General features: G+C 43.1%; 1 long non-coding RNA gene across 1 annotated transcript; it reads left to right on the forward strand.

The window, feature by feature from the left end:
- The first annotated feature begins 18,458 nt into the window (after nucleotides 1-18,458).
- LOC119855992 lies at nucleotides 18,459-40,994 on the forward strand. Its single transcript, XR_006281632.1, has 4 exons — nucleotides 18,459-18,469; nucleotides 32,797-32,800; nucleotides 36,380-36,572; nucleotides 38,702-40,994. It is a non-coding gene; the product is annotated as an uncharacterized LOC119855992 (long non-coding RNA).
- The last annotated feature ends 31,095 nt before the right edge of the window (nucleotides 40,995-72,089 follow it).

A 72,089-nucleotide genomic window follows, 5' to 3' on the forward strand; every position in this document is an offset into this window, starting at 1 on the left:
TATTTATGGGTCAGTTCATTGAATCTAATCTGTCTCTATTGGGTATAAATATGAAAAGCATGACTTCCAATGCCTTCATAGCACCCGTCTGCCATTGTTAAAATTGTCACAACATATCTTATCTAGTGGCTTTGTAGCTTTTCCGGTGGTGGGAACCTAAATATAGTCATTTAGATTTCTATAGTGTTCTCCAAAGTTTGTAAGCTCTCTGGGGCAGGGACTGTCTTTGTTTTACTCATTTGTAAGTGTCTAGTGCAATGGGGCCCTGATCTAGACACTAAGGTTACATCTGTACTTGGAGCTGGGGGTGTGGTTCCCAGCTCAAATAGACATATTCACACTACCTTTCATTGAGCTAGGATGCTAAAAATAGGAGTGTAGCTGTGGTAGCACAGGCAGCAGCAAGTGGCAACACGAGCTAGCTGCCCCAAGTATGTATTCACAGGGCACAGGCAGGTTTGTACTCAGAGCAGCTAGCCTGTGCCACCACTCACCACTGGCTGTGCGACCACGGCCACACGACTCTTTAATGTGCTAGCTCAATGGGAGCTAGAGAGAGTATGTCTATTTGAGCTGAGAATCACACCACCAGCTCCAAGCCTAAAGCAATAGATCTAACAGTGGATTCTGATTGTCATCTCTCCCAAGTTCTAGGAGGTTTTGCTTTTTGTATATTTGATATGTGATGTTAGTAATTCCTTTCTTTGTAATAGCCTTCCTGTCATAGTAAACAAGTGGGGTTCGCAAGATGTTCTAATGACAGATAGGATTTGGATCGGTCTTATCTCCTCTGGTAGCTCATTTCACAGTCCAATACCCTTGACCAGGAACACTTTATCAAGGAGTTGTGAAATATATTTTATGAACTTAAAACCCAAGGACTAAGGGACACCATCTTTGAAACTTCATGGGATCTCAGTAAGTATTCTACAATGCTAAAGTTGTTTCTAAGAAGGTCATGTCTGACATAAAAACAAGAGCTGTCAACTCTATGGCAACCCGACTGTGATCATTCAAGATATTAGCTAATTTCTGTGAGATGGTAGGTCCTAACCTACTAATGGAAAAGAAATAGAAAGAAAAGAATTGGAAGGACCACTGTTGCAGTACTCATGTGTTTTCATCAACTGATAATGAAACAATAGTTCCAAAAGATTTTACATTGTTAAGATTTCCTTGTACGGGACTCAGCAATTGTTACTGAAAAAATGGTGTCTTTTTATGAGGCACTTTTATGAGGTATTCAAAGAAAATACTTACCCGTCACCATTTTACAAACCATGTCTATCAATCCTAGCAATCAATCTTGTGTTGTTCAGCTTGAGTACATGGAAGAATATTTTTAAGGGTATTTTGTGCTGTCCTAAGGGCCCTTCCTTCATTTTCTTATCCTAGCACTACCCTGAGGTGATGACATAAAAACAGTTCACACTTTTCCCTGTCTAGAAGTTTTCACTATTCAACTGAGACATTTTGGATAATACATGAACAGAGGGGGAATTGCAGCCAGTGTGTTCTCAGTGGAGGGTCCTTGAATTTGTAGCTTCCTTTTGTTGTTGACCCAATAGATGCAGTCTGGAACAAGACCTATCAGGGTTTTTTTCCCCTGGGAACTGAATATAGATGTGAAACCCACTTAGGCAAAGTTTGTAATTTGCTGAAGTTAAGTTTTAGTCTTAAAAGTGTATTTTTACTTTGGTTTGCTTGTAATGCTTTCTATCTTTATTCCTTATACATGATATCACTTAATCTTATGCCCCTTTTGTTAAATAAACTTATTTCACTTCTACTATAAACCAGATTGCTCCTATGATTGAAATAGGGATGTTTGTCAAGCCCCAGTTAAATTAATGAGCTTCAGTGTACTGTCTCTTTAAGGGAGTGTTTCAGGAGAGGGCTGGAGACAGTAGGGAAATGTCTCTGGGGAAATCAGAAGTCGGGGTTCAGTGTTTGCCACCTGCAAGGCAAGGTTTGGCCTTGTAGAGTCCTGACAAGTTTTATGACAAGGCAACACAGTAACTCACAATTCCGGGAATCTCAGCAAATTGTCACATTGGTAGATGATTTTAGAGAAACTGGAGACTGGGAGGCTGTTGGGGTTAACTGCAAAAAGTAACTGGATGATGGAAGCCAGGATGTGAACTGCATGCTTGTAGGCTGACTGTTGGGGTCAGGGCTGTGAGCCACCACAGCATAACATTTAAGGCACCCAGAGTTGCAGGGCAGGAGGTGACTCAACCCCTTACTGGTCTGGATTGAACCCCAAAGCCCAGAACCTCCTAGTTGTGCATAGATTTAATAGATTCCAAGGCCAGAAGGGACCTTTGTGATCATGTAGTCTGATCTCCTGTACAGCACAGGCCATAGAATGTCTCCAAGATAATTCCTAGAGCAGATTTTTTTAAAAAATATCCAATCTTAATTTTACAGATGTCAGGGGTGGAGAATCAACAACAACTATTGGTGGGTTGTTCCAATGGTTCATTACTCTCACAGTGACAAATCTATAACATTTTTACAAATCTAATTTTTTGAAATCCATGGACTCTCTCTGGAAGAAGGGTGATGGTATCTGAAAAACCGATTAATCTGACCTACATTTCTGGGTTTGTATTTCTCTGTGCATCCAGAAACTAGAGGGCAGTCTGAGGGTATGTCTACACTACAGTGTAAGCCCAGAGTCTGTGGGAGTTGAACCCACAGGCTCAGAGTTTGTAAGCCCAAGCTTGAACATTCACACAGAATACTGACAGGTTTCAGAGTAGCAGCCGTGTTAGTCTGTATTCGCAAAAAGAAAAGGAGTACTTGTGGCACCTTAGAGACTTACAAATTTATTTGAGCATAAGCTTTCGTGAGCTACAGCTCACTTCATCAGATGCATTTTTTAAAAATGCATCCGATGAAGTGAGCTGTAGCTCACAAAAGCTTATGCTCAAATAAATTTGTTAGTCTCTAAGGTGCCACAAGTACACAGAATACTGACTCTAGGTTTAGAATTTCTGTACCTGGTCTTACACCCCATGCTCATGCATCTATGCTGCACTATGCAGATCCAAGTCAAACTTGCCAATTCTAGCTTCGAAGTGCCTGCCCCAGTTGTAGCCACACTACCCATTTGTTTGTAATGCATGGTGGGAAAATCTGACTGGACATCCCATGGCACTTCACAGGAAGTTTTTGTGGCCTGACAACACATCCTGCCAAGCCATCTTTTGTCAGCATGTTCACGGCAACTGAAGCTAGCAACATGGAGGAGTCACCATTTGAAAAACTTGTCCTGCTTGTGTTTCACACCTGTGAAATGGACAGAGCATCCATGAGACACTGGTGGACATTTTGGCAGCACTCTCTGACTTACTGGAAGCGCCTGTCAGAGGAGAAGGACAATATAGACATGGAAGACTCGAACTGGCTGATGCTGCTCACAACTCTCAGCATAGCCTAGAGCACGACCACAAGCACAGACTGGTGGGGTCACAATGCCATGCAGACCAAGGATGACCAGCAGTGGCTCCAGAACTTTTGAATGAAGAAAGCTATGTTTCTGAAGCGTGGCATGCAAATTGCACCGATCGAATAAGGGTAAAATAAGGATCTAAAAAGGATAAATAAGGGTACTATTTAGTCACAGAGGTTGTGGAACTCACAGAATCCGTGACTTTCAGTGACCTCCGTGACTTCAGCGGTGGGGAGCTTCAGGGTCCCCACCGCCTCTGGGACCAGTAGCTGCAGGGTACCCCTAGCTGCCTCTGGAGGCCCTTGCATCTCCCAGTCATCATGGACGGTGGGGGAACCCCCAAGTTCTTGGCCCCCAGGGACATCAGGGGAACCCCCAAACCCTCCGCAGCCAGAGGTGGCAGGGGAATCCCTGAGCTCCCAGGTGGCAGGGGCACCCCACAGTTCCCGGGCTCCATGGACAGCAGGAGACCCCTGGAGCTGCAGGCGGCAGCTCCTAGCCCCTGTGCAGCTGACCCCCTTCAGGCAGTGTGGGGATCCATAGATCCCCATTTTGTCTCGGATATTTTTAGTAAAAGTCACGGACAGGTCACAGCTTCCATGAATTTTTCTTTTTTGCCCGTGACCTGTCCATGATTTTTACTAAAAATATCTGTGACAAAATCTTAGCCTTAGGTATAAACAATATCCCTGAAGTACTGGTTTTGAGAGAAATGGTATTGCTGGTTTTGAGAGAATGATGTTTCAAAACTATGCGGGAGCCATTGATGGGATTCATGTGCCCATAGTTTGTCCTCCTCTAGGGTCATCTGAGTACATAAACTTCTGCATTATTATGCAGGCCCTTGCGGACCACAAAGGCTGATTTCTGAATGCCAATGCAGCTGCACTGGAGAAGTCAGGGTTTTTCACCAATTTGGAGTTGACCTTCATGGACAGGCTGAGACATTATTCACACCAAATGACACTGTCATAAATGGAATAACTGTCCCCATTGCTATTCTAGGGGACCCCACATACTTCCTTTTGCCTTGGCTTTTGAAACCATATCCTAATCTCAGAGGCCATGGCAAAAGAAGGTTTAAATACACTCTCAGTAGGTGTAGAATGGTGGTTGAATGTGTGTTTGGCAGATTGAAATCCCACTGAATTGACCTATGACAGTAATGGTTTGCTGAACTGGTATACTCAGCCTGAAATTGCACCTGTAATAGTTGGAGCATGATGCACACAGGCAAAAGAAATCAGGGATGCTTTGAGCACTCGCATTATGGACTTGCACGGAGCGATGATAGAGGGAGAATAGTACATTAGCAGTTACTACTCAAGAAAGAGATCTTGGAGTCATTGTGGATAGTTCTCTGAAAACATCCACGCAGTGTGCATCGGCAGTCAAAAAAGCGAACAGAATGTTGGGAATCATTAAGAAAAGGATAGATAATAAGACAGAAAATATCATAATGCCACTATATAAATCCATGGTACGCCCACATCTTGAATACTGCATGCAGATCTGGTTGCCCTATCTCAAAAAAGATATATTGGAATTGGAAAAGGTACAGAAAAGGGCATAAAAATGATTGGGGTATGGAACACCTTCCATATGAGGAGAGATTAATAAAACTTGGACTTTTCATCTTGAAAAAAAGAGATGACTAAGGGAGGATATGATAGAGGTCTATAAAATCATGACTGTTGTGGAGAAAGTAAATAAGGAAGCGTTATTTACTCCTCATAAGAAAAGAACTAGAAGTCACCAAATGAAATTAATAGGCAGTAGGTTTAAAACAATAGGAAATATTTCTTTACACAACACACAGTCAATCTGTGGAACTCTTTGCCAGAGGATGTTGTGAAGGCCAAGACTATAAAGGGTTCAAAAAATAACTAGATAAGTTCATGGAGGATAGGTCCATCCGTGGCTATTGGTCAGAATGGGCAGGGATGCAAAACCATATTCTGAAAGGTCCCTAGCCTCTGTTTGTCAGAAGCTGGGAATGGGCAACAGGGCACAGATCACTTAATGATTATCTGTTCAGTTCATTCCCTCTGAAGCACCTGGCATTGGCTACAGTCAGAAAACAGGGTACTGGGCTAGATGGACCATTGATCTGACCCAGTATGGCTGCTCTTATGTTCTTAACCTGATGTTTTCCACCAATTATATCCACGAACCATAAAACATATTATGAGTAATGCATGTGACTTAAAAGATGAATTCAATATTAAAATGAAATCCACGTGGTTCATACAGGACTAGAACTCCAAGTTCCACTATGTTAATAAGCCCATATTAACACTATGAAACAAAACCAAAGTGCTGGAGATGGCATGGTGGCTACTGTACCAGTCAATCAACTGCATGACCTTTCTCCTGTATATTTCCTCCCCTCCGGGTCAATCCACACTAAGGGTGTCCTGCAAAACCATTTGATTGGAACCCTCTCCCATATAATTGTTCAATAACTCTGGCTTTTCTTTATCATTAAAATGCTGAGAGAAGTTCCATGGGCAGAGACTGGAAATAGGCAAAAAACAAAGGGACCCTGAAATAGCCTCAGTGAGTTGTGGCAGTAGCAGCATCTGTGCCAGAGTGGCTGGGTCCTGAATCAGTGGGACATCTCCATTGTTTACAGGGCTCACTCGCTCCCCGTAAGGTCTGAAGGAAGAGCAAGGAGCAGGACTTGAACATTACCCTGAGCCCTGCTTGTCCGAGGACTAAGCCTACTGGCCTGGGTAACGAAGACCTGTCCTGCCATGCCCTTCTCCCCAAATCCACACATGTTTAATATCTAGCACCATATCTTTATTCCCCCACCCTCTATAAATCAACCCTCCCTCCTTGCCCCCAAATCCAATAAAGAAATCCTGCCCCTCAAAACAAATGCTGTTCTTCCCTTTCCTCTTTGAAAAGCAGGGCTCCTCAACTGCTGCTTTTGCACCTTCTGCTCTTCAGGCTGCAGAGCAGGCCCTGGGTCTTCAAGCACCTAGACTTATATGACCTTCTGTTCCTCACTCCCAATCCCATCCTTAAGGAACGGAGGTCACCCGGCTTCTCACTATCCCCTCCCTCTTGTGTAAACAAGAACAGTTGCTTTGTTTTTTCCCTGACTCCTTCACTTCTCTCTCCTCATGTCCCCCTCTCTCTACTAGAAGAGTTCCAGCACTTACTCCTTGTTTTACTCTCTCCTCCAGTGAAGAAATGACTGTCTTCTGTTGTAGGACCTTCCCAACTTGGGTGGCACTGTTGGGTGGGAACCATAAGGGCTTTCCCAGCCTGTGTAAACCAGCCCTGTTCATCTGGCCTCAGTAATCTGTCTTGTCATCATCACTTTAGACAGCAAGCTCTTTGGGGAAGGGATTGTGTCATATTCCCTCTGAAAAAGTGCCATGCACACTGGTGGCACGGGATACAAGAATTAAACAATTAACTAGAGAATTCTTATGCTCTCTATATAAAGCCAAGTCTTCAAGAAATGCTCCCTAGGTTTGTGGTTCCATTCTAGCAGAAGAGTTGTATACACTGGGAATCAGTGTTTTAAGAAAAGAAAAGGAGTACTTGTGGCACCTTAGAGACTAACAAATTTATTTGAGCATAAGCTTTCGTGAGCTACAGCCCACTTCATCGGCTGCATTCAGTGGAAAATACAGTGGGAGATTTATATACATATTGAACATGAAACAATGGGTCTTACCATACACACTGTAATCACTCTCATTACAGTGTGTATGGTAACATCCATTGTTTCATGTTCTCGGTGTATATAAATCTCCTCACTGTATTTTCCACTGAATGCAGCCGATGAAGTGAGCTGTAGCTCACGAAAGCTTATGCTCAAATAAATTTGTTAGTTGCTAAGGTGCCATAAGTACTCCTTTTCTTTTTGTGAATACAGACTAACACGGCTGCTACTCTGAAACCTGTTTTAAGAGAGTTTGTATTTTTAACATGTTTCAATTTCATTCAATTTCCTACTGTCACAATAGGATGAAATTTTGTCTCCTCTTGGCTCCCAGAATAACAAACTTCTACACCAAGTCTATTAAAGTTTTAGTGGATTTTTGGAGCTGGCTGCATCACCTTGCTGAGTTAGTGCAAAAATCTATTTGCTTTGAGACTTTAATTATAGAAGTGTTGCTCAGAAAATAATAAAGGGGGTTAGCAGTACACTTGTTGACTTCTACTCAAAGGAAAATGGATTCAAACATTGAAGAACTGGATGCTCTACAATTATGTTCCCATGTGTCTCTATAATCTAAACACTGTTGTTTAGTGTTGCGGCTTCTCCCTCCCCTCCCCTCCTCACCACACCCCACCTCATCCCACTCCTGCCCTCAGTATGCCAAGCATATTGTCTATTTGTTATTGTTACATTGGGATTGTATTATTTTGATGTAATATAAGGCAGTGTTTTTCCTGTGGCTTCAGTTATGCTCAGTGTGGACTTTCCCCACAGTGCACTTTCCCCACTTAAAAAAAAAAAAAGGTTGTGTAGAATTCTCAGGTGTGCATTCTCAACTTTACAGAGCAGGAGCCTAACTAGAAGTAGAAACATCCCAGATCAGAAGATGAAATTAGTGAATTTTTTTAAAATGTCAGCCAAATTTCTGGTGTAGGGTTAGAGCTCAGAACTGCCAGATGGCAGGGGACTTGGGTTCAATTACCCCATTAAAGCAGAGAAGCTAAGGCCAATTGTATTTTATTTTAAACTTTTGTCAAGTGTCTATCCTTTGCATGCTTCAGTTCTGGGTACCCAACCTAAGATGCCTGGGGCCTGGTTTTCCTAGGCATTGAGAACATACAATTCCAACTGAAGTCAGGGGAAGCTGTAGGTTATCAGGCTCTCTGAAAAGCAGCCCATAGGTGTTGCAAATCGAGCATACAAATTTTATGGATGCTTCTGAAAATGTATAGGCTTGTGCAGAGCATGTAGCTGGAATAGAGTTCAGGTCTTATGACTCCTATGCTGAATGACTCACAGGTCTTATGACTCACATCAATGCTGAGCTGAGTTAGTGATTTCAATCCAGTTCCTAATAGACAACTTGTGTAGGGCAGCTCTTATTTTTGTGTAGCTGCAGAGACAAAAGATCATCCTTCATTTGGGAGGCAGGGCTCTGGACTGCAGGGAGCTGAAGGCCGCTGCCTACAACAAGTCTCTGGTTAGTGCTGTGTTTACATAAAAAATATCTATGTGCTAATTACAATATTGTGCCCCAACAAGGAGAACAAACCTGAGTGCCCACATCCTAGAAATCTCCTCCACACTTGTTGTTCTTATTGGAAGAATAAACGGAAGAGCTTCTGGATCAACCTAATGACTGACCTGCCCTCAAATCCCTCTGCAGCACGGTTGAGACGCATCATCAGGGTTGTGTGGGGAAGCTCATGCTCTCAGTGCTTGTGTTGCACATGTTCTGTGGATAAATGGGAGACTTCTTTTCCAACACTATCAATCTGTTAACACTTACACAAATGTTTGTATGCGCTGTTGGGAACAGAACCAGGATCTTGTAGGTGTAGGATTTTATATTTATATTAGAGGTTATAATGATTGATGGTTATAATAATGTAGTATGTATCAATGTATGATTTGATCATCCTGCCAGCACCCTTTTTGAATAGCAGAAAGGAATGACCCTCTGGGACATTGGTAGAAACGCATCTGACAGACTGCCAGTGTCTGTACTGATGTTAAGGCAGGGACAGACCAGAACAATCCTTATGGCTGATTAGGATCACCCTCTGTTTTAGGATAAGTTACAATGTTTACTATGGGGTCTTGTAGTGGGGTGGCTACCTGCTCCTGCCCGTCAGGGCTTAAAACAGCACTGGAGAGGGCTGTGGCTGGGGCAAGAAGCCTGGGCTGATTGGGGAAAGTAGCTTCAGCTGTGGCCATGCCTCAGTCAGGCCCAGCTGGCCCCTATAAGAGGCTGGGAGCCAGGAACCCAGACAGTCTTCCCCTGCTTGTAGAAGGAAAAGGGACTGGCTACAGGGTGGGACACCCAGATTGGGATGTGGCGCTCTGCCTAGGAAGCCCCAGCTGATGGCCTGACTACAGGCCAAATAGGTGTAGGGTTGCAGAGGGGCAGCCTATGGGTAGGCAGAGGCAGCAGGTCCAAACCCCCTTGCCTGTGATAAGTGGCTTATACTGCAGTCTGCCCCAGAGAGTGGGGCTAGATGGGAACTGGTAGTAGTATAGACTGAGGTGAGGTAGGGGTGCCCCTGGGTGGGGAGGCCCAGAACCTGAGTATAGGGGTACTGCCAGGGTAGGCAGCATCCCAGAGAAAGGGGCACTGGATCCTGGGATGGACCACAGGGTCTGGTGGTAAGGTGGATCACTGGCCTGCAGAGGGTGCTCTGGTGGCTGGATGAGCTGATGACTACCAGCAGAAGGTGCCGCAGGGGTGAGTCTGCCTGCTTACAGGTCTTGTTTCGGATATGCATTACAAATTAGGCCCTTTAGTTAAATATACATTTCTTTGTTTTATGGTTTAGTTAGTAAGAGACAGGATCTTGTTTTGTGTTTATGTTAATTCAGTTAGAGGAATATTGAAGGCCCAGGCCCCAATGTGAACTGTTTTGGTCACAAGATTTAGTAAGGTTTAATTTACAATGTGATGTGTGGTTTTTCTTGGTTGGCTTTTTCTTTGAAGGTCTCTGTAAAAGACTGTTTGTGTAAATGAGGAGTGTATGCATCAGGAAAAGATAAGGTGTGAAGGCCATTGTTAAAGTCAGATGGTCAAGGAAGGAAGAGTGAAGAGACTTAACGACACCAGAGAACCATCAAACTGCATCCATAATTGAGGAAGGGCAGATTGATGACCCTGAAGTGGAGGCTGGCACCCCTAAAGACAAGACAATTGATTAAATCAAAACCAGGACAGGATGACCCTCTTGGAGGTACTTTGGAATGTTAACATCAAAAGATAACGCCAGTTGAGGCGTAACCGGTCATAAACTGACACAGCAAAAGCCATATCCTTTAATGAAGAGAAAGGACTATAAGAACAAAGTGCTTTGCCATGGGGCTTTGGGTTTGTCTTGCCACCAACTCTAGGAGCATCGGATCACGACCAACAGAGCCCAGCTTCCCTCTGTAATCAATTTGTCTGGCCACTAGATTGATCCAGACTCTAGACTGGTAACTGTAACAGCAACTGGCAGGACTGTGTGAGTGTGACTAGAAAGCATATGCTAACTACTGTATTTTCAATAAATGTGTTGTCTTCTGCTTTGTATGAGCATAACAATCTTTGAACCAGTTTCCCAACTAGCATAGGTAGGCAGTGAATCTGGCCCTTTACATTTGATCCCCAAATAAAACCAAGACTGAAGAATGGCCTGGGACTGCCAAACTCGTGGTCAGAAAATGACAGCTAAAGAAGTCTGCATTAACATCAGGCAAAGGGAGGCTTCCACCAGGTGATGATTTCACTTGCGGGATGGGTTGGGGTGGAGAGAGAACCCAGAAAACAGCCTGAACAACCATTTTTTTTTTTTTGTCACCCTGAAATGAAATCTAACTCTTCCCCTGTGTGCTATGAGGATTGGTGCCTTTTTTTGGCTATCTAAAATCATAAGGGTTTCAGAGTAGCAGCCGCATTAGTCTGTATTTGCAAAAAGAAAAGGAGTACTTGTAGCACTGTAGAGACTAACAAATTTATTTGAGCATAAGCTTTCGTGAGCTATGGCTCACTTCATCAGATGCATTTGGTGGAGACTAACAAATTCAGTCTACCGAATGCTTCCGATGAATGCTAGTCTCCACTGAATGCATCCGATGAAGTGAGCCATAGCTCACAAAAGCTTATGCTCAAATAAATTTGTTAGTCTCTACAGTGCTACAAGTACTCCTTTTCTTTTTATAATCATACAGTAAACAGTGGTGTGTGTGTATGTGTGTGTATAGGATGAATACGTTTCTTTGCTTCACTCCTGTAAGTGCAGCCTGTATGGGCCATGCTGAATGCAGTCTGATAATACCAGAGCTAAAAAGAAGTCCGAGATGGCCATTTCCCTATCCAGCCTTAACAAAGTCTGAACTCCGTAGGTTTCATAAGGTTATGTTGTGTCATGGATTTCCCCCCTCACTAGTGCCCAGAATGCTACTGCACCTTCAATAGCTGTCACCGTTTCATTTGCTGGAGAGACCTGTTAATTGAGACAATGTTCCTGCTCCAGGATTTCAGCCTAATGTTGTATATCCAAGTGTTGGTGTAAAGTGTTTGTGTTTTATCTGAAAGGCTGAGGCAGGAAGAACATGGCTGGTCTCTTGTTTTAGATCTTAATTAGTCTAGAGCACCTAGTTTGTTTGTGGTTTTTTGTTTTTTTTTTTAAATCCTTATTCTGAAACTAGACTAGTGTGCTTGGAGCACTATACTTTCTATTTCCAACTTTAATAGCTTTCTTCATTGCTTGGTGTTTGCTTTTTCTTTTTTAAACCTTGGTTTATTTTTAATGCTTTAAAGGATTTAAAGACCGCAGGTAAGATTCTGATCTCTTCTATACCAATGTAACTTTCTTTCTTGGCCCAAATTCTAATCTCACTTATGCCCATTATAAATCTGGATTAACAGCTCTGACTTCAGGGGAGTCACTCCATTTATATCAGTATAACTGAGGTCAGAATCTGGCCCACTGACTTACTCCCATGTAAATTGAGATCAGAAGCTGGCCCATTGTGCCATATGGTCAGAATCAGAATTGAGAATCAGGACAGCATTCTCTGTCTTGATCTATCATAGCTGGCTTTGTCACGTCTTGCTTGTCAAGGGAACTCGGACAAACCTAGAAAATATGAAATAATTTGGAGTGGCTTTATTCATGATAAAGCATGAATAACCTCATTTCTCTACTACCACTGCCAACACAATCAATAAATAACTTTACAGTGAAAGGCAAAGGGTAAGCACTCGTATAACAAGAGAAAGGGGGGAGGGATAGCTCAGTGGCTTGAGCATTGGCCTGCTAAACCTAGGGTTGCAAGTTCAATCCTTGAGGGGGGCCATTTAGGGATCTGAGGTAAAAATTGGGGATTGGGCCTGCTTTTAGAGCAGGGGGTTGGACAAGATGATCTCCTGAGGTCCCTTCCAACCCTGATATTCTATGAACTTCTAGCTAAGAAGTGAGCAGCAGGCACAGCCACAGTTAATTGCTTCTCCAGGTCTACTCAGTACTTCACTGTGCTGGAGGAAGTCCTCTGGCAAGGTGTGCACTACTAGTGAGTATGCAGATGAGACAGGAGCTCTTTTGGCCAGTGACTATTCTCCTGTGTGTTGGTACAGCACTTATCTTAATGGGGCCAGTTTGTGACATGGAGCTCTGGGCTCTGCTGGTATACAAATAATATGTAATGAGGGAAACAAATGTGTGCAGGAACCAAGGAGAGAGTGCAAGGGGGCCCTTACCCTGACTCCAAATTGCCATGAAGGGAGACTTGTAAGTGGTGCAGTGCTACAGGCCTCAGGGGGAACATGCTGGGGTGGGCCATGGCTCCACTTTTCCCATGCAGTTAGCCCCTGGCTGCAGAACAAGGCTACGAGGATGCTAGGGATAGCAACTGCCACTCCTGAAGGTGTTCCCCAGCACCTCTGCGGCATTATGCCTTCTCCTCCATATTGCAGGCAAAAAGCATCCAGAAGCCCCCTGCTTACAGTGGATCATCAAGTAAAATTTTAATTTTCTTTCAAAGAACTTCACACATGACTATCACTTGGCTACAGATAAGGATGTATTATAGGAGTGCCAATTATTGCCAATTCTAACCTGCCCGGCCAACTGGCCAGTGTGCAAGTGGGACCCACCTATTTGTAGATTAGCTAGGCTACATCCTATTCTTGTTGTAAAGCCTGTAGTTCGCAAGTATGAATACTAATTTGATCAGTCTTCCAAACTTCTTAGTTTACTCATTGGTAGTATATTCCTCTATTGTTTGTTCCACAGTGGTCCTAACCAATTTGATTCCAACTGTACAGTGAATTTTGCTTTTCTAGCATCAATGATATTTACTAATTTAGATGTTGTATGCTGCAGAAGGTTGATTAAGAGGGTAGAATCACTGTAATCACTCTGTCTAGACCCTGCTAGCATGAACTACATAGTTCATGTTGACATAATCCTGTTTAAAATGGAAGTACGCTAACGCAAACTAGCTACCTTTTCATTTGCACCAATATGGGCAATTACTGTGCAACTCATTAGTGCATGCTGCAACTCACACCTCCATAGGCCGTACTATGGGGCTATGTAAACAGGTCCCCAGTCCTTGTTCTAGTCTGAATTTATCCCTGTCCTGTAAACACTAAGCACCCTTAGCTTTACGCTACTGTGTCTAGTCTGTTAGCAGAACCAGAGACTATCTACTGGTCCTTGTGAAACACCTACATGCTCAAAAAAATAAGTCGTATGTGTGACCCAAAGCCTCTTTAATTCCAACTGGCAAGGACAGGCAGACAGGTTACAAGAATCTTCTGAGTCTGGCATGTACGTTTTAGTTCACCAAAGAATATCATGTAAGGTCTTGATGACCAGTCTGACTCTGGCTTTCATTTTAATATAATTGCAAAACACATGTATAGCTCTTTGTGTAAAGAGTTATGCATATATACAGAAAATATGTTTTTAGTCTGTCTAGGTACTTCTCACCAGCAAAAGTGAAAACCAGCTTTGCTGTCAGATGAGATGTTTATCCACCTCTCTGTTGGCATGCAAACTGAGTATTGGCTCATTCACAATGGATCTCCTATCACCATAAAGTACTGAATGCAAATGAAAGATTGTGAGGACTTCAGAAATAAACTAACAGGCAGAGAAAAGCTGTGGGAGGAGGATGGGAGAAGGGATCCTATCTGGAGGTGCACATCAAAGATTTGCTTGAGAATGTTTGTGGGGACAGAGTGCTATTTAGGCACCCTTCACTGAGGAAGTAAAAGGATGGCGCTTTTGCTTCACATAAAAGCGGTGGGTCTCAACCAGGCTTGGTTGAAAATGCTGGAGAGAATTTTGGGCAAGATAAGCAACTTGACAGACAAGGTGGGTGAGGTAATTTCTTTTACTGGACCATCTGCTGGTGAAAGGGACAAGTTTTCAAACTTTAGAGTTCTTCAGACAAACTTTTTAGTCTCTAGAAAATGTTACAACTTTGTTTTGAGTGTAACCGTTTGTTTCCAATATTCTTACTCACTATCCTATGAATCTTTTCTTTGATAGTAAACTTATTCTTGTTTTCACTATAAAAATATCTAAGTGGTGATTCTGAATCTTACAAGATGGTGTGACTTGTTCCTTTGGGAACAGCAGACCTGGTAATTTTGTGAGGGGTCAGTAACCCAAGTGGGTGTGTGCCTATCACTACCTGTACAGAGGTAACCAGGCCTGTGGGGGGCCTGGAAGATGGTGCTTGTGCTGCCAGAGCCTGTTGGTTACAAGGAACTAATCCATAGCTGGTACAGACAAGACCACTTCGTGCTAAGGACAAGTAGTGGTGAGGTGCCTCACAACCCTGGATATCCTTGAGGAGTATCACAATCTGGTACCTTTACAGTTTTATACATTATGGACAGTGGCAGGTTTAGGGGGAGACAGAGGATGCAGCTGACCCTCATCAGTTTAATCAGTCTACATAATCTGAGCTCAAATATTTGAGGGGTGTGAGTGCAGAACAGGCTGTAAACATGACTTAAATTAAGCTGGTAAAAATGGTTTTGTGTAGCCAACAGTGTTTTCAGGGAAAAAAATTAAAGATTTTTGTTTGACAATGAGTTCTTCTTGAACTTCAAAAGGAATTTTTTGCAAATTTTCTTTTTATGGAAAAAAAATCATAGGGCTGTAAAGAACCTCAAGTGCTCTTGTAGTCCAGTCTATTTCACTCATGGCAGGATTAAGTATTATCTAGACCATCTCTGACAGATGTTTGTCTAATCTGCTTTTAAAAATCTCCAATAACAGATTCCATAACTTCTTTACACAATTTATTCCAGTGCTTATCCACTCTCAGTTTAGAAGTTTTTCCTAATGTCCAACCTAAACCACCCTTGCTGCAATTTAAGCCCATTGCTTCTTGTCTATCCTCAGAGGTTAAGGAGAACCTTTTTTTTTTTTTTTTTTTTTTTTTTTCCCCCCCCCCTCTCCCTCCTCCTTGGAAAACTTATGTTTCCTCTCAGTCCTCTCTTCTCCAGACTGAAAAAAAAAATGGTTTTGTTTAATCTTCCCTCATAGGTCATGTTTTCTAGACCTTTAATCACTTTTGTTGCTCTTCTCTGGAATTCCTCCAATTTGTCCACATTTCCTGAAATGTGGCTCCCAAACTGCATACAAACCTCCATCTGAGGTCTAATCAGCATGGTGTAGAGCAGAAGAATTACTACTTGTCTCGTTTACAACACTTCTGCTAGTACATCCCAGAATGTTTGCATGTGGGTTTTTTTTCCCAGCAGTGTTGCATTGTTGACTCCTATTTAGCTTGTGATCCACTATGACCCCCCAGATCCTCTTCTGCAGTACTCCTTCCTAGGCAGTCATTTCCCATTTTGTAAGTGCGCAACTGATTGTTCCTTCTTAAGTGGAGTACTTTGCATTTGTTCTTATTGAATTTCATCCTATTTACTTCAGACTATTTCTCCAGTTTGTCCAGGTCATTTTGAATTTCAATCATATGCTTCAAAGCACTTGCAGCCCCTCTCAGCTTGATATTGTCCGTATCCTTTTGATCAGAAGGATTACATTTTCTTTTTTTTTAAATGTTCTCACTGGAGGGGGAAAACACTTCCCCCCCCCCCCACCCCTTCACTGGAAAAATCAGTGTTATGTTACTTTCTCCCACCTTTTTAACTTTTATTTATTCACTTCCCTCCCCCACCCCAGTTTCCACAGGAAAAAGTGGAGGCAGCAGGAAGTGAAAAATCAGAATGTAGACAGTTCCACACAATTTTAAAATGAATTTTGGGGGAAGGGGTTCTGAATTGATTTAATGTTTGGAAAAAATATTGTGTTTAAAGTAATTTTCAATGAAATCTCACCTTTTTATTAAAGCTTTTTTTGTCCCAAAAAAAGCTTTGACCAGCTCTAATACTATGGGAGACTTGGTTAGTGTTCTTGTTTACTTCCCTTTAGTCATACTTCATATTCTTTTTGAATTTGCATTGGTCTTTTTACTGTAAAAACTCATTACCACAGGAAATTAAGGCCAGTAATTTAATTAGATATCAAGTGATTTGATATTTACATGTATATCAAGATTATCCAGATTTGGTATAATTAATCACAAGTATCTTGGAAGGGATATTAAACTCTATTAAAATCTCTCTATTAGATATCAGGATCAGTCTGATGTAGGGAGCAGATTATCCCACATCTACATATGGGGAGGGGGGTTATAGCTTCCCCTGAAGCATCTGGTGTTGGCCACTGTTAGAGACCTTATCTTCCTAACTGATTTTTCAATAAAAAGAAAATGCGAAGAAAGTAATAATGGATAATCTATTTCAACCTGTAATGATAAAACACCTGAACAAATGCCCAGTGGAACTAAGAAAAATCATTGATTTACAGCAAATGTTCTTTCAAGTCTGTGCAACATTTTTTTTTAAGTCCTTTGTGATACTTTTTCACATCCAACTCATAGAAAGGGCTAGAAATTAGGGGCAATCAAATGCTTTACATTATAGACATTTGGAGAAGGCTAACAATTCATATAATTTAAAATATCACTTATGAAAGCTTCTGTGGAAAACTATTTGCAAAGGACTGAGTAAAAAAACTAGACCTTTTCAAGAATGATTATTTAAAAAAATAAACAACCTTTTATAATTCTCATAATCTCTGCTGTGAAGTAATTTAACAATAAGAGGCCATTAAAACTTCAGCTGAATAGTGAAATATACATTGAGAGAGGTTAATGTCAGCTTTTTGTATGAATGCCTGTAGCCTCTGGAAATAAAATGGAAAAACACCAATATGGAAGCTTGAAATATTATTGCATTTAAAAAAAAATAAAAGTGGTGATATCAACAGTCCAAAACCTAAACCCATTTCAGAACTTTTCAGATTCTTGTTTATAGATCCTGATATTTACATACACTTCTTTTAGACATCTTACAGCTATAAAGGACAGAAGCAGGAAATTCTTGTCTCAGTTGGAAAAAATATTCCAATATCCTGAGTAGAAAAAGTAGGTTGCCCTGATGTCAGTGGGTCTACTCACAGTGAATAAAGTTATGCACTTAACTCTATTAGTTTGAATCCAGTATACGTTAAAGCAACACAACCCCTATGCAACAGTAAGACCAGTATAGCTTATTTGTGTATTTTACAGGAAAAGGTACCTTTAATCGGTCTTATTGCATCTGCACTGGGGGTTGCTTTGATTTAACTATTTTGGTTTAAAAAATCATATCCCTAACCAAAATAGTTAAATCCGTATGAAAATTGTGCATATTGTATGTGAACCAAACCTGAATAAGTCTCACAAGCCCCTCTTTCCATCCCATTTGTCCCCTTTCTTTCCTCCTTAGATAGCATCAAGAGATGCTATCTATGTTCCTCTGGGTGCGATGGAGAAGTAAAGGGCTTGTTAAGATTCAGATGGTAGCAACTTTCAATCTCTACTAGATTGGGCTGGATTTGAACCAGTGATCCAGAAGCAAAAGTATCAATGTGCAGAGTAGAATCACTCATGGGAGTGAAGGATGAAAGCTTGTTGCTTAAGGAAGTGAATCAGAGTTCACTGAAGTCATTACAGAAATGTAGGACTAGAAAGGACCTCAATACATACTCATAGATATTAAAGTCAGAAGGGACCATAATGATCATCTAGTCTGACCTCCTGCACAATGCAGGCCACAGAATCTCACCCACCTGCTCCTGCAATAAACCTCTCACCTATGTCTGAGCTATTGAAGTCCTCAAATCATGGTTTAAAGACTTCAAGGTGCAGAGAATCCTCCAGCAAATGATCCATGCCCCATGCTACAGAGGAAGGCAAAAAACCCCTAGGGCCTTTTCCAATCTGCCGTGGAGGAAAATTCCTTCCCGACCTCAAATATGGTGGTCTGCTGAACCCTGAGCATGTGGGCAAGATTCACCAGCCAGATACCCAGGAAAGAATTCTCTGTAGTAACTCAGATCCCATCCCATCACAGGCCATGAATAGTTAAAGATCAATTAATTGACAATCATGTTATCCCATCATACCATCTCCATAAACTTATCAAGTTTAATCTTGAAGCCAGAAAGGTCTTTTGCCCCAAACTGCTTCCCCTGGAAGGCTATTCCAGAACTTCACTCCTCTGATGGTTAGAAACTTTCATCTACTTTCAAGTCTAAACTTCCCAATGGCCAGTTTATATCCATTTGTTCTTGTGTCCGCATTGGTACTGAGATTAAATAATTCCTCTCCCTCTCTGGTATTTATCCCTATGATATATTTATAGAGAGCACTCGTATCTTCCTCGACCTTCTTTTGGTTTGGCTAAACAAGCCAAGCTTCTTGAATCTCCTTTCATAAAACAGGTTTTCCATTCCTTGGATCATCCTAGTAGCCCTTCTTTGTACCTGTTCCAGTTTGAATTCATCCTTCTTAAATATGGGAGACAATGTCCCTTGCACTGAGGCAGGATTAAGTATTATCTAGACCATCCCTGAGAGGGGTTTGTCTAGCCTGTTCATAAAAACCTCCAATGACAGAGCTGCTACAGCAACCCTAGGTTATTTGTTCCAGTGTTTAACTGCCCTTACAATTAGGAAGATTTTCCTAATGTCTAACCTGAACCTCTCTTGCTACCATTTAAGCCCATTACTACTTGTCCTGTCTTCAGTGGATAAGGAGAACAATTTACCATCCTCCTCTTTATAACAACTGTTGACTTGTACAGGCTGGCTAGCATTTATCTATGTGTATATCATAGTAATAATACGATTATCCACACCATATAGCTATATTAGTATGCATGAAGCACCAATAACATTAAGCATAAATATTGTAACAGTGATATAGCCTAGACTGGCCTGTTCACTTATGCTAATTATCCCATAAGTCCTTGCATTTGTTGAAACAAGTATTCTATGTCACAATATGACCTAGGAAAGTACATTCACAGACTTGTACCTGGAATGCTAGTAGCCAGCACAAAGATAAGGAAAGAAAACAACAACAATTTAGGGAACAGGGACAAACTGTTGGGTTAGATTTTTTTTAAATGACATGTAAAGAGATTTGTAAAATCATCATATAAAGAATACTACCTGAAATGTGTAACTTTGGGAGCACACCTTCTACATAAGGTGAATATAACATCACTGCACAAGGCAGCTTCCTGGAGATTGGTATTGTACAACACCTTTTCCCTGAACTATGTTGTTGTTGGCTTACAACAATGAACCTGACTGACATAGGTTATTTGGTCTCTAAAGCATATTTTACAATGAACCAAGTAAAGTAAGTAAACCAAAGTAATTGACTATACCATTTATCAACACAACTTGTTACATACTTGAAAGCTGTTATCATATCTCCCCTTGGTCTTCTCTACTATAAAAACCTGATTTTTTTTTTTTCAATCTTTCCTCATTGGTCAGTTTCTAGACCTTTAATCACTTTTGTTGCTCTTCTCTGGACTTTCTCCAGTTTGTCCATCTTTCCTGAAGTGTGGTGCCCAGAACTGGACATAATAGTTCAGTTGAGGCCTTCTCAGTGCTGAGCATAGTGGAAGTATTACTTCTCATGTCTTGCTTACAACACTCCTGCTAATACATCCCAGAATTGTTTGCTTTTTTTTTTTTTTTGGCAGCAGTATTACATTGTTGACTCAACAGGAAACTGTTTCAGGGTACAATGCCAAAGAGAAAGAAAGGCATGGCAGTTTAATTTTTAGGTGATGGCCCACATGGGTTCAGTTATTTACATCATAAAACTGTGTTGTTTAAAGGACAATTAAACATTTGGTTTAATAAATTAATCAGCATGCTAACATTTGTCACAGTGTCAGGTCTGACTTTCCCAACAGTGCATGCAATTAGCAAACAATGCATCACAGTAAGTATATTAGATTTAATTAGAGCCTAACAATCTTAGAAAAAATTATACAAGGTGTGAAGGGACATACCTTCACTCTGAGGGAGAGGAGACTAATGAGCACTTCTGAGCCTGTTACACACTAATGAGGTGCAACTGCAAGGTTTGTTCTGCCTGGAGTGGGAGGAGTTTAAAAAGGGAAAACCTACCACAGAAAGAAGTGGTGAGTAGAAGGAAAGTTATTCAGATTGCTGGCACAGAGCCAGGTCAGCTGAGAAGAAGACAGTTACGTACTTCACCTCTCCTGAAGTTGCATGGACTAGCTGCAGAGCAGTATGCCCCAAGAAGAGGGGCTGAAGGGATAATAGACCCTGATGGACCAAGCTCCAAGAGCTGAATACATACAGACTGCCCGAGAGACTGGCTACCTTTGCCTTTCATTGTTTTTGTTCAGATTCTGTTCTCTCGTAAGAGAGAGAGGGGGAAAGGGAGGACTTTTCTTTTGTCTATTTTACTCAGAAAATCCCCCCCCCCTTGCTATGAACTGGGAGGGGGGAGAGAGATGGTATAAATTACTGACAATGGGGTCTGGAGGGAGGTTTGGGAAGCCCCTGCCCCTCACACAAACCAAGAGTTTTCAGTATGAGTCAATACTAATAGAGGATTACATTAGTCTAGTGACTTATAATACTGTACCTGAATGGATAGTATCGGGAAGTAGATGACAGGTTTCAGAGTAGCAGCCGTGTTAGTCTGTATTCACAAAAAGAAAAGGAGTACTTGTGGCACCTTAGAGACTAACAAATTTATTAGAGCATAAGCTTTCATGAGCTACAGCTCACTTCATCGGATGCATTTGCAAATGCATCCAATGAAGTGAGCTGTAGCTCATGAAAGCTTATGCTCTAATAAATTTGTTAGTCTCTAAGGTGCCACAAGTACTCCTTTCTTATCAGGAAGTAGTAATAGCACCATCCCCATGGACAAAGATACAACATCCTGCAAATGGTTACTTATATGTGACAAGAATAAGAGTTAAAAGTTCTTTTGAAAGATAAAATACTAATACTATTCCTTCTGGTCCTAATTCAACATGGACTTAAGCACAAGCTTTCACCACATCTCCATTCAGGAAAGAGCTTAAGTCATGCTGGGATTTAAGCATGTGCTTATACTTAAGATACATGTTTAAGGCTTTTCTGAACAGGGATTGTTTGTGGAATTGAGGATTTCTATAGTACCTTTCACTGGAGAATCTAAAAGTGGTTTTTGCAAACATACCTGTCATGGCATACCTGTGATGCAGGTAATTTCCTCATTTTATGTAGGGGCTACTGAGCCATGGAGAATTTAAAGCACAGTTTTACTCTGAATATGTACAATGAATATTGCCTTACGACTCAGGCAATCTGCTCCCTCTGTGTATTAGCTGTACTTCTCCCTGCACTTGTTCATCTTTGCATACCCTATTCATAGCCCCACGAAGTCAAGAGACCTCCTCGTCAACCTCCTCCTGGCACTAGCCAAAGTAGCCATTTTCACCACCAGGAAGAGGATGGTAGACAAGGGCGTGTTCTGTGACTGTGGGGCCTACTTTTGCTCCTCCCTGGTATCTGGGCAGAGTTCCTTTGGGCAGCATCCACTGGCTCCCTTGATGCCTTTGAGGAGCAGTGGGCATTATCCGATGTTCTCTGCTCGGTGTCCCCATCAGGTTCCCTTCGTTTAGCCCTCTGACCTCACTCCCATCCCTCTTACCTCTTTAGTTGTCCCTCAAACTTAATGGAGATCCAGGACCTTGAGGATCCTCCCCCTTCAGTAGTGGGAGGGCTCCACCTGCCCATCTCCAGGATCCCAATAGATGGTGTATTAGTTCATATCTGCTCACTTCAGTGGAGTGCCTCTGGATTTCTACCAGTATAACTTGGGACAGAATTTGTTTGACACTTTTTTAACCCACCAATTATCTGGCTAAAATTGCTTCAGAAAATTATTCATTTTAACATACCGCCATTATTCCAGAATGAGCTGCTTGGTCCACTCATGCTGATTCCTTTTCACTTTCTGTGATTTATTTCCTTGTGGCCAATCCTCTATCAGTTCAAATTTGTCAGTATTTTGATATCCTGCTCTCAACTTCCCCTTGTGAGGACAATCCCTCCCCCATGCTCTGTCAGCACTATCCCCTGGGTTTCATAGTATATCTGTATCCAATATTTGGGCCTGATCCTGCAAACACTTACTTGATTAGTGCTTTCGGAAGTGAGTGCTCCCTTTGACTTCAGTGGCAACTAACCATGGTATCAAGCACAACGTTTGCTAAGTGTTTGCAAGATCAGATCTTGGATTCCTTTCTATTGAAAACTCCTTGAGGCAGGGACCATGTCTCCTTGGCCTCTTGTCTGCCACCAAGAACAGTGTTGGTATAAAACAAACAATTGTAATGGACTAGATCAGTGTTTCTCAAACTTGGGACACTGCTTGTTCAGGGAAAGCCCCTGGCGGACAGGGCCGGTTTGTTTACCTGCCGCGTCCGCAGGTTCAGCCAATCGCGGCTCCCACAGGCTGCGGTCCCCCGCTCCAGGCCAATGGGGGCTGCGGGAAGCGGCACGGCAACCACTGACGTACTGGCAACCACTTCCCACAGCCCCCATTGGCCTGGAGCGGGGAACCGTGGCCCGTGGGAGCCGCAATTGGCCAAACCTGCAGACGTGGCAGGTAAACAAACCGGCCCGGCCTGCTGGGGCTTTCCCTGAACAAGTGGCATCCCAAGTATGGGAAACACTGGACTAGATTGTCCCCTCCAAGTGCCGCCAAAGGGGACTCTGAGATCATATCCAGCAGGGTTCCCACATGAAGATAACCATCCTGTCATAGAGGTGGGGTTTGCCAGGACTGATGGAACCCTGGGGATCTGTTTCTGCTGTAGCTGTGACACCTGGATGATTCCCACCTCTGGGCTCCCACCCCATTTTTTATGTATTAAAAAAATGAATACAGCTCCAAATTACCCTTTCAGGGTAACTTTTGTATGCCCAGAAAGGGGATGGGGAGGACAATGTACACTAACAACTTGGCTGCCTTTTTCTCTCAAAACCTTACTCATCTTCTCCTGCCTAACTCCTCTCAGCACAGACCCAGTGTGGATCTGGGGGCCAGGCACCCAAATTGCTCCAATAATTCTATTTGTCAAAGACTGATTTTTGGTATGAGGGTTGTCATCCCACTAATCTCACTCCCCATTTTAAATGGTTCACAACATCACTTGGCATGAGTCATGTCAACAGAGCTAAGTTGTTTTACCACTTGCTATGTATATCACTTAGCATGTTCCAACAATCTGCTGCAGTGGCTACTTTTTGATCTTTGATCTGAGAGTTGCAGAGCCCATCTAATGTCCTAGATCATTGCAACTAGGGCTTTGTCTAAACCAGCACTCTTGTTGGTCAAACATTTGTCAGTTAGGGGGTATGAAAAAACACACCCCTGACCGACAAAAATACCGGTGTGCACAGTGCTGTCGGCAGGAGATGCTCTGCCACTGTTCATTAGGGATGGTTTAATGGGAGAGCTCTCTCCCGTCAGCATAAAGCAGCTACATGGGAGACCTTACAGTGGCGCAGCTGCAGTGGTACAGCTGTGCTGCTGTATGGTCTGTAGTGTAGACAAAACCTGTAGTGTAGACAAAAAAACTGTGCTAATTTACATTTCAGTATTAACTTTTAAGAGCAGAGATAGCAGCCTTAGTTTCCTCATCTGTAAAATGGGACTAATACTACCCTTTGTAAATTATTTTGAGATCTATAGCTAGAAGCACCATATAAATTGCTCTTTTTTTTTTTTTCCAAAGGAGAGGACCTTATTGGATATTTTCACATTTCCTCTTTTACACTCTTCCTAACACCACATTGACCAAGGTCCTTTCTGTGTAGTGCACCTGCCTCAGGCAAAAATGGCTGAACATGGTTCCTCCTTGGAACCCATCAAAACTGCCAAAAGGAGGCACTAGTGAGCAGGCCCACATTAAAGAATTTTGGAGCCCTGTGCACTATGGAAATTGGAGGGGCGGGCATCCTTTCTTAAACGATACATAGCATGTGATAGGCAAAACTTCTTTGTGCCACTCTCCTCCTACCCCCTAGAACAGAGGCTTTTTAACAGGGAGGAAGATGCATGTTGGACTATTGGGGGGGGGGGGGCAAAAAGGGGGGGAAGAGTGAGATTTCTGATGGTTTGGTGGTTATGGTAGAAGTGGAATGCCAAATGCCAGGTCTGCAAGTGCCACTCACTAAGGCTTGGCCCAGCTGCCCCTCTATCATGACTGGATGGGGGATGGACCAAATATGAGCTGGGGGTGAGGTGGCGGCCCTGAGATGGGGGGCTCTGTGCAAGTGCACATTGGTTAGTCTGGACCTGCCTATGAGTGGTGCTAGATACTTCATAACTGCACATGGTGCAGCCTCCATAGCACTCTGCAATGAGAATCTATGGCCTAAATCTGGACAAACACTGAATTAGAAATTCCATGGTCAGACACATGACTACTAGATTCCTGTACAGAAATAGAAAACACAGGGTGCTGCCTCTCTGCACACCTGTTAGCCAGATGGATGGAGGCTGCACTGTTGAAATATATGGCAAGAGAAATATTGCAGTGATGAAGGCCATATAAATACTTAGCTAGAGAGGGGGATTGGTTGATTCATAGGTGTCTAGGGTGGTTTATGGCCAGAAATAATCCCTGCATAACATAGGCCATAAAACTACACCCAGTAACTTCTGCATCAAGACCATAACTTCTCTGTGGTCTATAGCATATCTTTTTAGAAAGATATCCACTCTTTTAAAGACTTCAAGGGATGGACGACCAACCATGTCCTTAAATAAATTGTTCCAGTGGTTAATTACTCTCACTGTTGTTTTTTTTTTTTTTTTTTTTTTTTAAATTTTGCACCTTATTTCTAGTTGAGTATGTCAAGCTTCAGCTTCCATCCATTGGATCTCATTATGCCTTTTTCTGATAGATTAAAGAATTGTTGACTCAGAAATTCTTTTCCATGTAGGTGCTTGTAGACCATGATCAAGTTACGTCTTCACCTTCTCATGGATATACTAAATCTTCTTTAGTCTGTCATTATTGTAGCTCTTTTGGGAAGCCTCCAATTTTTTTCAACAGCATCTTAAAAGTGCAGATACCTGGAATGGACCCACCATTCCAGTAACAGACCAGTAATGTTATATGCGGAGGTAATACCACCTCCTTACTCTCACTTGATATTCCCCAGATATTATAAAGTTACTGGAAACTAATATATTGTGCAACTTTTTATCATTATCATAGTGTGACATTCATCAAATTTTCCTTCCAAGTAAATACTGTATGAGGAAAAACATTGCTTTAATACAGTCATTTCTATCTTGAGCACAGATGTATTAGTGCTAATGAAAGCTCCAGGGCAGATTTTAGCGCTTTCATTACAGAGCACCATGGTAGTTCAATTAAGATCTTTACAGCCAATCTGCATTCTTACCTTGTTTTGAAACAAAATTTTCATGAGAAGATTTGGATCTGATATATTCTCTAAGTGGTTTAGAGTAATAAATCATCAAGTGAGGGAGCTTCTCTATCGCCATGTTTACTATTGCCACTATTATTTATGAGAGCTGGAAGAAACTATCATAGCATATGTGACCCTAAGACTCTCAGTGCCATCTGGCAGAGGGCTGACTGTTCCGTAAACTCCTACCAGATGCAACACCCTCACCACAATGAACGAATCATAGAATTCGTTTGTAAAAGGTGTTGTGTGAAGGTGCAAATGAAAGCTGGTGTCACAGCAGTCATGAATATCGTTGTGTGATATACATACAGATAGTGTGTAAAGTTATGTATCTGCGTTGGAAATATGTTTTTTTTTTTTTTTTTTTGGGAGGGCAGACTTGATAAAACAAGCTTGTCCTAGACAAGGAAAGGTTGATTTACCTGTCTGCCTTGGAATCGGTAATGAATCAAGTATTGTAAAAACAAGACAAATGATGCTCATTTGCATTTTAAGTCAACAGAAGTTATCTGGAGGGTCAGTACAGCATCAGCTCATTGGAGCACACAGAGCAGGGGAGAAGAACTTCACCTGGGGGTACACTTCAAAAGAACATATGTCAAATGGTTACTGGACAATAAGGGGAGAGAACTCCTAATTATCCATCATGGAAGGTACAAAAGTCAGTGCTCCTTCCACCTATGAACAGTGGATCCCCAACTATGTGGGCTGGTGATAATGTTTTGGACAAAGCTTGGAGCTTGCTAAGGTTATATGTACACTCTTAGAATCGTTTCAGAGTAGCAGCTGTGTTAGTCTGTATCTGCAAAAAGAAAAGGAGGACTTGTGGCACCTTGTGGATATGGAAGAGTCTGCAGATGAAGATAATGTCAACGTGCTCATAAAGGAACATTTTGGGGGTTTCGTACCACTGAAGGAGACGACTGGAGCATTTATGACTGAAACTATTCTACAAGAGCTTGAAACAATGTCATTATCTGTTGAAAACTTGCGTGGCCAAGCCTATGATGATGGAAGTAATATGAAGGGTAAAGACAATGGTGTGCAAAGTAGAATGATGGAAATTAATCCTAGGGCCTTTTTCGTTCCTTGCAGTGCGCATTCTCTGAATTTGGTTGTCAATGATACTGCTAGATGCTGTTTGGAGGCAAGCAGTTTCTTTGACCTGGTGCAACGTGTTTATGTGTGTGTTTTAGGCTCAACATGCCGTTGGGATATTCTGACTTGCCATGTGAATTCTCTAACCGTGAAACCACTTAGTCAGACGAGATGGGAGAGTCGCATTGATGCTTTGAAGCCTCTTTGCTATGAACTTGGGAAACATTTATGATGCCCTAATTGAAATTTCTGATACTACCTTTACTGGATCATCTGGCAATATGGCACCTTCAGATGCAGAAGCTCTTGCAAATGGCCTTTCCAAGTTCAAATTTGTGACTTCACTCATTTTGTGGTACAATATCCTTTTGGAGATCAATCTCACTGCTAAGCAGCTTCAGGAAAAGAACTTGAACATACATTCTGCTATTCAAAAACTGCAGCAAACTAAAAATGTTCTGGAGGAATTCAGAAGTGATGAAGGGTCTGAAAGAACATTGGTAGATTCTCTTGAGCTTGCTGAAGAAATAGACTTTCTGACAGAATTTGAACCAGAGCCAGTTCACATTCGGCAAACGAAACAGCTCTTTGTATGAAGGATGAGACGCACCCATTCAGAACCCAAAACAAAGGTTCAAAGTGAATTTCTACTTCGGAGTCCTTGATACTGCTATTCAGTCAGTTGATGAAAGATTTCAACAGATGCAGCAGGTAGTCAATATTTGGCTTTCTAGATGATATCCAAACCTTGCAAAAGAAAACAGCAAAACAATGAGAGAATTTTTTATAAAACTGGAGTCGGCTCATGAAAATTCAAAAGACATTGATGCAACAGATTTGTGTGTGAGCTTCAGGCTTTTTCAAGACCACTTAAGAAACATTCTACTCCTGAAGTACTGAAGTTTGTTGTGAAAATAAACTCGCAGACAGTTTTCCAAACATTTTTATAGCTCTGTGCATTCTTTTAACGTTGCCAGTTTCCGTAGCTAGTGGGGAATGTAGCTTCTCAAAGTTAAAATTGATAAAAACATATCTGCATTCAACAATAGTGCAAGAGAGACTTGTTGGGCTTGCCACAATGTCAATAGAGCATGAAATAGCCGGAAAACTGGATCTAAAAGAACTAGTGACTGAATTTTCAAAACTTAAAACAAGAAAAGTCATGTGTTAGGAGCTCGGAGTGTTTTGTAAATACAGGTTAAAGTTCATTGAAAAGTTTTCTTATTTCTTTCTATATTGGATGTGATGCTAATGGCAATGAAAGCAGGATAGCGTAATGGATGATTTTGGATTTGTAGTAATTGTAGTTCATCTCTATTTGAAATTGGACTGATAATCTAGCTGTCGTACAAATCTATTCTGAAAATTTCATGTCTCGATTTTATTTGATCTCAGAAACATTGGTTGGACAGACAGATGGAGGGAGAAACCAAATTAAGCCTCTGTTTTTTTTAAAAAAAAAAAAAAAAAAAGCTTAAACATTAAAAGGAAAAAGGGGGGCAAAATGTTTCCCAGTTTATCAAAAACCTCAGTCTAGATCTGCACTTGGGGTTTGGGGGTGGGGGGCACCCATTGCATGGTTCGCCATGGGTGCCAGTTGCTGGCAGCTAGTCTAAGACTGCCCCTGTGTACTGTGAACAAGAGAAGTCTGATCACAACATATTGAAGCGAAAGTGTTAACTATCTGCACCATTTTCTGGTGTTCTTTGCTGTGATTGCCATGTGAATAGATTATTGAAATGCTAACTTTTATTCTTAAAATATCTATTTTTAATGGATTCATATTGTGCCATTTAAACGATTGTAACATTGCCAACGCAATTTCATAGGAATTTTAATACCAAGAATAGTCTGTAAAATGCTATAAAACTTCTAATAGGCCTATAAACAGACTGTAGCCATATAACTATTCTGCCACTAAGGCTGGAAACAAGAGAAATTGGGAACATCCAACACACAAAAACACTTTAAAGGTCATGGTGCAATCTATCATATTTCACAGAATACACAAGGGGGGGAATCTACTATTCTATTGTTATAGAACAGCTCGTAAAAAGTAGGAAATGTAATTATTATGACAAAGATTATAATATGTACTAACACATTTTTGCTACACTTTCCTTTTGTTAAATTAATCATCTCATCTGTTGAAATAGCTGTTTCCCCCAGAGAATGTATTTCTTATCAAACCCACACTTACCTGTTGAATTTGTGATGTCTATACCGTGATAGAACCAGATAATGAACACACAATGATCTTCTTTTTCCCTTTTAATAACTATACTGCAACCAGGTTATATTCTCCAACATCAAGCAAGAAGCCTCCCAGACTTACCCCAACATTCATTATTCAGAATCATTTAACACTAACTACAATTTTTGAACTAATTCTACTTTCCATTCTCCCTTGAGTCATTATGAATAAGGTTGTGCTCCAATTTTGCCATCCCTTTTTCACTGTCTTTTTCCCTCTTCTTTTGTTGGTTGTTTGGTCTGATTTTAAAAGTCCCCAGTGCAAATGCAAAATAGTTCTTCAGTGCCAATGGCACAGAAGCTCTACACATTACATACAGTGTATTCTAAAATACCTGAACATATGTGACCATTGGTACCACTATAAAAATATTCGATCATTGTTTGCTTTTGAGAGCAGTTTGTGACCTTGTCAGGGTAAGAATAATGGCTCAATTTATCTCCTGCATCAAGAGACAGTCATAGGATCAGAAGCACAGTCAGGGAGCAAACTATACCTCTCGGATTCTCATTAGGCGTTTTTCAAAGTAGCAGCCGTGTTAGTCTGTATTCACAAAAAGAAAAGGAGTACCTGTGGCACCTTAGACTAAATAAATTTGTTAGTCTCTAAGATGCCACAACTACTCCTTTTCTCATTAGGCATTGGCACTGCCCCCAGCCCATCAGCATGTTAGAGCAGGTATGGGACTGCTCTAAAACAGAGGTGATGTCAATGGGACTTGTCCCATGCTTAAAGCTAATTTTATGTGTTTTGCAGTGTCATAGTCCAAGGCATCCTGTCTCCCCTCCTATGTTCAAGAACATTCTCATTCTCCTTATGCAAATTTTTGATAGTTACTTATTTTCTCATATCGCCTTCTAATGTAGAGTAATGGTGACTGTAACCTAGAAACAAGATTAAATGTGCATATATATATATATATATATATATTTATATTAACTTAGCTAAAATATTACCATACCCCTGTGTCCTCAGATTCCTTGTGACTCAGATAAGTAGGTTATATATACCTTCCTGAAAGTTGCTGTACTTTGAAGTGTGGTGAATTTTTATTTCATATTTTATTCAACTACATATATGGCTATAAATACAAAGAGATTTTAAAAGGATAAGACAGAATTAAAGGACAACGTATGATTTATAGTTGCACTATGCATAGTTAGGTTTGTGAAAAGGGGAAAATATCAGCAAATGTGATATACATGTATATATGCATTAACTGCAAATTTCCTCCCAAATTATCACCTTTTTTAATGTATAAGAAATTTTTTTAAGAAGCTAGCAATAAAGCTGAGGCCCTTTTGCGTTAGGTGCTGTGTACAAACGCAGTAAAAGACAGTCTCTGCCTCAGAGCTTACAGTCTAAGACTCTGATCTTTCAAACATGCATGTACTTAACCTTAAGCAGATAAATAGTCCCACGGGCATTGTAACCAGGTGGCTGGTCTGTGGGCTGGAGAGTCTGGGTCTTAGCCAGCCCTGATTACAAGATGAGTCCCACCTGAAAGGAATCAGGTGATTTCAATATAAAAGGCAGCCGAAAGATGAGGGGAGGGGTGTGGCTGAGAGGAGCTAAGTTTGCTGGGGAGGAAATCTGGCAGCAAGCTGGGAAAACAAGAGACTGCAGCTGTTCCCCTGGATGGTGCAGGGAGTAGAAAGAAGGCTCTTGTATGGCTCTGAATCAGCAGGAGGGAAGGTACCAGCTGAGAGAAGCTGTGGAGAAGGACAAACTTGAGGCAGAGGATAGTGGGATGCAGACTGACTGACAGACCCTTAGGGGAAAGGGACTGTGCCCAACTATAGCTGGGATAAAGACCGTGAGGCCTTGTGTTCTATTCTCAGACTTCCTGTTATTTTGGACTATTAATGGGACAGAGGCTTTGGGGCCTCCCAGGGCCAGCGTGTACCCAGAAAACTAAATAAATGGTACCTCTTGTAGGGATTGTTTGAATTACCTTTGAACTATGAGTTATTAAAGGGGGCTGGTAAACTGAAGGGGAAATAGAAGTAACCCTAGCCACAAGGGGGCACTTGGGAGGCAGTAAGCAGCTACTGGGTGACAGACATCAGTGGGGCTACTCATGTGAGTAAAATTAAGCATATGCTTAAGTGAATACTCAGTCATGGCCTAAAAAGATAAATCATCTGCTTTTGTGTAACTAGAGATGGTTAGTAATGTTCAAATAACCATGTCCAGATTAGCAAACCAGGAATAGCTTCAAAAGTGGCTTGATGTAAGTCTGAGATGCCACCAGCAAACAATGAAAGTGGGTGTTGATTTACAATGCACATGTGGTATCTGTGGTCACTGTGCGTGTTGTCTCTCATCTTCCAAAGGAGTATGAGACAATGGTGTCTGCTATGCAATGGTCTAATACGGTTCAATGTGGCCCATTGTTTCCGGGGTAGGCTGAAGCCTGGAAGTTCTTTTGTGAGGTTGGCAATCAGATGTGTGTTTGGGACATTAGCATTATCCCAGAATTCTTTCTAGTGTGCCTCCAGATTGGAGGAGGATAGCTTTAAAAGTATCTGCAAGAGTTTTAGCCCAATCCCAAACAGGCTTCTGAGATTTCAAATGTGTCTTCAGAAGATTCTGGAGGCTCTTTGAGTTGGTAAGTTCAGGATGGCCATGATTTGATGGTACACTCAAGCTGTATGTGTGTCTCTGGCTTTTCCATGGGGGGTATATGTGCTAGAACAGGCAACCATTGAATAGATGTTAGTTTTAATTTTCTGGTTACAAGTCTCATCACAGCAATAAGCTATGTCTCCAGAAGTTTGATATGTGAGCTGCCCACCCAGACTGCTGTGCAACGTTCAGTGGTCAAGTATACCACTGCTAAAGCTGCTGTTCAATGTGTGCATGTTGGTACCCCATGTACCCTCATGTTTTTGGACAAGGCTAGTTCTTGCTTTTTATCTTTTTGTCTCTTTTAGACAAAAGCTTGACTTTTAAAGCCCCTCAGGGAAAAGTTATGTCAAGTACTTTGGGTAGGGTTTATTTCAGACCTAGTGTCATTAAGTGGTTCCTTGGCAGCTTTGTAGTTTGTGAAAGGCTATTACCAAGGTTTTGAAGGCATTGGGGTGGAGCTTCCAGTATGAAAAGTATTCTGCTATTACATCACTAACATAGATGTTGAACAGTGAAGGAGCCAGCACAGATCCTTGAGGTAAACCACCACTGGTGATGCTTGCTTTGCTAATCTGCTCATCACATGGTAGCTTCAGTTCAGCATTGTGGCCAGGACTCATAGTGCTACAGCATTTGGTGATCCCGGGTGCCTTGAGCAATACTGAAGAGCCTGTAGGCTTTTTCCTAGCCTCAACAAAACACCCCAACATTCCATATCATCAGGATAAGGAACAACTGATGAGAAGCCTACATACTCAGCTGGAGAAGGCAAGGGAGGTGGGAGGAGAGAGGTTATATATGCTGGTTCATCAGCTCCATCATACCCTTCCTCTCCTATTGCCAACCGCTAAGCCTAAAATGACAGTGGTGAGAAGGGCATGTGGAAGCCTCCAGGGATGCTTGCAGATATATCAGGTGCTAAATTGCCTCAAAGGCTGGCCTTAAATTCTTCACTTTTTCCTCTCCCGCCCCCTGCATAAATAAAAGGAGGGGAATTAACAGGGTAGTGAGTATTCAGTGGTGCCTAGTCACTGAGCTGCTTTGGAGTGAGGGAAGCAATCAGTATCACTTGACCTGACTAATCATGATGCTTAGGAAAGGGTGGCTTGATTCTAATGTTTCCTAGATTAGCAACATAGTTTCTGAATATCAACTATGGCTCTAAAGAGGAAGCTAAGCAATTTTTATTTAATTAAAAATGTTTTTGGAAGCTGAACACAATGGAGAGGATTAGAAGCAGAGGAAGACTTAAAGGACTAAGCTAGTTTATGCAGGACTCCCACATCCACAAATAACAGGGTTTAAGCTGCTCAGCTGACCTCTTCACTGGTTGCAATTTCTGATCAGTCCTGCTAGTTTAACAGCATCAGCTGGAGGGAGACCTGTTTTGGTCAGGAGGAAGAAATTCAGGGGATGGGGGTCTTCTGCTCTATTAAAGATGTGGCTTGTAAAAATACCTATTTGCTTTAAGTTTGTTTTTTTTAAAGTCCTTTGCTGAGAAGTGAAGCAAAAATAAATGAGCATCAGAGTAAATGTAAAGTAACAAAGCCATGGTCTTCATAGAAACCAGGCAGAGTATTTAGTCCACCAGACTATTTGAAAATGAGTGGGAAAAGTAGCTTCCAAAGCTGACATCTCAGATTTCTACTCTTGCAATCTATGCCAATCTAATAAATGTATGAGAGGAGTGAAATGATCTGGCAGAGCTGAAGAGCAAATTTTTCCTCTGTATGCCTCTAACTGAAAGGCATGGTTCACAAAAAGCCACAGTTAAAGGCTGTTTGTTTCAAGGACTCGACTCTAGAAGCACCACTTCACAGAGCAATTGTATTGTGGGTAGAAAATGTCCAGAATTGAGACCTAACCTTGCCACTAATGGCATCTAGCTTATTAACTTTTAGGGATATAATATTGTTCTTAATATGTAACTCCCAGACCCTCATTTTGATAGCTAACACCCTCAGGGAGCTATGTTTTTCCCCAGCATATGGTGGCCATCTTCCTGTGCAAGGATAAGAGCTCCTAGTGCTCGCTGCAACATTCCCATAGAGCAGTTAGAATTTGGCTCTACTTATATTTCCTCTCTAACAGTACTATCAAGCCTGATGAATAACCAAGCATGCTAGCTAATAAATGTATTGCTGTCTTGTTGTGCAACCTCCTAATTTGAAAACACTTACCTTCTCACAAATAGCTGTGACTGAAAGATTGCTCAAAAGCTTCTCTCACCATAAGAAGTTGGTCCAATAAAATATATCATCTCACCCATCTTGTCTCTCTAGATTCCTGCATGACAGCTTGGAAATTATATTTGAATTAATCTCATTAAAACCTTCTCACAGAGCAGTTCTTCCATTAAAGGCCATTTCTAGACCCTTTCACCCTGCACCATGGGAAACTTGTACAACACCTTCAAAAATCAAGCCTGGGAAGTAACTTTAGACACTAAAAATCAGTCTCAATAAAGATGCTGGATGTATGGCTTATTACAACAATCTGTAACCACTAATGCCCCCACACTTGTCCTGTGGCTGCAGGGGTGATAAGTCACTTCCCTTAAATGATCATTTAGAATATGTATGAACTACTTCATGCTAAATACTCTCTTCTGCCTTTTATTTAGCGGTGACACTCTGAGTACTTTTCCCAGAATTGAAGAAGAGCTCTAGAGCTCAAAAACTTTCCTTTCACCAACCAAAGTTGGTCCAATAAAAGATATTACTTTCCCCACTTGGATGCTGTAGCTTGGTGTTCTTCAAACCAGTAAAGATATCTGAGTCCAGATCTTTGTGGAGGAACAAAGGGGCTGTTTCAAGACTAAATGTCTGGACCGATGACACATGTTTCCTGTGATATACAATTCTAAGTATGTTAATGGAGGATGCAGGTGGTAGAAATCTGGTCATTTTAATTATCTGAAACGTGTATGTAGTGATCTTTTGGATTGTGAATTTCATGGATTAGTTTTAGTCCAGGAACACTTTTTTTTTCCCCCCATTCTTTTTCCTGTCTTGTTTTGAAACTGTGAAATACATGTCTAATTCAACTCCAGGAACGTTCAGAGTCATTAAGCATGCCAAAAATATTAGTCTGGTGTGTCAATCGGGCACTGCTTTTGTTCTGTAATTGTATGCCAGATTTTATATTTTTACATATGTGATTCTTGCTGTTGAGATTAGTATGTTCGTCTTTTACACTAACTTTTAAACGATTTCTGGTGCAAATGTGCTCTGTAGAAAAGAGCTAACAATGAAGCTGGATCCAAAACCCTTGAAGTCAATAGTAGGAATGCACACTAGCTCCAAGAACTTTGGATCAGGTCCAGAATGTGTGTTGACACGTTTCAGTCTGGACTGATGGTTTAAATACACAGCTGATTCTATACTATGGGTTTTATGACTGGAACAGAGTGTGTGTGTGTTTTTCCTCATTTGTGTTCTCCTAAATCCTATTTATTTAGCCACCACCCTTGTTCAAATCCTTCCTAAAAACTAGTTTCTGCCATGAAGCCTACTGTGCTGTCAATAGGATTTCTGATCAGTTTTTAACTGATAAAATACCCTTCCGATTTTAAAGGGTCTTTATCCAATAAGAACTGGTTATTTGTATCAAAGGGCTTGTCTACATGGAGCAGTAAAGCAGACTCATGGGGTGTGACTTCAAAAGCGTACTTATGTGTTTTGCATTAATTGACCCAAGTACACCCTGCTGTTCTGCACTGAGGATTCCCTAGTGTTGGTGGCACTGGGCATAACGCTAGGTAACTCGGGAGGATGGAAGACCACGAGAGTCGATGAAGCCCTCCTGCTCTAGACCTAGGCAAGCCAAAGCTCCTCCATGGTAAACCTTCTGCAACCCTGAGGTTATGCAATGGCAAACAAACTAACATAATTACACAAAAGAGTGCTAGCCTAAACTGGTATCAGCCGGCTGTAAGAGCATGTATGTGTCCGTAACCAGATACGGAAGGGGATGTTTAGCAATAGCCTCCGTGAGATAATAACTCGGGTATGACCAAATAAGGTAAGGCTTGAACAATTCTGATGGAAAAGAGGAAAAATGTACTTGGCTGCTTTAGATGATTGGCTGTGCTATTGTACAGGGCAACAGGTGATTGGGTGCATATACTCATGTAGCTGAGTGGGGGGAAAAATAGGTATAAATTGTATGATCTGCATTTGGCGCACAGGATTTGAGATAGTTCAGTCTCCCTGTGCCATATTTGAAGCTTCAAATAAACTCTCTGCTTCTCCACCCCGTTGTGGTAATGGGCACGACACACACCAGGCAAGGAACCTCACTGTTGCTTGCCTTGGGCACTCTGTGCCAGCAACAGTTTTTGGCATCCAACGTTGCTATTTAGCAATGAGGTTGCTATTTAGCCTTGCCCAGACCCCTCCTGGCAGTTGACGGATTGTGGTGACAACCGACGCTCAGCGCGCACCGGTGAGTTCATCGGGAGGCCTCGGAGGAGACGCGATTTGATCGACCCCAGAGGGCACAACAGTGCAACGCACTCATATAGTGGAGAAGCGACGGTGTGGAACTGGTCCCTTGGATAAGGTAGGAACAACCCAGTAGTCTGGACTTTCCCTGTTAAGACCTGGGGACGCCCTGTGTCGTCCAGGAACATGGGACAGGGACAGAGTACCACAGGCAGGGCACAGTGCACGCCCCTAGAATGCATTCTAGCAAACTGGAAAGTGTTTGGGTTGGATCCAATGACTAAAAGCAAATTAAGAAGGTTCTGTACATTAGACTGGCCTCAATATCAGCTAGAGGACCAGGAAAAGTGGCCACTGGGAGGGTCAATTAATTATAACGCGATCCTCCAATTACTCCCGTTCTGTCAGCGAACGGGTAAATGGAATGAACATCTGTATGCGCAATTGTTTATGGCTCTACGAAATAGAACAGATATTTTACAAAGGTGTAATTTGACTCTGACAGGACCGGTAGTAATAATGTTAGTCCCCAGACCTCCCCGACAGTTGTAATGGCAGATTCGGTGTCCTCTTTGGCCCTAACGCCCCCACCATATAAAGACAGTGTGCCTCGGGTTCCAGAGATTGCCCCCTCGGCAGGATTCTATCCTTTGGTTACCGAGACCGTTGTGGCCCACCCAGGAACGAAAGGGGGCCAGGCCACTACTATGCAAGTTTACACCCATGTGCCTTTTTAATCCAGTAGATTTAGCAGCCTTGCCCCTCCCTTAACCCAGCCACCCTTTTTGCCAGAAATAGAAGAACAGGAACACAACTGTTTGGATATCATAGATGCCCAATACTCCAGCCGCCCGGATTTAAAGGATTCACCACTCCCAAATGTGGATTATTAGTGGTACACTGACGGTAGCAGTACTGTGACAGATGGGCAAAGGAGGGTGGGTTATGATGTCGTGACCCTCCATAATACCGTGGAAGCTGAGGATTTGCCCGCTGGGACCTCTGTCCAGCTTGCCGAACTAGTAGCCCTGACCTGTGCGCTTGAACTATCAAAAGGAAAACGGGTCAACATTTTTACCGATTCAAAATATGCTTTTGGAGTGCTACATGCTCATGCTGGCCTATGGAAGCAAAGGGGAATGCTGACAGCCCAAGGCTCCCCGGTCACCCCAAATTCTCCAGCTCCTAGAAGCCATACAACTCCCCTCGGAAGTGGCGGTGGTGCACTGTAAAGCCCATCAAAGGGAAAATCAAGACATGGCCGGGGCAACGCCCAGGCGGACAGAGAAGCCAAGCATGCTGCCATTCTGAAACCACCAAAAACTGAATGCCCATATGCATGCCCTTATCCCATCAGTAGGGGAGCTTCTGACCCCTCAGTACTCTGGCGAAGACAGAAAACTGGCCGATAAACTTGGTCTTCAGGAAAAGGAGAGATGGCTCCATTCCCCGGAAGGGAAGATCCTCCTACCGAAGGGCTTGATCCGGCCAGTACTGCAGAAACTGCACCAGACCACTCACGCCGGCAGAGAAGCTCTTATCCAGCTAATGGGTAAATACTTTTTGACTTCTAGACTCTGACCCCTGGCTACCCAGGTACAAGCCAACTGTTTAGTCTGCCTAAAGAATAACCCTCGACCGGGACATCCAGTACCACCAGCTACCCTGGGACCCACCCTGTGCCCTGGACTGGTTTGGCAAATAGATTTTACTGAGCTTCCCCGGACCCAAGTGTTCAAATATCTCCTCGTCTTGGATCGATTTCAGCGGATGGCCCAAAGCCTTCCCATACCATAATTGCACTGCCAAAACAGTGGCCCTCAAGTTTAAGGAGATCATTCCTCACTTCAGGCTTCCCCAGTGGATGGAATCTGATAACAGGACGCACTTCACGTCAAAAATCATTTAGAACATATCTAATGCCCTACAGATCCCCTGGAAGCTCCATACCCCCTGGAGACCGTAAGCCAGTGGCATAGTGGAGCGTACGAATCAGACCCTCTAGCGACGCCTCTCGAAAGTTTGCCAGGAAGCCTCTCTACGATGGCCCGATGCTTTGCCCCTCATCCTGCTCTGCATCCGCACTCTCCCAAAGGGCAGATTAGGGCTTAGTCCCTTTGAGATTATGTTTGGAAGGGCATGGCCTATGAACGGGACACTGGTTCTGGCAGGGGAATGGGAAATGGGGTGCGGCTTCTTGTCTCAGTACATGTGCTCTCTGTCTGCTGTTCTCTCTTCTCTCCACAGGTATACCAAAGATTTACAGCCTCTTCCATGGGATGCTCCTGTCCACTCCGTGCAGCCAAGCGACTCCATGCTTGTTCGTACCTGGAAAGACGAGCCTCTCCAAGAGAAGTGGAAGGGACCCCACACTGTCCTGCTGGATTCCCACATGGCAGCAAAGGTTGAGGGACACAAACTAGATCCACCACTCTCGCCTGAAGGCTGTGCCCACTCCTCCGTCAACGGGATGGTGGACTGTCCAGCCCATCAACACTTCGCCCGCCGACGACCTAGGACTCAAGTTATTGTTTAAGAGGCACTAAGGAGGTTGAAGGGGGTCTACTTGTAGCATAGCCATCCTGTCCGAGATACACGGCATGGGTCCTGGATCAGAGTCTGCTACGCTGGTACTTTTTGCTATGGGAACCATTCTCTCACTATTTCCCATTTCGCTCTCTGCACATGCAGGATGGGAAAAGGCCCCTACAGACCTGGTTACTAACACCTATGAGGCCCTGAAGGTTGCTTTTGCCCGTGAATTTAATCTTTCCAACGCCTGAATATATCCCCAGGTCCCCTACCATGTGGCCAGATTCCCTTGGAGGGCCGTCCCCCAAAACTGGTCTGATTTCTGCTCTGACCTCTCCGCCCAAATAAGTTCCCCACGTTATTCGGGGTTCCTACAAAATCTTAGCCGTACCAACCCTACCCTTGTTGAAAATTGTACTAAGGAGTCACGCTATACTATTCATAATGATTCCTGGAGGCCGTATTGGAACTCAACCCGTAATCCCCGCCCCACCCAGCTACGCTCTGTCCTCTTAGGCCTCCTTTGTTATTGCCAGGAAGCCACTGCTAACCATACCTGGTTTGCTGGAAACAGCACCTGTCAATTTTATCTCTCCCCTAGTAAAAATGTTACTATTCCCATGTTCAATGGGACGGCCTGGGACCAGGGAGAAGGACGAATATATTATCCTCCCTCTGCCACTACAAACAAAGCTGGTTTTAATGGCAAGGTAGCCAACGGCCAGTCCTTTTTATATCTGTGGTAACTCTGCCTATAAATGGCTACCCCACCACTAGCATGGAAGCTGTTACGTGGGATATCTTATCCCTCCCCTTCGGGTCATGGCCCAACTCCCGTCTGGCCGTCCCCGGCATCAGCGGTCTCTGTATGCCACTCCCGCACCCATTAGTGAAGGGGATAGATTCGGTATGGTTTTTATCCCGGGGTAGGTAAATTGGCCAAACTCTATTGCCAGCTCTCTGTATTCCTCACCAGGTTTGCCAATGATACCTTGGCCATAGGAAAAAACCTTAACTTGAAGCTTTACCAACTCCAGATGCTGTCCCTGCAGAACCGCCAGGCCTTAGATTACCTTCTGGCTTCACAGGGCAGGGTGTGTGCCCTTATTGGGGACGAATGCTGTACTTGTGTCCCAGAAAATTCACAGGATGTTAACAAGCACATCCTGTCAGCTGAACAGGCTTTCAACCAGTGGAAAGCCCAGGAAAAAGAGCCCACTATTTTTGACTCACTCTGGGGATGGCTGCCTAACCTGGGGGGAGGCATTGTTTGTCTCTTGCTCACATGTGCCGTGTTGTGTATTATTACTCTCCTCTTGCTTGCCTGTTGTAAAGCACTCCTACAAAAAATTTGTATTTCCCACTCCCCAGAAACCCCATTATATCCTCTTATCGATGACTCCAACTCCTTAGTGCTTAATCAATTTTTGTCCTCAGAATATGAGAACTCAGTCAAAAGCTTGTTGAGTGCTCTCAAAGGAGGGAGTAGTTGTTGGCACTGGGCATAACGCTAGGTAACTCGGGAGGATGGAAGACCACGAGAGTCGATGAAGCCCTCCTGCTCTAGACCTAGGCAAGCCAAAGCTCCTCCATGGTAAACCTTCTGCAACCCTGAGGTTATGCAATGGCAAACAAACATAATTACACAAAAGAGTGCTAGCCTAAACTGGTATCAGCCGGCTGTAAGAGCATGTATGTGTCCGTAACCAGATACGGAAGGGGATGTTTAGCAATAGCCTCCGTGAGATAATAACTCGGGTATGACCAAATAAGGTAAGGCTTGAACAATGCTGATGGAAAAGAGGGGAAAAAAAATGTACTTGGCTGCTTTAGATGATTGGCTGTGCTATTGTACGGGGCAACAGGTGATTGGGTGCATATGCTTATGTATGCTGAGTGAAAAATTAGGTATAAATTGTATGATGTAATCTGCATTTGGTGCACAGGATTTGAGATAGTTCAGTCTCCCTGTGCCATATTTGAAGCTTCAAATAAACTCTCTGCTTCTTCACCCCACTGTGGTGGTTGGTGCGACGCACACCGAGCAACAAACCCCACTGTTGCTTGCCTCGGGCACTCTGTGCTGGCAACACTAGGGCAGGTGTTCTCAAACTGGGGATTGGGACCCCTCAGAGGTCATAAGGTTATTACATGGGCGGGTCATGAGCTGTCAGCCTCCACCCCAAACCCTGCTTTTCCTCCAGCATTTATAATGGTGTTAAATGTATTTTTAATTTATAAGGGGAGGGGTTCACACTCAGAGGCTTGCTATGTGAAAGGGGTCACCAGTACAAAAGTTTGAAAACCACTGCCCTAGTGTCTTTTAACATAGTGCTCTTTGAAGTCTCAAAAATCTCTGATTTCTGGATATCTCCATAAAATTTAAAAATTGCTAAAAATACTCCCCACCCCAATGAAATTGATAAGCCCCCCAAAACAGAAGCCCTAACAATAAAGTAAGCTCTCCCAGAAGTGTAGACATGCCATACTTCCTCTACACGCTTAATGAAACCAGTTTTGTCATCCTGTGAGGCAGAGGCAATGCATGGGGTGAGTATGTGGGGTCATGTGCCCCCACTCCCTCTCCCCCGAGGCTTGCTGGTTGGCTTGTTCTGAGCCTGCTCGGTAACACTTGTAAGGGGACTGTTGCCCCCTTACTAACATTCAGTGGAGGTGTTTTAGTTGCTAGCTCCCAGTACTAAAAAGGGGGGAGGGTCGATGGGGAATCAGGACCCTGAGACTGACAGTCCGCAGGAACAATGGGGAGAGGTCAATGCTCCAGGTCAGCCTGAATGACAGGGCGGGCAGGCTAATCAGAGAGTCAGGAGGCCAGGGAGGTCCAGTCCTCCGTGTGAGCTGGAATTGCCTGGGTCAGACAGTGTGGGGCTGAGCTAAGGAGAAAGGAGGGGCTCAAGCTGAGCTGTGCCAGATCCAGAGAGAGCAGACTTGCCCTGGGAGCAGAGCTGCAGCAACCAGAACCAGAGAGGCTAGAAAAGCAGCCCACGACGCAGGTCAGTGCTGGGAGCAGAGTCACAGAAGCAGCCTGCAGAGCAGACCTGTCCTGGGAGCAGAGCTGCAGCAACCAGAGCCAGAGGGGCCAAAGAAGCAGCCCAGAGAGCTGGAGGCAGAGCAGCAGCGACAGAGTGGTGGAGCTGGGGCTGGAGCAGTCCGGAGCTGGGTGCGGTGAGCAGCTGGGAAGAGCGAGGGGGACCCTGGGCAGCAGGCCCAGCACAGGGAGACGCCTCAGCCAAGGGGCTGTGCAGGCCAGGCTTGGATCATAACCCCGACAGAGTGGGGGCAACACTGGGAAGAAGGGTCCTATCACTTAGAGCCTGAGAGCGTGTGGCCACCACCAGAGCGAGTATCCATCCCACAGCATCCCTACAGCACAGCCAGGGCCCGAGCAGGAGGCCTGAGACTTACAAGGAACAGACTGTGAACTGCCCGGACATTCCAGAGACACTGTTTGTGATGTTCCCTGCCACAGAGCGGGGTGACGTGTTTCCTTTAACCTTTCCCATTTTTCCTTATTCTTTTTAAAATTAATCACTGATTAAATAACTTTAACTTGTATGTAACGGTCAGTGGGTCAGAGAAGTGCCCAGTGCAGAGAGAGGACCCCAGAGGGGGGACACCCTAGTCCCTGTCCTAGGTGACTACAGCAGGGTTGGGTGTTGAGCCCCCCAGGAATCCTGGGCCCAGCCTTGTTGGGGTTACGAGGACTCTGCCAGACAGGAGAGTGGAAGGGGAGTCCTCAAGGGCAGGGAGGCCACTGGGTAAAGGAAGTGGGAGCGAGGACTCAGATCCTTTCGCTATCCCACTTCACCGAGGTAGTGCAGAAGCCAGGAAAGTTCCCCACAAGAGCAGGACTATTCCCATACTTACACACTACTGAGGCCAGCTGCCCTCTGTTGTGAGGTACTGCATGCTGTGGCAGAGAAATAAAGAAACTGAGGACAGGCAGTTGTACAATACAGCAAGTAAACAGTATGAAGCTTTGTTACTTGTATCTGTATGCATGGGTGGCGAGTTCTTTGGGCCAATGGTGCCTGGGCACCAGGAATATTACTGGCCCAGGGCCCGGCTCCAGCAATGTTTGAGGCCAGGTCTCTCTCGCCCCCCCCCCCCCCCCGCATGTCCCCTGGATGATTTAAAATGGCCGGGGCCCCCACCCACCATGTGCCTGCTCGCTCCACATGGATACTAGCCCCTGAGCAGGGTGGGTCTGTGTCCCACCCCAAGCCCCCCTGCGGCCAATGGGAAGCTGCGGGGCAGTGCCTGAGGGTAGCAGAACATGGAGACTCCCGGCCTGCCCTACCTAGGAGCCCTAGGTAAACGCTGCACCCCCTTCTAGAGCCTGCACCTCCCCTTCAGCCCCCAAACTCCTTCCCAGAGCCTGCACCCAAACTCTGTCCCAGAACCTGAACCCCTCAACCCCTCCTTCTGCACCCCCAGCCCAGAGCCTGTACCCCAAACTCCCTCCCAGAGCCCAACCTCTCACCCCTTCTGCCCCCAAACACTCTCCCAGAGCCTGCACCTCTCCTACACCTCAATCCCCTGCCCCAGCCCAGAGCCTGCACCCCAGACCTCCTCCCCCCCACCCAAACTCCCTCCCAGAGCCTTAAGTAGGTGGGGGGCAGGCTCTGGGCCTTCTGGGCACCACCAACATTTCTACAAACCTGCCGCCCCTGTCTGTAGTACGTTCCATTCTTAATAAAAGGGTTATCTTGAAACCAGTCTTGCTGGTCAGCAAGATACTAGTTCTCCTTTCATAGGTTTAGGTAATTTCAGAAATTACCCCCCCAAAAAAAAAAAGCTCAGCAGGAAGTGTGTATGAACTAAGGGGCATCATCCCATGATTTACTACTGTAACCCTGTCCAATCTTACTCCTCCTGTCTCTTACATTTGTTATATTTAAATTTTGTATTGCAGTCTCTTCAGGTTGGTTTCATGTACTTTATGCTGGATAATGACAGAAGAGGACTCCATGTATCTATCATCAACTGTCTCTTTATTGAGCTCTAGCAGCTGCAACTAGCATTTCAGCCAGGTGTGCACAGGCTGATGTTCTGATGCATCCTCCAAACTCTTCCCTCTTGTAACCTGGGCTCCTCCCTCTAAGTTCCATGCAGGCTGCTACAAGGGCAAGAAGCATCTCTTTGTTTTGGGAGGTGCCTAGCACACAGCTGTGACTATGGTACAAATAATAATGAATTGAGGAGAGTTTATTCTTAGTTTTGTCAGTAAGTATTGCTGCTTTACTATAAAAAAAAAAAAAAAATATCAGGGTCCCAGACCAACAGCTGTCTTCTCCAGATTGTTCCCAGAGCTGTACAGCAGTTCCCTCTGCTCTTGCTGATACGAATACTAATTCAGTGGGAGAGAGGGGTAAAGTGAAAATATCTGTTCAACAGATATAAATATGTTGTCTATAAGGAAGTGTGATTGCTAGCACATATGAGACTTATTGTGTGTGCTTGGTCTTTTTAGTGGTACATACACAGGCTGTAACTTCAGTTGGTGTATGGATTCTTTATGGATTAAGAGCTGGGTGAGCCTGTGAACAAGTACAATATGCCATGTGATGTATATCAGACCATGTAAGCCGCTAAAAGACCATAAGGCCTAATTCTGATCAGAGAGGAGAAAGGACATTCAAGAACCGGGTTCTATTTGTGGTTCAGCCACAGATTTCCTGTGTCACCTTGGGCTAGTAATTTAATCTAACCTATGCCTGTCTCCCACCTATAAACTCGGAATAACATTACCTTAGTTCACAGCAGTGTTATGAGGATAAAATACATTGACTGTGAGGCACTCAGATACACCAAACAGATGAGCACTATATAAATACCTGAGTAGATCTCTCACTACTTCTGTATGTATGTATGACTCCCTTGATTTCATTGAGGTTGCATCTGATTTTCAGTGGTTTAGTGGATAACAGAGTCAGGTCCCATATGTTTGCATCCGTGATTTTGGTTAACAGCAGAATTTTCAGCCCCCCAGAATCATAACAGCTACCTTTCCCCAGATTTAGGGCATGAAGTTAAGTGGATCTTCCGTCACCAGTCCAGGTGTGAGCAGGATTCCCTTTCTCAAGGCTTGTGGACAAAACTGTACATGCATGATTCTGTGGCTGCAAATGAGGAGTTTTTGGACCATTTGAATCAGGGTAATGCTGCCTACAGAAGGACAAATTAAAATAACCATATTTCATAACCACTGTTTGGTTCAACTAGGGAGTCTCTGCTCACTAGCTACCCTGATCCTTAAGCAAGGTGCATGTTAGCGAGACATTTTCCAGCCTTGCCACTCACCTATTCTTCTTGTCAACCTTGCCACACTGTTTATTTCTGCTACTTCTGATGTCTGAGGCTACTGTTTGTTTCCTCCCCTTTTTGCTTGTTTCTTGTGCTGTTTCTCATTCAACCATTACATTCTGATTTAAATGACTGTGTGCTAACTTCAAACTGATTAATGTGAAGGGGTTCCGCGCTTATAGTCACCGGTTCAACCCCCCCGTCCACTCCCGTCAAACCTATTGTTTAATAAAGTAGATTTGTTTTCTTTGATACTGAAACTATAGTCATCAAGCAACTGGGGTGGGGGGATGAGATAAAAAGGCTTTTCAGCTTCCTACATTGATTACAAAGGAAAATAACTGAAGTTGATTACCCTGTTTGTCGCTTACTCAACATGTTGGTTCCCATGGTAACTGATACTGGGGTAGATGATGTTACTAGTAGCCTGAAGCAGGTCAACATTTAACTTCTGTATTGCCTGTACTAAATGTTTTAATGACACTTGGTGCAATGGAGAGAAAAATGCAAGCTCCAGAAAGAAAGAGATTAGTTTAGTGCTATTCAAAATTTACCTGGACTATGAATTTAAGTAACACTACTGATATAATTAAGAAAAACATTATTGAATTTAGCTTTATATTATTGTCATCTCTGGTTTTGATCTTGTCTCAACCCAGAAGCTAAGCAGGGTGCATCCTGGGCAGTACTTGGATCAGAAATCGCTATGGAAAACCTACGTGCTATAAGTATTCAGTTTATGGCACTCATTACTTAGTTATGGTGTTGTAGGAGCATTGTGGTTCTTGATGTGCTGTCTGTCAAGTAGGGAACTTGATAGGCAAAAACCAAGTCCTAATGTCTTGTGGTCATTAAATAGTCAATGCTATGTTTTGCAGTAGGAGGGTGTTAGCCTGCATGTCTTGCCCAAATTTTTCTTTGGGAAACTGCAGTCATTCTGCTGAACATTCTCCCTAATACTTTAAATGGATAAGACATGCTCCATTTTGCTGATGTGTATGCTGCATGCTGTCAAAAATTTGCAACCAAAGGGGCTGCCCTTCAGTAGTGGGTGAAATTATATTTTTTTTTAATATACACTTTGCAAAGTACTTAAGGGTCCTTTAGGGATGAGAGAGCCACCAAGTCATCATTTGCTAGAATGTTTCCAGAACTGAGGTATGGGCAAATTTGCCCCCCCCACCCCAATATTCATGGGAGCTCACATATCAGTAGAAAAATAGGTCACATGGTGTTGAATGACAGAGGTGTAATGGCAAAGATGTATATTTTACATATTTCTGGCAGCCACTTGTAGACATTACTGTTTGCTCTGTTTATAGTTTTCAGTTTTGATGTGTTTTCCTCTTCTCAGCATTCTGCAGAAGGAGCGGCTGCACCATAACGTTGTTCCTTCTAGGGCCAACGGATGTTGTACTCCACAGGGGCACTCAGCCTGTCATATTGTATTGGACTGTATGAGGTACTCCCCTCTGCCTATGTCCTGCTGTTCACGCATACTCCAGTTCTTTACAATGTATATACAGCATGGTGTTTATTCCTCATGTGGGTACTGAGGACTCAAGCTTTTGGTATCAGCTTCCCGCTTAACTACCTCACAGCTCTAGGCTACCCTGGGATTCTTCTTCCGCAAACTGTTAAACAGGCTTTGCAGCCTTTCTGTGACATTTGAGCAAAAACAGCTTGAAGGGGCAGGGGGAAGAGAGGAAGGAGAAATCTGGTTCGCTGTGTGACTCTGGGCCAATCACTTAATTTGTCTGTCTCCAATATTCCCAATATTTTAAATGGGGGTAAAAGTATTTAACCATCTAACTCCTCACATTGTCCAGGAGGTAACTATTTTAAATGTCCCTTATTTATCTGATAGACTGAAATGGCTCTAATTCTGAAATATTTAGAATACTTCTCTTAATATTGCTTAGGAGGACAAGATTATTCCCTCCTGCAAGGGAAACATTCAAGTTAGCATCTGAAAATGTACACAATATTTACAACAACATAGCAGCTGTAACTGTCTTCAACAACTCAGATCTGTCAAGTGGAAATATTTTTTTTAAATGAAATCTCATTTGTGTTTTCAAGTGCTATTGAATAACTGTGTGGAAGACTGCAGACTTTATGGTAGAGTTCCCTATCTATAGTTTCCAGATTGGCTACTGAGAAGCTGCTTCTGATAGAGAACGAGGGCAAATAAAATAAAGAGATTGTATCCATTTTCTTTCAGTACTTGTGCCTTGAAGTTTTGGGGTGGGTAAATTAGTTTGGGGTTTTCAGAGTTCAATATTGAGAGCGAACAGTAGCACTCAGAACAACCTTTTAAAATAGGATTTTTATTTAATTAAACAATATGCTACCAACAAATCCTTATCTCTGCACCTTTAAATTGTCACACTGTGTGTGTGCTCCCACTGAAAGCTGATTTGCTCAGTTTTCTGCTGTAGGCTACAAGTCTGGAACAAACAAACTCTGACTAATCACAAGGAAGCTGAAGGGCACAAGTCAGATTAGGTTCTGTAACATCAACTAAATCTGAGTTAGAGCTAAACAGAGACGGTTGGCAAGATCTGAAAGTTGGTAGGCTACCCGTGTTTTACCAGAGCAACATCCACAAAGATCATTCAAAGAAAAGGTTGCATGCTGCAAAGCATTCAGGGTCAAAAACACTGAAGCCAACCCCTCTGAAGGACAATGTTATAGCAGAATGGGTTAGGAGCAGAAAACTAGAAAGTGCAGGGTTGAACAGAGTTATGTAAACATAGGTTTCCGCCACACAGAGGGCATGGGAGAAGTAAGCTTATCTATCCTGTTTTCTTTACAGCATATGGCAGATATAGGTGGAGCCAGCAAGAGGAAAATCAAGGCAAAAGAGCAAAAAAAGGGACCAAATACTATTACTTAGTAGACAGGACTGTTTTTCTCTGTGTTAGGCACACCTTTTTTCTTACTACTTTGTTTTTTCAATTCCTCTGTTTGGCATGGTAGCTGCCAAAATCAGAGCTAGTAGCAGTACTATGCTGCTGGGTCTGCACTAGATACTGTTTGCAGATGTGGCTTGTACAGCTACAGCCTATACTAGGTCTGGGTTTAGCCAGTCTTACTGAACAGAAAACAAAAGCTATTCCTACAGTCAAATAAAATGAACTAGATTCACAACTTTAAATACAGTGTGGGTGCAATCCTGGCCCTGTGGAAGTTCATGGAAAACCTTCCATTGAAGTAAAAGGTGTAGGATTTGATCCTTTATTTTTAAAATTCTCATCCTTGAGATCTCCTTCCTTGTCTACAACCCACTGAGGACATTACTACTGCCACCATGTTTTATGCTTCATTGCATCTGGATCTTCTGCCGTATAAGATCTCTCTCTCTCTCTGACACAAAGTTAATTAACAACCTTGATTGTGGCGGTTTACAACACAGCTTTACAGATAGTTCCCCAGGAGGTGTCATTTCCAAACAGCTTCCTGGGGAAACTGTATGCTACCTAAAAGTGTCTGCTAGCCAGAGGTGAAAGTAAGCTGGTCTGGTACGGTACAGTGTACTGGCAAGAGCTGGTATGCCATGCTGGACCAGATGGGCTTCCCTAGGCTGGCAATTTAAAGGGCCCGGGGCTCCCTGCAGCTGGAGCCCCAGGCCTTTTAAATCGCCTCCCGAGCCCTGCTGCCGGAGTCCTGGCGTAGTGGCGGCAGGGATCTGGCTGTGATTTAAAGGATCCAGGGCTCTCCGCAGCGGCTGGAGACCCGGGCCCTTTAAAGCGCTGTCGGAGCCCTGGGATAGCGGTGGCAGGGCTCTGTTTGTGATTTAAAGGGCCAGAAGTTCCGCTGCGGTAGCGTGGCTGGAGCCCCAGGCCATTTAAATCGCCCCAGGGCTCCCAGCCGTCTCAGCAGCTGGTAGCTCTGGGAGTGATATAAAGGCCCTGGGGCTCACAGCCGGAGCACCGGGGCCTTTAAATTTTGATTTAAAGGGCCTGGGTATTTAAAGGCCATGCCTCTTCTGGTTGAGGCCACGCCCCCTGCTCAGGACTCCAGCATACCCGTAAATCCTTTAAGTTACTTTCATCCCTGCTGCTAGCACTTTCATTTTATTAGTCACCACTTTCTTTGTCTTACATTCTGCACTCATGAGATATAACAGCAGTCACACTTTTTTTTTTCAATTAATAAGAGACAATTTCCTTTTAGAGGTATGATGTTTTAAAGGACCTGATCCAAAGCCCAGTGACATCAGTGGGAGTCTTTCCTTTCAGTTCAGTGGGCTTTGAACAAGGCCATAAGTGGCAAAGGAGACTTGTTATGCGAAATAAAAAAATTTCCCTCCCCTTGAGGATAAAGTTTGAATAGCCTCTGCAGTTCAAGGAATCGGCGCAAATTATATGGCCCCAGGGTTTAGTCAAACCAGATTGGAGGTAATCTAAATCTGTGTTATAAATGAATTGGGATATTTACCACTGAGGATGTTTACATGGCCCTTCAGATTTCATCTGCGTGCAAACCGTGTTTCTCAATCACAGGCTATTCAGAAATTCAGCTTTATACTGTGTCTGAACAACTAATATTAAAATACATTCTGAACTTCCCTTGAATGGCATTACTAGAGCTGTTTGGGACTTACATTATCTACTTCCCCAGGAGAAATGCATTTGGCAACTGCTGATTTTTCTCAGCTTCACAACATTTTAATAATGCATCCCATCCTTCACCCTTGTGACATTAGCTTCATTGCAGGAGTTAGTCCATCCCTTCTGGACCCATTAAGTTGTTTTATTGCTTATTTGTTCTTTCATAGTTTTAAAATAAAATCCTCTTCTCTGTCTAGACTGTCTGTTTTTTGCACCATTTTCCAAACAAATCCAGTTCATGAGACAGTGGCTTGAAGAGTCTTTATTACTCTTGCAAAATTAAACATTATCTATCTGAAAAGATCATTCTAATAGCCTTTTAGTTATTACAAGCTTATGTTTAAATTGTCATGAGGAACTGTAATTTTAAAGAAACGTATTGACTTGAATGTTTACTAAATATGTCTTTTTAAATATAAAGTAGTTCTACAACACAACTCTCCCTGAATAAAAGATTCAAAATATCCTTGAAGGAATGGAATATTTTAAGAGGCTATAGCACAAACTGACTGACTGATAGCAAAGAAAATGGAAATTAAAGTCCAATTTTGTTTCACAATCTGGAAAAAAAAATCCAAAGGCTAAGAAGCATTTGTCTCATGAGTAAGAGAAATATATTAACAACTGAAGTTTTCAATTAACTCACATTGCTGAGCCTACTTGGATGAAAAATGAGTGAGTGTTTTAAATTGCAAGCTCTGAACTTATTCTTAATTTATTAAATTAAAATTGAATGGATGGAGCCCTCTTCACATTCTGTTCCATAGGGCCCCACTCTGTCAGATGTTGGTTTGCAGTTAAGAAGACAATCACCAGCAGAAGGCTTAAATTGCCCATGCTAATTAAAATCTTTACATTGCATTTCACAATGGATTTCTGATGAGAATTCTTCTCTCTTGAACTTGGACAGCTGGAGCAAGCAAAATGAGCAAAGCTTTGCATTAAGTCCGTTTCCCTGTTCTGTGGATGAAAGAGGGGAGTTAGTGGCAGTACAAACTTCCAATTCCATCACTATGCTGTAAACCTGGCCTGGAGGGAGCACTTCTACAGACAAGAATTTTATTCTCTGGGCCTCATTCCCTCCTGTTTTGAACCTTGTGAAGGCAATAAGGTGGACATTTTTAACAGAACATTTAACCATTGGAACAACTTACCAAGGGATGTGGTGAATTCTCCATCATTTGAAGTGTTTAAACCAAGACTGGAAAAGATGTGAGGCCTAATTCTCAGTTATATCAAGGCCTCTTGCTTTTTCACTGCTAGAGTGTCATCCTTAAAGTGAATGTGTTATACCGCCACTGTGCCGTATAGTGCAAATGAGAATCATCCGGGCTTGCTGTAGCTCATCTAGAAGTTTTTGAGCTTACAGGAATTATTGAGTGAAATTCTATGTTCTACAATAAGCAAGAGGTCAGATTAGATAATCTGAATGGTTCCTTCTGGCCTAAAATTCATGAAATTTTGAACTAATTAGACCTATGCAAAGTGGGTCTAAAATGCCAACATGCACTCATTGCACAGCTGTGAAGGACTGAACAAGGTGCAAGGCTTTGGAGAATAAGAACATAAGAACAGCCATACTGGGTCAGACCAGTGGTCCATCTAGCCCAGTATCTGACAGTGGCCAATGCCAAGTGCTTCAGAGGGAATGAACACAACAGGCAATCATCAAGTGATCCATCCACTGTTGCTCATTCCCAGTTTCTGACAAACTGGAGGTAGGGACCCTTCAGAGTATGGTTTTGCCCATTCTGACTAATAGCCATCGATGGATCTATCCTCCATGAACTTATCTAGTTCTTTTTTGAACCCTGTTATAGTCTTGGCCTTCACAACATCCTCTGGCAAAGAGTTCCACAGGTTGACTGTGTGGAGAAATACTTCCTTTTGTTTGTTTTTAAAACTGCTTATTAGTTTCATTGAGTGACTCTTCATTCTTGTGTTATGAGGAGGAGTAAATAACACTTTCTCCACACCAGTCATGATTTTATAGACCTCAATCATATCCCCCTCTTATAGTCTCTTTTCCAAGCTGAAAAGTCCCAGTCTTATTAATCTCTCCTCATACAGAAGCCATTCCATACCCCTAATCATTTTTGTTTCCCTTTTCTGAACCTTTTCCACTTCCAGTATATCTTTTTGGAGATGGGGCAACCAGATCTGGGTGTACCATGGATTTGAGAGGCAATATGATATTTTCTGTCTTATTATCTATCCCTTTCTTAATGGTTCCAACATTCTGTTCACTTTTTTGACAGCCACTGCACATTGAGTGGATGTTTTCAGAGAATTATACACAGTGACTCCAAGATCTTTCTTGAGTGGTAACAGCAAATTTAGTCCCCTTCATTTGATATGTTCCATTGGGATTATGTTTTCTAATTGAATCAGTCATAGAAAGATTAACTGGACTTGCAGCATTGTAGAAACTTTTGCAGTCTTGCTGTTCTCAGTAATTTAAAGCTTAGTGCCAGTAAAGCATTGCTTTTGATAGTTTTTCTAGGTGTCAGAGCCTGATCCCAAGCTAATGCAATGAAGCCATGCTGGTTTAGAGCTAGGCCACCAGCTGAGGATAGTCTTTAAATTTTATTATTTCTTTCCTATTTCTGTAAAACTGGGGGTGGGGAGAGGAGAAGTGGGAGAGAAATCTCCACTGTTTATGTTTAAAAAACAGTGAATTGGGTATTTGAAAGTTACTGGAGCCAGTTGCTGGCTAGTACATGCAGAGAACTGAATTCTGGCTTCAGAGGAGCTTGCAAAAGGCAAAGGTAACTCTGCTGGTGTAATGGAATAAGGACTTGGAGCACTCTTCCTCTGCAGTGGTGCCATAGAACAACTGCTCAGGGTCACTGTTAGTACAGATGGGCCAAAAACTTTTAAAGAACATGAGGCAACAGTTCCAACTGCATAGTTCCATAGCCCAGTACCAGAACTTGAGTCATCCATTCCCACAGCATGCCTTTAATTAACCCCCATCTGAAACATTTTTGAATGTTTAATTAGATGGAATTGTGGCATTTTGCTCATCAATTCTTCCAAGGAAGAAAAACATATACAGACAACTTAAGGCAAGATGGGAAAGTATTATAGCTGATGACTGAAAAGTCCTGTTCTTTTGCTGAGCCAATATATCTCTTTTAACATGAATGGGTATTTCACAGACACAGGACATAATAAAGCCTAAACAAAGTAAATGGTTTATCTTCTATATTAATAGGCATTCCAAAGCTCCTTTATCTATCTTCTAATAAGGCCTTAACTAGAAAACAGGATCTGTATACCAGGAGGGCACCCCAGGGAAGATGGTACTAAGGATGTGTGGAGGAGTTTGGATCCAAAACACCAACCTAAACCTTAATCTAAAACTCAACCAAATCCATCCTATGACTAGTATTTAATTAACAAGGTGTTCAGCCATGTACAAGGCAAAAAAGGAAGGCCATTCCTGCTGCAAAGAATGTCACCTAATAGACAAACTCAGGAAACAGCATGCTAGGAAGCCAGAAGAAGGAATAAATTAGAGGGTTTTCAAAATGTTTTGTTTGAGGCACTTTTTCTTTGCTCCACAGGGACTTGAGGGCCTTACCTAGCTCCCTTTGAGTCTAATAGGAGACGGATAAGAACATCCATACTGGGTCCAACCAATGGTCCATCTAGCCCAGTATCCTGTCTTCCAACAGTGGCCAATGCTAGATGCTTCAGAGGGAATGAACAGAACAGGGCAATCAAGTGAGCCATCCCCTGTTGTCCACTTCCAGCTTCTGGCAATCAGAGGCTAGGTACACCCAGAGCATGGGGTTGCACCCTTGACCATCTGGGGGCAGGGCAGTCTTAACTGGCCCTCTTTGGGGCACAAAAAGCACCTCCAGTGCCTTCCTTTGGCCACCTCAGGGCTAGCATGGGCCCTGTGAGTCCCATAGGGGCACTCCCTCTTCCTGTGCCCAAGCACCCCACAGGCCCAACATATTTAGAGCTCCCCTGGTGACTTCACAAGGAGCACTCTGGCAGTTTCCCACTTCCCCGGGTGGAGCCTCTTTGCTCCATTCTGGTAGGGGCACTCCCATTTATAATGGCCCAGTCGCCCACAGGCAAAATAGTCTTTAGGCCCTGGCACTGACCTCCAGCCCCAGGTGCCTGGCCTCCAATGAGGTCCATGTGCCTTCCCTTGCAGCAGCTGAAGCAGTTCCCCTTGCTGCTCAGCGAGCTGGGCCACACAGGCTCTCCAATAATAGTCCATCTCTGGTCTCCACCATGGATCTCTCAAGTCTTTCTATGCTGCACAATTTGCCTAGTCCTTGCTTCTCTTCCTCTTGTATCGGCAGGGACCGCATGTGCCCACATTCTTCACCACATGTAGCAGAGCAATGACTCACTGGCATGGCACCTTCTGCTGGTCATCCTGGGAATTAGCTCTTCCAGCCCAGATCATCCTCTGCAGACCAGTGTCTCGCCTGCCACTGGCCCCCGTGTCCCTCCCAGACCCTGGTGCCCCTTTCCCTCAGGGTTCTGCCTCAGCAGTACCCCCACTCTGGGTCTCCCTTCCCAGAGGAAATCCCAACCCTCTAAGCCCACCTTGCCTCAGTGGCTACTGCCAGTCATCATCTAGCCCCCCGCTCACTGGGGCAGACTGCAGTTTGTTATGGCTACTCATCACAGGCAAGGGGGTAGGACCAGCTGCCTCTGCCTAACCTCGGGCTGCACCTCTGCAACCTCAGTACCTGTGTAGGCCTTCACCATGGCCTGCAGCCTGGGGGTTTATCAGGCAGGAGCTCCTCAGCTCTCCTTGCCCTATCCCTAGCCTTGCTCCACTCAAGCACCTTCAGATCCCAGGCAGCCAGCCCTTCTCTCTCCAGGGCTGGAGAGAGATTCCTCCCAGCTTCTGGCCCACAGCCCTCTTATAAGGGAGAGCTGTGACCTGATTGGGGCATGGCCCCAGCTGTGGCTGCTTCCCCCAATCAGCCTAGCTGTTCCCAGCCACAGCCCCCTCCAGGGTTGCTTTAACCCCTCCAGGGCCGGAGCGGGGTGACCACCCCGCTATACCCTCCCCCAATCTTCTCTTTTCCAAGATGAACAGTCCCAGTCTTTTTAATCCCTCCTCATATGGAAGCTGTTCCATACCCTTAATCATTTTTGTTGCCCTTCTCTGTACTTTTTTCAAATTCTAATATCTTTTTTGAGATGGGGAAACCAGAACAGCATGCAATAGTCCAGGTGTGGGTGTACCATGAATTATATAGAGGCATTATGATATTTTCTGCCCTCTTAGCTATATTTCCTAATGGATCCTAACATTCTGTTCACTTTTTTGACTGCCCGCTGCACATTGAGTGGATGTTTTCAGAGAACTATCCACAGTGACTCCAGGATCTCTTTCTTGAGTGGAAACAGCTAATTTAGACCCCATTGTTTTGTATGTATAGTTGGGATTATGTTTTCCAATGTGCACTACTTTGCATTTATCAACATTGGGCATCAAAATGGCTGATGAAATTCAGTCACCCAGTTTTGTGAGATCCCTTTGTGACTCTTTGCAGTCTGCTTTGGATCGAGCCCTGATTGTGGGGACGGTAGTGGTTTAGGCCCTGATTCAGAACAGTGCTTAAGCATGTGTCCATCTGTAAGAGCATGAGATGTACCACTACAGTCCCTGAACTTCTGAGCACAATGGGACTAGTCATTTGCTTACAGTTTAGGAAACATAACTTCAGAGACCTTTCTTTCTTTCTTTTTCTTTTTCTTTTTCTTTGTAAAGACCAGAATGAACATTATGATCTCTGGGGCCTTGGTGAACCCGAATAAGCAGGGGAACTCCAGGCATGAGAGTGTTGTAGAAAAAGGCATAGAAAAGTGAATGGAGCATTCAGGCTGACATCCTTGGTAGAACAGACAGGGTATGGGGTGATCAGAGATGTAGGTAACAGTAAACTTCTAAAGCTAAAACACATTGCTTAGGTTTTATTATATGTTAGTTTACATGCATCTGGTGGTCAGTTTCTGTTTTTTATGCAGATCATGAAGTAGAAAAAGCAAAACGTTTTTAACTCACTATTTCTGGACTGATTGTATTAGAAATGAACCTGGACTCTTGACAAGACACTTGATCTCCTTCCTTAGAAGTTTTTAAGGTCAGGCTTGACAAAGCCCTGGCTGGGATGATTTAGTTGGGGATTGGTCCAGCTTTGAGCGGGGGGTGGACTAGATGATCTCCTGAGGTCCCTTCCAACCCTGATATTCTATGATTCTATGATTTCCAGTTCAGTTTTTCAACCAAAGAGCTTCAGATAAACATATGAACTTGGTGTGGAGGAAGCAGTCCAAACCACAACATTAGGACCTTTTATGAACCACGTTTCACTGGATTTTGTGAATGTGAAGTTGATTACAGATTTTGTTATCAGTAAAGCCATTTAGGTAGCTTGAAAAAGACAGTCCAAAGTTTAAAGAATGTATATTTTAAAGAAAGAATAGTTGCACACCAGTAGAATATGTTGGAGTAGGAAGTAGAGCATGAAACAGCTGCAACACCTCCACCCTGTCCTTCAATGATGTGATCATTTTAATGCAGGATGCGGGAGCAAGACTTTCTTTCATGTTGGCAAAAATGGTGACTACTCAGTGGGTTGCTCTTTGCTAGGGAGCCAAAGGGCAAATATGTCTGTAGTTGTTTGGCTTTTGGAAGGTCCATTGCTTAACCGTGATACAGTGGTATCATGCGTGCCAGGTACAGAGGGCAAAAAGGCACCCCCTGTTCCTACCCCATTCATTTGTTTGGTACATCCCTCTGGAAGGGAAATGTTCAGTGAAACATTGGCACTTAACTACTATGGGTGACTCTGGCAGTGAAGTTGAATCATTAAAAAGTAAAGAAACCTCGTGTAACAGAGTGTGCCTACCCTTTAACACAGGTCTACAAGCTAATACAACTCTGTTCCTCTAGCAAGAACTACTGCAATTGGTGTCAGGAAGGATGCCTAGGAGTTTGAGGCTGACACAGCCAAGTATAGTGGGAAAGGGATCAGGGATATAAACAGTTCACTTTCTTCAGTACGAGGGAGTACTGAATGGAAGAAGACCGGGGGGGTGTTCTCATGAGAAGACAAGAGGAAGACACCATGGAAGGAGCAAGGCACATCTCTTCGGTCAAAGGCCTGAGATAGGCTTTGGAGGAAGCCTAGAGAGAGGCAGTCACAGAGCTAACTTATCAAGGGGAGGGGTATTGTCTACCCAACAGCCAGACAAAGATTAGTCCTGGGAAGGAAGCTGTGGAGACTGTTAGGGTATGTGTTGTGTTTATATTACTTTAGATAGGAAGTAAGAGTTTGAAATCTAAGGACTCTGTGAGGGCCAGTGGGGTTGCTAAGAGTCACCCCAAAATGTGCATTTGAAAGTCAGTGTTTGGAGTCAGGTTGGAGGGGTGAATGTGGACACTAGCCAGCTGAGGTGGTTTGGTCCAGGCTTGCTGAAGTTGCCACAAAAGGTGTCTCAAGGCTCCAGAGACATGTCTGTCAGACATGAAAGATGTCAGGGCTGCCAAGAGAGTTGCAGTGAGATCAGATTGGGAGAACATTAGGCCCTCTGGCTCATGAAAGGGAAGCCTGAACTGGGATATGAGAAATATAAATCTGTTTGATTTGATTTGGTGTTTTTGTGTGTGTCCTTTTTAACAGTTTAGTGAAAAATAAAGCTAATACTCCAGTTAGATTCTCTTATTAAATAACATACCACTATCTAGTAACTGGGTAGGAGCACTCCACCTCACCGATAGATCTGATGCAGTAAAAGGGGCAACTAGGGAAGAGATGCTGTGACAGGAGGGCAAGGTGATTTGGAAGTTCCTTCACCATGGTCTCCAGTGTTTAGGCTTAGTCCTGGGGTCTCACAAGCAGCTGTGACATCCTCAAAAGGGAGGGTAAGTGGGTTGCAGCCAGTACCAGTGTTCTGTAAGGCCCTCCTGGTGTAACCTCACTAGATAGGTCAGGGGAAAGTAAGTCCCCTCAAGTTGCAAGTCTCATGGTTTCCCACAGCCAGGGAACTATGCCCAGCCTGTTCCTCTGGGTAATGCCAGGGGCAGTGAGAGACAGGTTGCTTCTCATCCTGCCAAGATAACTTAGAGCAGGGATCTCAAACTCAAATCACCACGAGGGCCACATGAAGACAAGTACATTGGCCTGAGGGCAGCATCACTGAAACCTTAGATATGTTATAATAGCCCTACAGAATAGAAATGCTGGGGCAGATCCTCAGCTGGTGTAAATTACCATAGCTCCACTGACGTCCACTGAACTCTCACAATTTACACCAGCCGATGATGTGCCCAGCTGTATGCAGTGTTCATGTTTAGCCCTAAGGTCTAAAATTGCCTCTCTCTTACTTGAGGCCTTGTTGGAAATAGCCATGAAAATCAGACCACAGGATCTGAAAAGTAAGTGACTGGAAGAGTAATCAAAAAGCAGAATGAAATTGACTGGGAGAATGGGAAGAGACAGAATGAGGGAAACTCACTGACATGGGGGAAGAAAAGAATTGAGTTATACATAAAGAAGAAGCTCTTGTCCTTTTCTACAGAACAAACAGATTTAAAGTAACTAACATCATTCACAAGAATGAGTCCATTTACCTCCTTCAGACCGCTGCCCCAAGAATCTCCTCCCCCAATAAGTAGCCCAAAGACATCAGTGCAAAGTATATTCTTTATGTCCCCTGCTAAATTACTGCTGAAGAAACGCTAAATGTAGCTGTTCTGCAAGAATCCATTAATTTATATTTTACCTCTCTTCCCCTTCCCTGACCCCATTCCAACAATTCCCCAATTTCCCTTCCCCAAATTTCCACCCCCTCCCCTGAGCTCACCGCATCCCCGCTTCTCCCCACTTCCTCCTGGAAAGTCCTAAGCGCTTCCAAACAGCTGTTCTGTGGTGGGAAGCACTGGGAGGTACGCATAGGAGCGGGGATATGGCATGCTGGGGGGGAGGAGAAAGTCGGGGGAGCTTGACTTCCAGTGGGTGCAGCGCACCCACTAATTTTTCCCCGTGGGTGCTCCAGCGCCGGAGCACCCACTGAGTCAGCGCCTATGGTGGGCTGCAGGAAATAACTCCATGGGCCGCATGCGGCTCCCGGGCCACGTGTTTGAGACCCCTGACTTAGAGTGAGGTAGGGTCCCATTTTATAATACCCTTAAACCCTGTTGTACTAGCTCACACATCAGGGGATTTCCCATTTCTGGGGCCAAGGTCTTTGTAGTGAAGGACAAAGGGTGGGGTGCCCCAAGATAAGATTTCCAAGTGAAAAGTTTGGTGGTAGCAGCAGTTATCTGAGACTAGATTGTAAGAAACCTGGGGTCATGACAGAAACAAAGAAATGGTAGTAAGGTCAAAGGAAGTAGTCCTAGAGAAAATGAAATAGGAAGAGCTTGATGTTGGACCTGTCGTAAGCTCTATTATTTAAGTCCCAAGGCTTGAACTCCTCAAGAGAGGCTAACAGGTTCATTCACTTAGACTCTTGAGGGACAGACCCAGAGAGAGAGAGACTGGGTGAAGGTTTGGCTTTTGTTAATTTGAACCTTTGATACCATGCAAGTGCTGGAGTGTTGGTTTAGCTGGAGGACTATACCATCTTGCCAGCGAAGAAAACTGAGGTAATAGCCATAGTGTCTGTCTCTGTCTCTCTCTCTCTCACCAGCTAAGACCTCCACATACCTTGTCTTGTTAACTCTGTGTGTGTGCATGCGTATACACACACTTTCTTCTGGCACTGTTAATGAGAAATTAAAAATATAGAAATTCAAAGAAATAAGTTATTGGACCTGATTCTTCTTTTACCAGTTTTTCAACAGATTTCACTGGAATTATTCCTGGCTTACTTTATTCCTGGCTTTACATTTAATGTCGAGCATTGAGATCAGAATTGGGCCTATTGTGCTAAATTATGTATGTCCCTCAATTTTGATATTCACCAGAAAGAAATGCTCCCATAGCAACTGTTACATATGTTATATATGCTTCTATGCTAGCAGGACTGTCTCAGATGAAGATCATTTTGATAAAGTGCACCTAATATAAGAGGTATATATGATGATAGATTTTTTTTTATTTTGTGCAATATTTTGAGATGAAATCTCTGCCTTTAGAAACACACACAAAATTTCCTTTTTTCTCTGACAGATTGATTTGTTCTTTATCAATTCTGATCTCTCTCTCCCTACTGCAATGCAGAGAAAAAGAGCAATTCATAATAAAACAAATTAAAAAAACCCCACCAAAAGTGATTGCAACCAAAAGGATGAGATTTTAGAACAAGGGAAAGAGACAGTTTGCGCTGGGCTGCTGTAATGAGAGATTCATCTTTCTTACTTATCAGTTTGTTGCTACAGTGCAATAAGAGCAACATAAGGGTTGGCGAGGTGACACATTCTGGCAGATTTTGAATAATGCCTTACATGCTCCAGATATCGACGGCAGTCAGTCCTTTAAACTCTACCTACCTGCTGGGTGATGGAGACTTCCTAGAAATCACATGTTGCAGACACAGGCGGCAACAACATTTGTTCATACAACCATTCAAGCTGCATTGGTGGCCCTACTGAAGTCAATGGCAAAACTTCCATCAGCTTCAGTGGGGCCAGAATTTCACCCTCCATTTGTATTGCATCACGTGAATGAAAAAAGTCTCAGCATGTACTCTGTGTAAGAATAATGTAAATTGCCACAAGAAATCTGGTGCAGAAAACCCATTTGGGGGCAGATTGCAAGAGGGATTACTGGATCTGGGCTAATGTGGCTAAATCACTTGACCAAGGTCCAAAAGCAAATCAATAATGGAGCTGGGAACAGAACTCAGGAGTCCTGACTCCCATTCCCTTACTCTAAAGACAATTTCCACAGTTATAAAGGAAACTGAGTATGTGTGAGAGAGATCATATTCATTACCTAGATTGAAGGGATGTTGTGAGGATGTATAGGCACAGAACTTGGAAGCTAAGTGTAATAAGCTAATATAATATCTAGCTCTTACATAGTGTTTCATTAATAGATCTCAAAACATTTTACAAATCAGGTGTCATTTTCCCCATTTCTCAGGTGGAGAAACTGAGGGACACAAGTACTGTCATTGCGAAGGTTATGCAGCAGGCCAAGGGCAAGACTGTAGAATAGCTGGTAATGTTTTCCAGGCTATAGCTCTGTCACAGAACTGTCTCTTTTTTAATCTGGATTTACCCAGAGTTAACAGCCTGGATTTTACTGCTATGGAGAATCTTTTTCTCAATGAACATAATAACTGGGTTCTGCAGAGACAGAAATTGCCCAGAGATTTCTTAAACATGCTGTCAATATCTCCAGTGCCTGTCGCATTCTTTCTCTAGTCCATATGTACTGGATCAAGAGAAGAAATGTCTTCCACCCACTATCACCTGCCTAACCACATACAAGTGATTAATCTTGCATTTATATTGATTTATCATGGCTATCTTCAAGAATCCCCTTGAGCATCATTAACCTAGGAAAGACTCCATCTCCCCAGCCCAATTTGGGAGATGTGTGATCACTGAGGGCCATCTGTGAATTAGCACAATTGCTAATGGGACCAATGGCCATGCTGTGTGGGAAGTACCTCTCCCAACAGAGAATGGTGTTGAGAAATCTCCCAGCTTCCATGTGACAGCAGCTGCAGAAGCTCTTTAACCCTTTGCTTACTGAGTTTCTGTCACCTACGTATTATAGGTGGGATTTTCAAAAGCACTCACTATTGAAGTCAGCTGTAAAACTCTCATTGACTTCATTGGGAGCAGAGTTTGGCCAGCACTCAGTGCTTTAGAAAATCCCAGTCAAAAGCTCCATTTGTCCCATGACCAATTGAGCAGTTCAGGTTTCCCTGCTTGGCCCCAGATTTTTCACTAGGGATATGCTGATTGAATTGATTTCAGTTCAACAGTAGATCGTTTGTAACTTAGACATACAGTGGCTTATGTGAGATGAACTATCACTTAGGCCTGGTCTGAATTACAAAGTTTTACCCGTAAAACGTGATTTTCTCTAAACCAGACATGAGAATTCTGCTGATCTCTTCAGCATTCATGCTTCTGACAGTGAAATGGCAGAGAGATTGTGAAGGGAAAGTAACTGGAGCCCATCAGAAAAGAGGTCCTGATTCAGTTTAGACCATTTTGGGGACTCAATGAAACTGAAGATATAGAAACAGGGTGTGGTATTTTATACCTTGCCCTATGGTAACAGCATGGCTGTATACCATATTTGATCCTTTACCCTGATTATAATAAGGTCAGTAACTGCTCCTAGCTATATGTGGTCTTTGGAGTGTCCATAATTAAGCATTAATCATCATGATTTATATCATTATTTCTTAATTCCTATATGTAAATGTGATCTAACTGCTGGGTTATCTCCTTAGGCCTACACTATTCAACTAATTTCCAGCATCTAGCATACAACAGGCCTTTAATCAAAGCAAACCTAATAACTCATTTACTTATGTTCACCTATTTGCTCCCAAGTGCATGTTCAATCCGTGTCAATCTTACACTCCTATAATGTCATTTTACCTCTAACAAGCTTAAAATCACCCTTGGGGCATGAGTCAATGTCATAGGTCATAAGATCAAATCATTTGTAGCCTGAACAGTTATTATTACATATTGGTCTCAGATAATTACATATTGGGGTCAACAGGATGAAATAAAGGGAAGCATGGGAACATAACTCTAAGCTCCCATAATTTCCTGAGTACTGGTTTCCCACAATGCACAGCAAAAATGCGTCACAAGGCAGTGGGCTGGACATTGGCATAGGGGATTCCTGGATGCCTACCCTGGAATAAAAGCTGAGACCTCTAAAAGCTGAGACCAGGCAAGTGTCATGTGGATTTTAGCTTTGCTGTAACATGGCTTCGGTGTTTTAATTTTCTGTTTTTTATAATTCAACTTATTGTTATGAGCCTCTTTTTATACCTGACAGTAAACAATAAGAAGTTTTGCCCATCTACTTTTTAATGCAGAAATATATGCTTATTAGGTGAAATTTACCCCTGTACAGAAGACCACCACAAGGCCTGTGACACAAGTTAAATCTTATTGGAATCCTGTTGAGGATGAAGTCTTAATAGGCTGCATGGTACCTGTGGTAGGGAGGAATTTTACCTATTAAGTATATGGTGCTTTGCAGAATAGGTGACAGTGAATTCTGTGCCCTCCACTTAAAATGTAGTTTTACATGATTTCTCAAGTGGGATTTGAAATAGAAAAACAATAGTTAAATCTTTCAGAGATTTCTCGCATACAGCAACACTTCAGGAAAGCAGGAAAAACAACAAGTTATCTCAAGTGCCTATACACAAATGCAAGAAGCCTGGGAAACAAGCAGGGAGAACTGGAAGTCCTGGCACAGTCAAGGAATTATGATGTGATTGGAATAACAGAGACTTGGTGGGATAACTCACATGACTGGAGTACTGGCATGGATGGATATAAACTGTTCAGGAAGGACAGGCAGGGTAGAAAAAGTGGGGGAGTTGCATTGTATGTAAAATGACTGCTCAGAGCTCAAGTATGAAACTGCAGAAAAACCTGAGAGTCTCTGGATTAAGTTTAGAAGTGTGAGCAACAAGGGCGATGTCGTGGTGGGAGTCTGCTATAGACCACCGGACCAGGGGGATGAGGTGGACGAGGCTTTCTTCCAGCAACTCACGGAAGTTACTAGATCGCAGGCCCTGGTTCTCATGGGAGACTTCAATCACCCTAATATCTCTTGGGAGAGCAATACAGCGGTGCACAGACAATCCAGGAAGTTTTTGGAAAGTGTAGGGGGACAATTTCCTGGTGCAAGTGCTGGAGGAACCAACTAGAGGCAGAGCTCTTCTTGACCTGCTGCTCATAAACTGGGAAGCAAAAGTGGATGGGAACCTGGGAGGCAGTGACCATGAGATGGTCGAGTTCAGGATCCTGGCACAAGGAAGAAAGAAGAGCAGCAGGTTACGGACCCTGGACTTCAGAAAAGCAGACTTTGACTCCCTCAGGGAACTGACGGGCAGGAACCCCGGGAGAATAACATGAGGTGGAAAGGAGTCCAGGAGAGCTGGCTGTATTTTAAAGAATCCTTATTAAAGTTACAGGGACAAACCATCCCGATGTGTAGAAAGAATAGTAAATATGGCAGGCAACTAGCTTGGCTTAAGAGTGAAATCCTTGGTGATCTTGAACACAAAAAAGAATCTTACAAGAAGTGGAAGATTGGACAAATGACCAGGGAAAAGTATAAAAATATTGCTCGAGCATGCAGGAGTGAAATCAGGAAGGCCAAATCACACCTGGAGTTGCAGCTAGCAAGAGATGTTAAGAGTAACAAGAAGGGTTTCTTCAGGTATGTTGGCAACAAGAAGAAAGTCAAGGAAAGTGTGGGCCCCTTACTGAATGAGGGAGGCAACCTAGTGACAGAGGATGTGGAAAAAGCTAATGTACTCAATGCTTTTTTTGCCTCTCTCTTCACGAACAAGATCAGCTCCCAGACTACTGCACTGGGCAGCATAGCATGGGGAGGAGGTGACCAGCCTTCTGTGGAGACAGATGTGGTTCGGGACTATTTTGAAAAGCTGGACGAGCACAAGTCCATGGGGCCGGATGCGCTGCATCCAAGAGTGCTAAAGGAATTGGTAAAAAGAAAAGGAGTACTTGTGGCACCTTAGAGACTAACAAATTTATTAGAGCATAAGCTTTCGTGAGCTACAGCTCACTGTAGCTCACGAAAGCTTATGCTCTAATAAATTTGTTAGTCTCTAAGGTGCCACAAGTACTCCTTTTCTTTTTGCGAATACAGACTAACACGGCTGCTACTCTGAAAGAAATTGGTGGATGTGATTGCAGCGCCATTGGCCATTATCTTTGAAAACTCATGGCAATTGTGGGAGGTCCCAGATGACTGGAAAAAGGCTAATGTAGTGCCCATCTTTAAAAAAGGGAAGAAGGAGAATCCTGGGAACTACAGGCCAGTCAGCTCTGACAGAGTCACCTCTGTCACTGGAAAAATCATGGAGCAGGTCCTCAAGGAATCAATTCTTAAGCACTTAGAGGAGAGGAAAGTGATCAGGAACAGTCAGCATGGATTCATCAAGGGCAAGTCATGCCTGACTAATCTAATTGCCTTCTATGCCGAGATAACTGGCTCTGTGGATGAGGGGAAAGCAGTGGACATGTTGTTCCTTGACTTTAGCAAAGCTTTTGACACAGTCTCCTACAGTATTCTTGCCAGCAAGTTAAAGAAGTATGGGCTGGATGAATGGACTATAAGGTGAATAGAAAGCTGGCTAGATCATCGGGCTCAATGGGTAGTGATCAATGGCTCCATGTCTAGTTGGCAGCCGGTATCAAGTGGAGTGCCCCAAGGGTCGGCTCTCGGGCCGATTTTGTTCAATATCTTCATTAATGATCTGGAGGATGATGTGGATTGCACCCTCAGCAAGTTTGCAGATGACACTAAACTGGGAGGAGAGTTAGATACACTGGAGGGTAGGGATAGGATACAGAAGGAACTAGACAAATTAGAGGATTGGGCCAAAAGAAATCTGATGAGATGCAACAAGGGCAAGTGCAGAGTCCTACATTTAGGACGGAAGAATCCCATGCACCGCTACAGACTAGGGACCGAATGGCTAGGCAGCAGTTCTGCAGAAAAGGACCTAGAGGTTACAGTGGACGAGAAGCTGGATATGAGTCAACAGTGTGCCCTTGTTTCCAAGAAGGCCAATGGCATTTTGGGCTGTATAAGTAGAGGCATTGCCAGCAGATCGAGGGACATGATCGTTTTCCTCTGTTCAACATTGGTGAGGCTTCATCTGGAGTACTGTGTCCAGTTTTGGGCCTCACACTACAAGAAGGATGTGGAAAAATTGGAAAACATCCAGTGGAGGGCAACAAGAATGGTTAGGGGACTGGAACACATGACTTATGAGGAGAGGCTGAGGGAACTAGGACTGTTCAGTCTGCGGAAGAGAAGAATGAGGTGGGATTTGATAGCTGCTTTCAACTACCTGAAAGGGAGTTCCAAAGAGGATGGATCTAGACTGTTCTCAGTGGTAGTGGATGACAGAACAAGGAGTAATAGTCTCAAGTTGCAGTGGGGGAGGTTTAGGTTGGATATTAGGAAAAACTTTTTCACTAGGAGGGTGGTGAAGCACTGCAATGCGTTACCTAAGCAGGTGGTGAAATCTCCTTCTTAGAAGTTTTTAAGGTCAGGCTTGACAAAGCCCTGTCTGGGATGATTTAGTTGGGGATTGGTCCTGCTTTGAGCAGGGGGTTGGACTAGATGACCTCCTAAGTTCCCTTCGAACCCTGATATTCTATGATTCAAATGAGTCAGATCACTCTTTACTCTTCTAAGTAGAGATATTATGAGTTCTGTTTACAACAGAAAGCAGTCTTTAAAAGCTTTTCATGCTGGAGTGAGGGTGCTGGCCTGCTGTTTGATTGATAGTGAATAGTGCTTTCAAGAATGAGTTTTAGTTTGTCTCGACATACTGCATTCGGTATGTTCGTAGCAAGCGAATTCATCCATCTCCGTCCATGTGTCTCGTAGTCAGAACTTGAGTGACAATCAGCACAGAGATTTGGACCCATACAAATTCATCATCTCTCTAATCTGATGAGTACGTAGGGGTAAAGACAGTGTATTAATGTGTAACTAGTACAGATTGGCCTAAGCAGAGTTTTACAGTTAATTTGGCCAAGTAACATTTTGCATTAATTTAAAAAACCTTTTAGAAGTAGGCAAAACATTAGACCTATTTAAACAGTATTACCGAGCTCTGAAATAGCACTTTTCGTCTACTGCAGGGGAGGGCAAACTACGGCCCGCGGGCCAGATCTGGTCCATCAAGGCTTTCAATCTGGCCTGTGGGATTGCCAGCCCTGTGGCGCAGCAGGACTAAGGCAGACTCCCAGAAACGGCTGGCACCACGTCCCTGTGGCTCCTGGGGGAAGGGGTTGGCAGAGGGTTCCATGCGTTGCCCTCGTCTGCAGGCACCACCCCATACAGCTCCCATTGGCTGGGAACAGGGAACCGTGGCCAATGGGAGCTTCAGGGGTGGTGCCCATAGGCAAGGGCAGCACGCAGTAGAGCCGCCTGCCCCACCCCATCTCACCCCATCCCCAGGAGCCACTGCTGGATATGTTGGTCACTTCTGGGAGCGGCACGGGGCCAGGGCAGGAAGGGAATCTGCTTTAACCCCCCTGCACACCGCTGCTGCCCTGGAGCCGCTCGAGGTAAGCAGCGTCAATGCACCCCAAACCCCTCCTGCACCCTAACCCCCTGCCCTGAGCCCCCTGCTGCACCCCAACCCCTGCCCTGAGACCTTCCTGCACACCACATCTCCTCCCACACCCTGCACTCCCTCCTGCACCCCAGCCCCCTGCCCCAGTCCTACATTCATGGCCCTGCATACAATTTCCCCACCCAGATGTGGCCTTCGGGCCAAAAAGTTTGCCCACTCCTGATCTACAGATTGCAATGCATTTTATAAAGGAGGTCAGCATCATTATCCCCACTTTACAGATGAGGAAACTGAGGCACAGAGCAATACAGTGACTTGCCCAAGGTCACTCATCAGGCCAATGTCAGAGCAGAGAATAGAACCTACATGCCCCAGCCACTAGCTCATATTGCCTCTTGTTTGCCGTGTGCAATTTTATTCCTCTGAATGTGCCTGGTCACATCTCATTAGAACTAGTCAAACTTACTAATTTTTAATAAAACTTATTATGAATTAGGCTGCATCTCTAAGTTAGGAAATTATTCACAAACCACTGCTGATCTCCTGTCATACAAGCATTTGCTGAATTGTTTCAACAAATCATTTCATTCTAGGGGGTTTTTCATTAACTGTTTGCTTCAACTATTGGGCCTTGATTCCACATGTGTAACTAGTCATCTAAGTTGTCTGGTATTTCTTCTGTTACCTAACAGAATGACTGAAACATTTTAAATGAAAAACAATGTAAAATAATTTTCTCAGGCCTGATTCTTCAATCCATTAGTACCTCAGCAAGAAAATGATTTAATAGAGTAAAGAATCAGGTAGTGCAGGTTTTCAGAAGAGTAAATATTGATGCTAAAATTCATGACAATTTTCACTTATTAATGAAAATATTCTATCACAGTGACTCAGGAGAATGTTCTTCAAAGAATGTTCAGGATAATGCCTTTCTCCCCACCCACCCCCAAATTCAGGAAGTGCACTGAGACACTTTCTCTCCCCCTCCCATGCCCCATTTCTGAAAAAGACAGCTTCTGAAAGTGGTGATGATGCAGCACTCACAGTAATACAACAGGGTTTTGTTTGGAAGAGGTGGGAGGAAGATAACAAAAAGGTACTTCCCTTCATTCCGTCAGAAAATTGAGCTCCTCAGGATCTGAGCTCCTGACTGCTTTTCAATGCAATGAGAAGAGGATGAGAGACACAGCCTTTTCCATTGCAGGTCCACCATTCTGGACAACCCACCCTGTCTGCATATTCCAGAGCACACCTTTAGCTGCCTCATTTGTTTTATGTTGGGATGTTTTGTTTATTGCATGAGTGATACAGACCATAATTCTTACAAGGTTTGTTTTTTGTGGTCAAATTTTTCAAAAGTTACTAATGATTTTGAGTGCCCAACTTGAGACTCTTTAGAAGGACCTGATTTTCAGGGGGTGGGTGTTTAGCATAAAGTAGTCACCTTTAAAAGCCCTTTATTTGACACCCGAAAAGTGAGGTACTCAAAATCACGAGTCACTTTTGAAAATGTGGTTCTGTATGTCTGTCATTTAGCGGGTGGGGGGAGTGGATTTTCTGTTTTCACACTGTCTTAGTTGATTTTTTTTTTATTGCCTTCTGCTTTATTACTTTTTTTTTTCATTTTAGTTATGTTTCTTCAAACACCCAGATGGTTTCAGGCACTGGCACCATCTAAACTTATTAATTACTGTTGTTATAGCCAAGTTTCCTTTCCACTTGCAAATCAGTACAAACAGAGCTAGATAATATTCTGTGTCTTTGAGATCTTCATTAATTTGTATTTTTATGAGTATTCATGTACATGCATGCACAAAAGTGCATTAATCTTACTAACTGTTCATGCTTCTTCAGAAAGTCTGCCAAGACCATTCAAGGAGGTGTTGGTCATAACTTTTATACTTCTTTTTGTATTTTGCCATTATTGGTTTTACTTCATTGTTAATCTAGCATTTTACTTTCCAGTCATATTTCCTTTAGAGAGAGAGTGAGTGTTGTTGATTGCATACAAAATTAGGCAATGGTCTTTCAGAGAATTGATGATATGAAATGGACCCTTTAAGGTCTAAATCAACTGTTCAAATATGGCCTGGGTAAGTAGTGACTGAAAGGGCTATTGGTGGCCTATAATCATAGGATTGAAAGGGACCTCAAGAGGTCATCTAGTCCAGTCCCCTGCACTCATGGCAGAACTAAGTATTATCTAGACCAGTGCTTCTCAAGCTATCTGATGTGGGGGACTGGCAATATTTTTTTCCCAATGTGCACGCAGACCGGCAGCCGATGGCTCGCGGACCGGCACCGATCCACGGATCACCACTTTGAGTAGCACTGATCAAGACCATCCCTGAGAAGGTGTTTGTCTAGCTTGCTCTTATGTTGTCTTCAGGGCCTCTGTGGTAGCCTATCAATCCATTCACTAATTTGATGTGCCTAGTCAGGTTAACAACTATTCTCCTCTCCGAGTAGCATTAGCATGGCTGTGGTGTTTACACATAAGAAGGGAACGCAGCTTCAGTTCTAATCTTGATTTATATTAGTCCTATTACTGCCATGTCTCATAAAATTAGATTGTTCCCTACAAGAAATTTTCTAACGCTTTGTTTGTTCTAGTTTTAAATGCCTATAAGTATAGGGGCATAACACAAAACACTGGAAAAAATTGGCCAGAAATCCAGAACTATCCAGTGCAATAAGCCAAAATGCCTGGACCTAACACTAAAATAAATGAACTCAGCACCTTCAGAGCCCAGTCTCCCATGAGACAGGCTGCTACATCCTGTCCTTTGGTGACTCTGTCCTAAGCCTTATTTTTAACATCCGAAAATTTCATTATGATTGAAATGTAGGATATAAAGTACAAGAAATTTTTTCCTCATTTAGCAAATAAAATGAAAGGAACTCTTGGAAGCTAACCAGGCTGAAATGTACTATGGAAAAAGCAAGCAAAAAAATGTGTGGAAGAACTGGAACTGAGAGAACAGTCTTATAATAGGAATGTTCCCAGGGATTAATTTGGCCTATTGTCTCTGCTGATGAAGTGAGCTGTAGCTCACGAAAGCTTATGCTCAAATAAATTTGTTAGTCTCTAAGGTACCACAAGTACTCCTTTTCTTTTTGCGAATACAGACTAACACGGCTGCTACTCTGAAACCTGTCTCTGTGCTGTGTTTTATGAGCAAAGAAGCTTGGGAACTGATATTTCATTGCTTGTCCATAATTCTTCATTACATTATAATGTATTGCGTCTTAAGATAGTCTTCTGAGAGCGTGTTGGGCTTCTGCCATTAACAACAGACCTGACATGCATATTACATGCATTAGGTCTGAGTGGTAAAAATACAAATAACATATGATCAGGCTACATGCTAGACAGGAGTTTGAGGTGGGGCTCTTAGGAGGAGGAAGATAATATAAAGGCTTGCCAAGAAGTCTCAGAAACAGTCTGGATGTTCAAATAAGCACCTGGAGGGTTATGTGAACTGCCAAACCTTTTGAGATCCTTTTTTACTAAATATCACCATCTCCCATATCATCCCTTTATAACTAAGAGGACAAGTTGTTGTACTTTTTAAAAAAATCATTTTTGGAAGTGTGACCTCTTTTAGGAGGTGAAATTGGTGTTCAGAAATGTTTTGCCCTTATCTGTCCATTTCCCGTTGACATGTGAGCCTTGGTGCCTCTACTGATTTTCATGTGTTTTGGACTACTGCAATAGAGTAGTACTTTGTTTATGAAGAACGTGAGACACAGCTAAATAGGCCACACAGGCCTGAGTCCTTTCTTCCCTCCTTAAATTTTTAAATTTGAATTTTTTGTGAAAAAGCAGATGCCTTGTTCCCCAGATTCTGTTTGGTATCTGGAGACCTTCAAACTCATGGTCTTCTCTAGCAGCTGGGGCCTTTCACTCCTGAACCCCAATAAGCTCCATAAGGATTTTGCAAGCCTACAGAATTGATAGTCCTCCATCTTGTCATGCATCATCCAACATATTGGCTATCTTCATTATTGTCCCAGGAAAGAGTTTTCTGCAACTCTAAGCCACTAACAAGTAGTCAGGAACAACAAGCAACATTGAAGAGAAATTCACTAATATTTGTAATGCTTCCTACCTTTTCATGTCTTACAATAGAATTTAACTACTCTGATTGCTAAGGCCAATGTTACAATGTGTGTTGTTTTCATATATTTAATTGTCCATGGTGACATGGAATCTCACTGGATGAATTTGAGGGTCCTTCCCATCCCAGCCCCTGAAGATTTCCAGTAGTTCTAGGATGCAGCACATAATATACCTTAGCAGCAATAAGAAAAGGAGTACTTGGGCACCTTAGAGACTAACAAATTTATTTGAGCACAAGCTTTCGTGAGCTACAGCATCCGATGAAGTGAGCTGTAGCTCACGAAAGCTTGTGCTCAAATAAATTTGTTAGTCTCTAAGGTGCCACAAATACTCCTTTTCTTTTTGCGAATACAGACTAACACGGTTGCTACTCTGAAACTTAGCTGCAATATAACCCCAATGAATGTTGAGACTGGGCTGGACTGTGCAGGGCTGGCTGTGAAGTCAAGCCTTTAGTCAAAAGCATTTTGATTAATTGTGAAAGGAACTGAAGACACCCTTACGTGAGGAGACTTTAGCTCTCATTCATTCCTCAGAGCAAAGCATATGAAATCCCAGCTCAACTACAAATGAGAGTTATGTGCAGAAGGCAAAACCGGGCATTGAGTTAGGATAACTTGGATATCTTCCTTGTCTCATAAAGTTTAGCTGTTGTCAAGAGAATTTGCTGCAACTGCAGGTCTGTTTGAGTTTATATTTACATTTACTTTCACAGGAATAAAACTACTGTAATAATTTTCATGTGAAGAAATGCCAGTTATGACTCTCT

Source organism: Dermochelys coriacea, chromosome 5 (assembly GCF_009764565.3).
Source record: "Dermochelys coriacea isolate rDerCor1 chromosome 5, rDerCor1.pri.v4, whole genome shotgun sequence".
NCBI classification, from domain to species: domain Eukaryota; kingdom Metazoa; phylum Chordata; order Testudines; family Dermochelyidae; genus Dermochelys; species Dermochelys coriacea.